General features: G+C 44.1%; 1 protein-coding gene and 1 pseudogene across 2 annotated transcripts; one reads left to right on the top strand and one right to left on the bottom strand.

The window, feature by feature from the left end:
- The first annotated feature begins 23,798 nt into the window (after positions 1–23,798).
- LOC309978977 (ferritin light chain-like) lies at positions 23,799–52,564 on the top strand (annotated as a pseudogene). Its single transcript has 2 exons — positions 23,799–23,827; positions 52,022–52,564. The product of its transcript is annotated as a ferritin light chain-like (transcript).
- Positions 52,565–65,971: 13,407 nt separating this feature from the next.
- LOC309978976 (UDP-N-acetylglucosamine--peptide N-acetylglucosaminyltransferase 110 kDa subunit-like) lies at positions 65,972–69,128 on the bottom strand (the record flags this gene model as incomplete). The annotated part of the gene is made up of 1 exon (XM_082865801.1): positions 65,972–69,128. The coding sequence occupies one exon, from the start codon at positions 69,126–69,128 to the stop codon at positions 65,988–65,990; it is 3,141 nt and encodes a 1,046-aa protein (XP_082721927.1). The 3' UTR covers positions 65,972–65,987.
- Positions 69,129–72,089: the final 2,961 nt, after the last annotated feature.

Below are 72,089 nucleotides of genomic sequence, written 5' to 3'. Positions count from 1 at the left end.
TGTTTCATTAAAGAGATTCACTTCTGCTGGCATTTTGTTTCATGGGATCCCAGGCCCTTAGCATAGTCGCTTAGTAAAGTATTTGTAGAATGAATCAGTCAATATGTCCTCAAACTCAGTACCCTTCTCAAATCAGTTACCTGCTTTATACCATAACTGAGATGATATTATCATAGTGTTAGGACTCAAAGGGAAATATGATCTCGATTTTAGGGTGAGCGGCGAAGCTGCCGAGCGCCCGCGTCGCTGCCGCGGCCGGAAGACAGACGCCCCCCAAAGCCCCTCGCCTGGCTCGGACCAACGGAGCCGGCAGCCCAGCACTCCGGTGAGTGGCGCCTCCTCCCCAGCCCTAGACCCCCGCTGGGGACCGGCCGGCCGGGCTCTTTTGTGCAGCGCACCGGGGGTGCTCTGCGCCCCCTCCGCGCGCCCGGGTCCGGTCCGCCGGACCCCGTGGCTGCGGTGCCCGCGGTGCGATCGGTCTTTGTTTCCACCGGGGCCCGAGGCTCGGCTGGGCTCGGCTCGAAGCCTGGCAGGCAGCGCCGGGAAGGGGGAGGAGGAGGTGGACGAGAAGGGGGCGCGGGAAGGGGGGGTTCCCGGGTTTCCTGGCCGCCCCGCGGCTCCCCCGGCTCGGGGGCGAGGTGCGCGCCCCGCGCTGCCGCGCGCCCCCTCCTCCTTCCCCCTCCTTCCGCCTTTGGATTTAAAACTGCAATTTGCTCTCCAGCTTGCTGAGTGTGTGGCGGGGGTGGGTGAAGGGGGGGACCGTGGGACCGGAGAACAAGGCTGGATTTTAGGAACGGCCCTGGGAAAGGGGGAGACTGCGGAGGGAGGAGCCCCTCCCCTTCAACCCCCAAATCCCAAGGTTCTGCTGGTGCTCTGGGAGTTGAGAGGCGGGGACCAAATGACCCGGAGCGGGTGTGGGGCGGAGGAGGGATTTGGGGGCGGCCAGGGCCATAGGGGTTGGGCCGCGTGCCCGGTTACCTGGTGAACAAAGTCGGCTCACTTTTGCATAAATAAATAAATAATCGCCTATCAATGCGTTTCCTCTGAGGCTCTGATTGAATCGGCCCCCTCTTCCCCAGGGGGTGGGGTGCTGAGTGACAGCTGTCAGCCCCCTGGGCCGGTAGCTGGGGGTGAATTGCAGAATCCCTCTGCTTTCTGGCTAAGGGCGCATTCCCCTGCTGGGTCCTGGTCCCCAGGCAGAGCCAGAGGGGCAGAGGGCTGGCTCTGAGTCTAGGAAATAACCTTGTTTCCTGTTCTACAGGAAAAGGGACAGCAACCCAGAGTTTGGGGGCTGGGGATGAAGACTGATGGGAGCTGGAGGGGTTCCCCAGCAGCCTGACCCCCCCAGCCTCCTGCCAGGCGAAGGGGCCAGCTGAGGGAGGAAGGATGTGGGCCTTGCTGGCCGGAGGCGGGAGCTGGGGCCGTCCCCGAGACGGGCAGCGGGCACTGAGAGGGAGGAGGGAGAGAGAGAGAAGCGGGGGCGGGAATTCTCTACCGCAGACCCTGGGGGCCAGGGCCAGATGTGGAGGGGTGGGGAGTCCCCCCTCCCTCCTAGCTTGGGGGCCCTGGGGCTGGGCGGGGCTGAGCCTGGTGCCCTCCGTTCTGCTCCAGTGCCTGACTGGCAGGGCCAGCTGAATTTGGGCCCAGGCGTCACCCTGGGAGGTAGGGCCAGGCTGCACCAGCCTGGCCCCTGAGCACAAGGAGGGACCCTTGGGGGACCTGTGCCTGTCTGGCTGGGCAGGCGTTGCCCACCGGACCAGTTGGTGTCAGGCGGGACTTGGCCCCAGTTCCCTGGGCAGAGCTCAGGGTGTGAGGACAAGTTTGCCTCCGGGTCAGGGTGGCCACATTTCGTCCGCTGCTGCCGCCGGCGGGGCGGGGGCATGCGCCCGGGCCTGGGCAGAGTCCTGCCAGGAGCATTTGGGGTGTTGCTATTGTTGGCTTGTTCCTGTTCCGTGTGGTCCGGTGTGTGTGGCTGTGTGAGCTGGGGCTGTAGGTGACAGATTACCAGTTGGTCCGTCCCCCACCCACACACAGCCCCCACCCCTGCCGCCTGGAGGGGCAGGCTGGGTTGTGGTGGTGAGCTGCAGGGGGACCCCCCAGGTGGCATGTGCCTGCAGCTTGCCATCTCCCTCCTTTGAGCAGATGTATATTTTTATAGTAATGGAAAATCAAACTGGATAGTAAGTTGAATTCATTTTTTTCTTCTGCTGTGTCAATAGTTGGAATAACCTCTAGAGACTAGTGAACTTCTTGCCCCAGAGCTCCTACCCTCCAGAGGTTGCAAAGATCAGTGAGGGCATGAGCTTTGGGGGTCCAGTTCAAACCAGTGACTCTTGTCCCTCTTGGTCTGGCATTGGGGCAGGTGCCCAGGTGGGCGGGCATTGCCCCCTCCCCAGGCATTCCCCCCACACCCCACCCAGCCCAGGTGTAGTCTGTCCTCTCAGCCACCTCCTTGGTCAGTGCCTAAGCTGTGCCCAAGCCCTCAGGGACCTTCTCCTGGTGGGCTCTCTCCCCCTGCCTGGGCTCCCAGCCCACGTGTTGATATTTATTTTCTGTAGTAAAATCCATTTTTAATGCCGTTACTATTGAAATAATATAGAGAGAAACAAATGTGATGTGTTTAAGTTGCCCTCTGTGAGTTTTTAATGTGATCTATGGCTGAGGTAGTGATGGAAGGAGCTGTTCGGCTTGGAGGAATTTGGTGTCATAAAGAAAAAGAGCTTGCTGTTTATTATTGTTGCTGGGCTGGGGGGTCTGGAACAGGGTCGTGGGGGCAGGGAGCCCCAGCACCCCCAGGTGCTGTGGATGGACAGGGTTGCTTCTCGGTTTGAAGGTGCGTGGTTTCCAGGATTGTTTTGCATTGCTTCCCAGCCCTTGATGGGGCCTTTGGTGAGGGGGCTTGGGAGCTGGGGGGCTTTGTCCCCTCCCATTCCAACTGGTTAGATTGGGGCAGGGAGGCTTATGGAACCCCCTGCTGAGCTAAGTGGAGGTGTACTGTAGGGAGGATGGATTTGGATTCTAAAGGAGATTAAGAGACAGAGACGCGGGATCTTTACCTGCTTGGTGTGGCTGTGCTGGAGGCTTGGAGGGCAAACTGTCCCTGGCAGAAGACCTTTTTTTTAGGGGGGGCTGATCTGGACCGGCAGAGCCCCAGAGGGACATTGCTTGTTCTCAATCAGCCTGGAGCGCTGGCTCGAGCCACTACCTCCTCTTGCCTCTGTTCCCCATTGGACAGGGGCTTCCTCCAGGCAAACCTGATCCCCCTCACTTCCCCTCTTCTCTGCTCTGCCCCACCCCAAGTCAACTTCTTTTTTTTTTTTTTTTTTTTGGTTTGTGGAATACAGAGCTCTGTGCCTCAGGCCAGCCACCCAAGACCACAGGGTGCCATGCCTTCATACCAGATGCCCAGGCACTTCTGGTGTGATTAGTGAGGTCAAGCAGACTCACCATTATGGGATGGAGCCCAGCTCTGCCTCTGGGTCCCCTGGGTCTCTTGGGACAGAGCCGGGGAGGGGGAAGCCAGGATGGGGTGGAGCTGGGAACTGAAGGGGGGGAGCAACAGTAACATTGTTGCTAATGTCAGCAGATGGGCCCCCCAGGGAGAGAGCAGGGGGAGGTGGGGAGGAAAGAGACCCAGAGAGCCCAACTTGAGGTGGAAAGAGGAAAAGATGGTGACAGAAGCCAGTGATGAGGGGGTGAGAGAGAAAACGGTCAAGAAGAGCCAGGATCACAGCCCCTGGAGATGGCATCCAGGGGACCAAGAAGGCCTAGGCATGTGCCACGCCCCACCCCACAGCCCAAAATGAGCGGGCACTGAGAGCCTCTCACCCAAGATCAATTGCTGCTAGGATAGTATCTGAAGGAGAGACAAGCAAACGTCTCTGGGAAAAGGGAGGAGGACAGGTGGGAGAGAGAGAGAGAAGGAAGCTCTCCCACAGGAGGAGGGAGAACGGGGAGACAGGGGGATTCCAGGGGTCACTTGACTAATGCTCCTGCCCCAGGGCAGCGTCTCCCCACTCCCCAAATGTCTGGGAACAGAGCCGACCTCTTCTTTGGACCTGGGGGCGGAGCCTGAGGCAGGTACAGCACCCCACAGGTTGTGGGCGCTCTGTCAGGAGGCACCGGGCTTTTAAAAGCGGGGAACATTAGGACTGTTAGAGACACCAGGGGTGTCGTCCGGTTGGATGCCCCCCACCTTGTTTGACAGGAGGAAATCCAGTCTAGAGGGGCCCCCTCCCCTTGCTTGCCTGGGACCTAGGCTCTTTCCGTCCACCTCTCTGTAGTTAGAGAGCTGGAACAGCTGCAGGGGGCCTCCTGGGTGCGGAGGGGGCCAGAGCTTGAGGAGAGGAGCAGGCGGGCACCCTTGTGGCCAGAGCCCCCCCAGGGGAGGGGGAGGCACCGCTGCTGGGAGAGAGGGAGGGAGGGGAGAGAGGAGGGGAAACAGTGAGTCAGGCTTCCAAGAGCTGAGGATGAGAGAGCCAGAGCTGGGAGGGAGAGGGTAGGGAGGGCTGCTCAGAAGTGAGGAGAGGGAGGGGGCCCAGCCAGGGGCAAGGAGAGCTCTAGAGGGAGGGAGCCAGCCCCTGGCCCTGGCCCAGCGGTAGGGCTGTGCAGGGCTGTGCAGCCAACATGGACTTTGCCCGCGGCAGGTCAGGAAGGAGCCAGATTCTGCCCCTGCGGCGTCCTTTTCATTCCCTATTCCTTATTTATGATCCCACCCCAGGGTCTCAGGAAGAATGACTGACTGTGTCATCCCATCCCTTCCTCAGTTTCCCCATCTATTGTGGGATTTGGACTGTGAGCTCTTCTTAGAGAGGGAGGAACAGAGCCTCCTGGGAAGTGTTGTGGGGTACTTTCTCCAGCTGCTGGCTTTGTGCCGGGGGCCCTGCTGGAGGCTGCCACCAGTCAGTGTAGGGTGCAGGTCTCCGCGGTAGGGCTCCTCTTGAGCCCTCAGAGTTGCTGGGCCAGGGAGTGGCGGTGGTGGGCCACGAGTGCTGGGGTGCAGTGTGTGTGTGTGTGTGTGTGGTGCCGGGCTGGCAATGGTAGGTGGACTGCCTGGGGCCTCTCAGGATGGCCAGGGTGTAGACAGGGCCACGAACTCCAGATGTCCAGAGCCAACCTCCATTTGGGGAGGGAGGAGACACCCTTGTGATCCACCCCCCTCCGCCTTATCCCTGTGGGTCAGAGGCTCTGGGGCAGCTGGGAGGTAGGAATGGTCCCTGTGGGAGCTGGTGAGAACTGCCTATGGGGCCCCTCATGTCCGGAGCTGGGACCAGCACTGGAGGGATCCCCAGGGACTGCCTGGGAGGGAGGAGGGAAGGAGCCCCCCTCCCACCCATCTGACAGGAAGCTATGGCTTCGTCCAAGGCCTGGCATCCCCCAGTCCTTCCCTCCTGGATCCCCAGCATCTCTTCCATTGGTGAGGGGATGAGGGAGGTGGGCACTGAAGCTTCCTCTCCTACAGGGCCTGGCTTTGGGGGGAACGGTGAAGTGAAGGCATAGTGAGGCCCCCTGCCTCCCCCTACGTGCGCACACACAGACTCAGCTGCAGTGAGGCCCTGCTTTCTCCTCTCTCTGCTCTGAGGTCCTTGGCTTGGGAGCCCAGGGGAGGGGCCACTTCTGCAGCTGGCTGGCCCCGAACTCCCAGCTCAGCCAGCTGCTATTGAAGCTTCCAGAAGCTGCAGCTCTGCACCCCCTCCCCGCCCCCTGAGCCAGGAGAGGCCTTTGCTGACCTGGGGGAGGGTGTCTTGGTGAGCGAGTGGGCACCCTTAGAAGGACTAGCACAGACAACCAGACAGATGGGTGGCGGAGCAGATGGACAGAGACACCCACGCACAGGCAGACGGAGAGAGACAGACAGATGGACCAGGACTGGGAGAGACGGACATACAGAGGTGCTGGCAGAGACAGGAGTCAGAAAAATGGAAGGGCCTGGGGAGAGAGTAACAGACAGGCAGAGACAGAGACTTGGAGACAGGGAGATCCAAGGGGGGAGACAAGGTGACTGAGATGGGAGAAGGAGAGATACAGGGTAGAGAGGGAGGGGCAGGAAGAGATAAAGAAAGGGGGAAACCCAGACTGAGAGAAAGAGAGAGGAGAGACTGAAGGCTACAAACCACAAACAAGGATTTGATGAGAATCTGGAAGGTGTTTTCTCCTGCTTCCCTCCCCAAACCCCCAGGCCAGCCAAGTCTCCATTCCTTCCACCCCCGGCTCAGTTTCCAGCTGCTAAAGAGGTCAGGGAGAAAGAGAGAGAGGAAGACACACACACACACACACACACACACACACACACTCCCCCAGATCCCAGAGACCCCTTTCCCCTGATCTCTTTGTAGGGGGAGGGAGTTGCGGAGGGTGCCTCTCCTAGCCCTGACCCCTACTCACAAATGTACATACCCCTTGTCTCAGAAAATATCCCAGAATACTTCCCACTCACTCCCCACTCACACTCACTGTGTGTCTCCTTGTGTAAGTGCACCCCCCCATACTCACGCCTGTCCACAGGGGCCTGGCCTCACACACACTCACAAATACACATTTTGTGGCATACATGTCTCTGCTCTCACACTCATCTTGAATCTCACAAACATAACCGGTGAACCTGTCCCTATGCTTTCTTACCCATACAGGCAGTGACACACAGGCCTCATCGTGGCTTCTCAGAACATGTTGATACACACACATACACAGTCACACTCTCACACAACAGTGGCAGACACCCCAGAGCAGAGAGAGGACTCTTTCTCTCTGGAGGAGAAGATCAGGGTTCCCAGAGAGCCATGGTGGGGGGGTATGCCCCCCACTCTGACCTAGCTGGCAGGGCAGGGAGGCAGGAGACACTTTCAGCCGGTGGCAGCCTTCCTGCAGGGCCTGGCCTGGACACAGAGAAACTGGCTGGTGTGAAAGAGCTGAGAGCTGGTGAGAGTGGGTATGCACGTGTACAAACATGTGCACGTATGTACAGGTATAAGGGATGATGAGTGTCTGTTACAATGTGTATGAGAGAGACTGAGTGCATATGAGGTGGGATATGGGTGTGACAGGAAGATCCACTCCCCAAGGTGTGTGGAGTGTGTGGGTGTGGGTGTGACAGCTACTTGTCGGGTATGTCTGTGTGGAGGCATGCATATGTGACAGGTGCATGTGGCTGTACCTGGCTTTGCAGTGTGCGGGTGTGTGTCATGGGCGTACACATGTGAAGGACTGGGACTCTGGGGCTGAGGGGCATGTGTACCAGGGTGCAGTGTTCTGCAGATGTGAAGGTGTGGGAGATGTTTGCGTGTGAGTGTAGTGTAAGCAGGGTGCATGGATGAGGGGGTAGCTGTGTGAGGCTGTGAGCTCGTAGCCTGGGTTGGAGGGCTGTTTTCCAAGGCAAGGATGCTGCGTGAACAGAGGCCACCGGCATGAACACATGCGAAGGGGCTCCAAGGCACACAGTTGGGCGCTGACCCACACGACGTACGAGGACAGACAAACCCGCCCCTGTCCTCCCTCTTGGTCTCTCCTGGCGTCAGTGGTTTTCAAAGCAGCCTCCACGAGGACTGTTTGCTGTGCAGTTCCCCCCACCCCCCAGCCCGTGCCTCTTCAAACACAGGGATGCCCCCCAGGCAGCTTTGTGGAGGCTCCTGCCTCGACCATCTGAAGGCAGATGGGTGGGCTGGGATCTGCTGCCGCCCCCCCAGGGAGCGAGGAGGCGGCACTGCTCCTTCGGCCTGGGGACAGGAAGAGACAGATGGACTGCCTGTCTCGACACCTGGACGTGGGGTCTGGGGGTGGGCGGGCACCACCGGCAGAGGGGCTCTAGCAGGCAGCCCCCAGGTGGGCCCGAGCAAAGGCCAGGACTCTGCCCTTCACCTCCTCAGAGGGGCACCCGCCCTCACCCTGCAGCCCCATCACCTGTCTGGGCACAGGGGCCCAACTCCAGCCCCTTGTACCTCCTAAATACACAACCACTTCCCCACTCACAGCTCCAGCACCCCTAAACACACAGCCCCAGCACGCCCCCAAACACACAACCACCACATGCCTACCCACCCAAACACATATTACAGCCCTAGTACTTAACCAAAACCCAGATGTTTATGACCCCCAATATACCCCCAGACACCCCAACACACACACAAGGCTTCTACCACATCCTGAAACAGATCAACTCTTCCTCCAGTCCCAGCACCTCCCCAGATACACCCAGGACCCTACTGTAGCCCTAATACCTTCCACACACCCAGGTTCTCAGAGTCCCAGCACCTAACCAGACACCCACAGACTCTCCCGACGGCCCCAGCGTTTCCCTCCGCTGCAGCTCATCACGTCCCCAGACACACCAATACAGCCCCCTACACCTTTCCAAACTCTCCCCGCAACATACACGTACACACACCGCCTCAACACCCACGCAGAGGAGGACACCCCTGTAGCCACACCATTTACCTCAAACACACAGACACGGTGCATCTTTGAACAGTAATGTCCCCTCAGCTTCTCGTACCTTCCAGGCCGTGCACGTGCATGTGCATCCCGCACACGCACACACCCCCCCCCCCAGATCCCAGCACCTCCGCAAACAAGCAGTCCTCTGTGTGTTCCCCAGCAAGCTGCAGCTCCAGTACTTTCCTCAGCCATCCAAGGGCCCAGGGACAGCCCCCACCCCTCTCCAAACACCAGTCCCGCACTCATACACAGACACACAGGGCCCCAGCCCAGTCACCCCTCAGAGCAGCTCCGCCCTGCGCCCACACCTCACCCTGCAGCCGCACTCCCACCATCACACGTTCCAGCACAGCCTCCCTCCTCAGCGCTCTCCATCACCGCTCCCCCACCCCACCTTGTCCTCCCCAGCCTCCCTCCCCCAAACTCCCCCCAGATAGCCTCAGCCTTGCAGACACACTGGCCCACTCTTCCGTGCTCTCTCTCATTCTCGGCTGCCTGGTCCTCCCCCACTTCCCAGAGCCTCCTCTGCCTGGGGAGGCATCTCCATCCCCCCTCATTGCCCCAGGCCTTTCATTCCTGGACAGTGAGGCTGTACATCTGGTTCAAAGCTGCCCCACCCAAGACCCTGTGCTCTGGGCACCCTGGCCTGGGCTGTGGGGGTTTGGGGCCTCTTTGGGGGCTCTTGGCACCTGGTCATCCTGGTGTGTCAGCCAAGAACTCTGAGTACCCAGCCATGCCCTGACTCTGTCGTGTATGGGTGGGGGTGGGGGGGTCTGGGCAGAGGGATTTACCCCCAGCCTGCACATTCTCAGGTGCTTGCCAAATCCCCCTCTTCTTGGGCTCACCTGAGGGGGACATTGGGTCTGGAGCTTCAGGAAAAAAAGATGGAGAAGGTGCTGGCTTGATATGCTTCCCCTCCCACCCCACCCCACCCCCAGATCCGGGCTTGGGGCTTGGTCTCCCTGGGAGTCAGTTCCAACAGTGAAGGTTACTTTACTAGATGCATGATTTTAAATGGAATCTCCACCATCTGTTCCACCCCCTAATTACAGATGCACAGAATCCGCCTCAGAGGGCAGCGTGAGGGGAGTGATTTAGAGGCTGAGCTGCTTCTGCCTGCATTAGGGCTGGGGAGACTGGGGGGGGCCTCTGGGTATTGCTCACAGCCCCCCAATCCCATCTCTTTCCCAGGGGCCCCTCGTGCCTCTTCTCTTGTTGGGGGAAAGGCTCCTAGAAAGGTGCCCCGACCCCCTAGAGCTGAAAGAGGAAGCAACTGCAATGCTGAGGGAGGGGTCCCTGAGAGATCGCCTGTGTCCCAGGCCCCAAGTCTGGGGAGGCAGGCTCCATTAGAGCCTTAAAAAATTCAGTGGATCGATCTCTTGCCTGCTTCTTGTGCCCTGGGGAGCCACAGGCGCTGGCCTGGCCCAGGTGTCTGCCCACCCCAGGGGTAGCAAGGATTAGTGAGGTTAGGGAGGGGGCGGTTAGAGCAGAGGTGGGGACATCCAGGTTTTGGCAGCAGAGGATGTGGCCAGGCACGCCAGGACCCACCAGGTGTGTTTGCACGTATGTGTCGGTCCTCCTTGGCGCAGCTGGCAGGCCCGACCCCAGCTTGAGCCTTGCCCTGTGGGGCTGGACGGGCACCAGGGGCCGGAGGGGATGGGCCAGGGCCTGGGCCTCAGAGGGTTCCGAGGGACACCCCGAGGATGGGTCTACCTTTGCCTGTGGCTCCGGGGACCTGGGGCCCCGGCCAGCTCGCCGGTGGTGGTGGCGGCCGCGGGCACGCTGCGGTAGAAGCTGGAGCATTCACTGTGGGGAGAAAGGGAGAGAGGCCGGGCTACAGGAATTTTAAAGATTGCTGCAGGCAGGAGGGTCTCTGGAACCTTGTGGAGCGGGCAGTCATGCAGAAGTAATCCTATCGCCGCCTGCCTGCATGGAGGAGAGGAGAGGAGAGGGGGCTGGGAGGGGAAGGATGGCGCAGCCGCCCCTTTCCCACCTCAGCCCCTGCCCCAGCCAGCTGTGGAGGGAGCCCGGGACCCCAGGGGGCTCCCCCGGGGAGGCACCACCCTTCCACCGCTGCCTGTGCCCCCTGGAGGGGCGGCACCGCAGCTGTTGCTCGGCTAGGAGCTCTGGGTTTTATAAATAATGCAGCTTGGAGGTGGGGGCCCACTCAGCCTTGGGTCACCCACTGTGGCATCATCTCCAGCTGGCAGTCCTGTGGCAGAGCCCCTCTGCCTTCCAGCCTGCTCCTCCTCTTTTGCTATGTGAGTTTGGGCCAGAGGCCCAGCCTGTGTGAGCTGGGCCAGGGCAAAGGAGTGTGGAAGAACCCAGAACCCCCTGTCCTTTTGTACCCCGCCCCCACCAGCCTTCACAGGTTAACTGGCCACTGGCTCAGCAAATCCAGGCTGGGAAGGGATGACCCGCTGTACAGGGGCCTCCCCAGTTCCAGCCCCTCCATTTTGCAGATGGAGTAACCAAGTCCAGAGAGGGCAGGGATGGCCAAGGCCAGCCAGCTGATGAGCAGCTCCTTCCTGTCCCATTCTGCTGTCAGTCAAGGCTCTTCTCAGCCTCAGCTCAGCTAAGAGCAGGGCCTGGAGGGCGGGGGGGATGTTTGGGAACGTGGTTGCGGCTGAGACGTTGCCATGGCGATGCTGCAGGATGCTGAGCTGAAGTGGGGGTCTTACAGGGTCTCTGGGGCCCCCAGCTCCACACCCCTGTGGTCTTCTCCTCCTCATCTCCTGTCCCTCACCCAGAGGCCTGTCAGGCAGCTCCGGTGACAGGCTGGGTGGGTGACAGGTGGTGCAGGTGATGGGCTGGGTGGGTGACAAGCTGGGTGGGTGACAGGTGGTGCAGGTGATGGGCTGGGTGGGTGACGAGCTGGGTGGGTGACAGGTGGTGCGGGTGCGAGGCAGGCAGGTGACAAGCTGGGTGGTGACGGGCCCTGCTGATGACAGGCAGGGGGTGTGGTTGGCGGGGATGCTGTCTCCTGGCTGGTGGCCTGTCGCAGCCCCCAACCCTCACGCGTGTGCACATGCACAGACTCTGGGCTCAGAGCTTGGGGCTAAGATACTAATGAGGCTTATTACATGTGGGGGGGCAGGTGCCCAGGCTCACTAATGAGAGGCCTTTAACGAAGAGGGGAGACAGCTGGGGGGCTTTGAGGAATTCGGCTGGCCCTCCTGGTCTGGAGGATAAGCCAGGTCGGGGCCCCACCTACCCTTCCCCCCGGCCACTTGGCTTTGTGTTAATACTACCCACAGTCATGATAGTTACCATTGTCCAAGCGTTTGCTACACTGGCTGAGCCCTTTACATGCGTTTTCTTATTTCAACTCAGCAGTCGTAGGAGGGAGGCACTATTGCCCATTTTATGGATGAGGAATCTGAGGCTGAGAAGGCAAGGGACTTCACGTAACAAGTTTCTGTTGCAGCTGACATTTTAATCTTAAGTCTTTCTGTCCCCAGAGCCCGTGCTCTTAACCATCCCACCAGTAACACTCAGGTCTTGGCGCAGACCCCGACCTTCTCTCAGGGCCTCGGTTTCACTCTTCTGGAAAATGGATGTGCGGTGGAGGAGTGAGCACCATACATGCTTCAGCTCTGACTTGGGTGGCTTCAGGGGCTCCTCCAGTTAACTGCCAAAGCCTCACCCCATCTGGCCCAGATTCTAGGTGACACCCCTGGACTGGAGAGAGGGCAGGGCTTAGTACTGAGGGAGCGGAGCTGAAGGGGGGATACCTGGGGTATCCAGACCACTTCCTGCATTGTGTGGTGGGGAGGCTGAGGCCTGGAGAGGAGCAGCAAGGGCCCAAGGCCACACACCCTGTAAGCTGTAGGGCCCCGTGGGATCCCAGGTCTCCTGGCCTGTTGGAAGGGCGGGGCTGGGAGTGGTGCCAGAGCTGGAGGTCACCTCCTCCTGGACCCCACCCACCAGCCTAGCTTCTGCCCTGGAGGTTGTGAGCCCCTACATCCTGGGAGGGGGCAGGGGGCTGTTGGCCACCTCTTTAGGGCCATGCCCCTTCCCCGTCAGTCTGGGCCCGTAGTGTCAGTTGATCTCCTCCCTTTGGGACCCATTGGGGTGGAAACTCCCTGGCAACAGCTGATGGATGGGTTAAGGCCTTGACATTGGCCTGGGGCCACAGCATGACCCTGGAGCGACCAGGCTAGGGCTGGGGGGCTTGGAGGGGAATTAAGGGAGAAGAATGAGGTCATAAATCTTGGAGCGTCTGGGTTCTCTTCTCCTCGACCTTAATCTCTTACCAAACCTGCTCTCCGGCTGCTCATCCAAGTCTGAGGGTTGAGGGGGGTCCACCTGCCCATTCCCCTCTCCCTCCAACTGATGCCTCCCCCCACCCGAAATTGCACCCCCTATGGGGAAGAACAAGTTGCAGCCACTGCCGCTGGACAGAATTAAGAACTTGTGTGTCTAGACTACTGGATTTGGCCTCTGATTCATAACAGTAGGCAGGGCAGAGAGCTTCACTGCCTCAGTGTCCCCAGCCTTGGGTTTGAAATCCTCTCCTGATGCCTGACTGCTCAGTCAGGAAGGAGTGCTAAGACCAAGAGGGATTTCACAGCTGCAGGACACATGGCCCTGTCCTCAGAAGCCCCATTCTGAGATAAGCAGCACAGTCCTGGCCTTGAGAGCCCTCAAACCCAGAGGTGAGGTCTTGAACTCAGGCTGGGTGTGCGCTGAGGCTCAGGTAGGGATGGGTGGTGCTGGGTGGCTGGTCTGTTTTCTGAAGCAAAGGCCGAGGCTGGGGAGAGGCCAGAAGAAGGGTGGAGGTTTGCCTGGGGGCCTGAGGAGCCGTCTGTGGTTGGGGGTGGGAGCCTGGAAGGGTCTGGCTTTCCCATAGTCCCGGGCAGCTGTAGCCTGAAGTTCTGGGGCCCTCCTAGCTCCCCAGGGAACCCGCTGCTGCCCGGCCCTGGGGACCCAGGCGTCCTGGCGGGTGAGGGCGGGTCTCCGGCAGGCGCCCTGCCAAGCCTCGCAGCCTGCTCACCAGGAATCTTGTTGCTGAGAGATGGAAGATCCAGGTCGGGCCTGCAGCTCATCTCTCCCCTCCGGGAGGAGGAGGGGCCCAAAGATTCCTTCCTGCACCTGCCCTCCCATCTGGGGCAGGGCCCTCCTCAGCAGTGGGTGGGGCTGGGGGGCCCAGGACAGGCCTCTAAGGCTCCGTCACATGTCCTGGAGCCTAGCCCAGCCAGCAGTGGGCACCGGGGCACTCTGGAGGCAGAATGAGCCTGGTGTGGCAGAGGAGAGGTGGGGGTAGGGTGCTGAGGCCACAGGGGGCCCTGCATAGGGGCCTAAGCCTGGCCCTGGCCCCCACTGGCTCCCCCAGGGCGGAGGGTGAAGAGTTGGTTCTCTTCCATTACGGGAGCGTGATTTTATTCCACGTGTCACGGAGTCTGAGATTAACTTGCTCACCAGTCTGTGACAAACCCCTCACACCCAACACACACATACACACAGGCAGAGACACACGGAGATCCTTGGTCTCACAAACGCACCTTCCACAGACACACATAAGCATTTCCATGCTACAACGCATGGCAGACTCTCACATGCAGATGCACAAGCACACACCGAGATACAGTGTGTAAAGATACACCGAGACCTAGATCCACAGTCTCCAAAGCACAACGTTCTCCCACTCACACTAAGGCCACACAGACAGAGATACAAACAGGCGGTCCAGGGGGATGCTCGCAGCCCTACCTAGACATGCACAGATCAAGGACGCCCGGTGCCCCACAGGCACAGATACACATAGACACACACAACCCCAGACACAGTCTTGTGGGCAAGCCTAGACCAACCGCCACACACACTGAGACAAAGGCCCAGATACATACAGAGACAAAGACAGGCACAGACACACAGCCGGCAGCACGCACACAAGCACAGGCGTGCACACCCGGACACAGACAAAGACAAATAAATGCCCAGAGGTTTTGCTGTGGACAAAATGTGAGGCGCACACACACATCTGGGCCTCCTGCTCGACCTCTCTACCTGGGGACGTGGTGATCTGGCGCCCGTGGCTCCAGGGAGAACTCTGAGGAACCTTCTGCTTGGTCAGAGCCCCCCACCCTGGGCCCAGGGCCAGCCCCCACCTCTGGCTCCCGGCCCGTGGCCGAGGCCATGCAGCCACACCCTCAGCAGCGCCCTGACATCCTACCTTACCCTCCACGTCGTGCACACTCACGGTCACACCGTCTCCTCCTGCACGTGCTCACGACACCCTCCACGCCCGCACACTTATGGTTTCTCCCTCACACCCCCCTCAGGTGTCCCCTCCTTGTTGTCTTTCTCAATCACTGTCCCCACCCCCTCGCCCCGCAGACATGCACAACCTCCAGCACAGCCTTCGTGGCCCACACCCTCGCCTTCTCACGCAGACCCCCATGCACAAATAGAACGCACGGGCTCTCCGCCACAGACCCACAAGCCACGTACACGCGCTCCTTCACATACTTCCTCAGCACCACTCTCACAGACTGATTCACAAATGCAGCACACTCACACACGCACGCTCCCCCGCATACATCCCCACCGCCTTCTCACATGCGCGTGTGCGTGCACACACACACTTTCAGAGCCTCCCTCACACCATCACTTTCCTTCCTCTGTCTCTCACAAACACTCCCTCTGCCAAGAGCGTGGCTCTGCTGCAGAGCAGCCCCTGAAGTACTTGTCACTCTACTCCACCACGTCCTTGGCCTTCCTGGCCTCAGTCTCTTCCCTTCCACCTCCAGCCCTGCATACTGTGGCCTTGTATTCTTTTGCCATTTCTCTGTTTAGTCAACAAGAATATAGAGAGTATTCATTTATTCATTCAACAAATGTTGACTGAGCACTGATTATGGGTTAAGCATTGGGGATACTATGATGACACAGGTCCTTCCCTCGTAGAGCTCTCAATTTTGTGTCCAATTCGTTTGCTGCTTGTCTCATCTGACTAGAATGGAAGGTAACCCTTGATCTTGGATGTTGAGAGATGTGTAGGAGTTCACAGGAGGAAAAGTAGGGGAAGGGTGTTCTAGGCAGAGGGCAAAGCATGTGCAGAGCCTACAAGTAAATCAAGGTACAGTAGGCTGGAAACTGAGGTGATGCTCAGAGACTAGAGGAGAGGCTGCAAAGAGGGAAGAAGCCAGATGTCACAGAGTTTCGATGCCATGCTCAGGGGTTTAGATTTTGTCTAGTGGGCCACAAGGAGTCATGGGAAGTCTTTAGTGACAGGACAGGGTGAGGAAATGATGGTGGTCTGACCTAGAAGAGGTGAGTGGGAAGGAAAGGAGACTCATTTAGGCACAAGAACCAGTGGGGTTCCAGTTCCAGAGCTGTGACCTCCGGAAAGTCACACAACCTCTGTGACCTGGGTCCATCACATGAGGATGGGAGACAGTACCAGAGCCGGGCTTATGGTATATGCTCGGTAAACAATAGGCATTATTGTCAGTTATCGGTAGGACACGGCAGGGCATCAGATGAGGAGGAGATTTTACTGAGCACCTACTGAGTGCTGGGTACTGCGCCAGGTGCTGGGGCCCAGAGGGGAGGTGGTCTGCGGCTTCAGGAAGCTCACACACCGTAACCACAGCTCACGTGGACAACAGAGTGCGGGGTGTGCGGGTGGAGGCAAAGCACCTCGGAAGGTTAGAGGAGCATGAGGGCTCTGGGTGGCTCACGAAGGAGCTGGCATTGAGCCGGACCCTAAAGAGGCTGGTTGAACTTGGGCAGGCAGAGGTGGGAGAAGGAGCTTCGGAGAGAAGGAGCCCTGTGAACGACAGCCTGAGGGCAAGGGGTCTAATCCGGCTGTTGTGCGGGACACAGGAAGGGGGTGTCGTGGGATGGGATTATGGAGGCGAGACCTTGGTGGCCAGGCTAAGAGGGGGGGTCAGCACGGGCTGAGCTGCACTCTAGAAATCCCATGTTTTGGTGGTAACATGGAATGTGTCCATTAGAGACTCTGCTCCAGGCTCCGCCAGTAAGCCGTTGCCCTCTTCGACCTCAGTTTCCCCATCTGTGTGATGAGTTCAGTCTTGTTTAGGAGGGAGTTCCGGTATCATGTCCTGGGGCTGGCCTAGCCTACTTCGTTGGGCATCTTCTGGCCTGGGATTCTGGGTCTCAGCAGTGCTTCCTTCCTGAGCACCCTCAGCCAAAGAAAGGAGCAAAATGAGGGGTTCCCCAGAGGCAGGTTTTGGGCGCTGCAAATGAGGGGCCAGGAGCTCCACACGGAAGGGAGGGGTCTTTGCCTGGATCTGACTCCAAGCCCCAGAGGGAAACCAGAAGAGAATGTCAAGGTCCTTCTTCCCTCTCGCCCTGACCCGTGTGGTGGCGGATGTGGGCCATGTGCCCAGTCCCTGGTCCAGGGGGTATCAGGACTATTCTGCCCACTGACAGAGGAGCAGGGCTTGGGTTCAAGAATGTGGCCCAGGGCTTAGAGTCCCCTGGGGTTAAGGAGCCAGGAGGCCAATCTTAGGGTGGCAGAGCCAAGTAAACGCCCATGGGTAACAGGGTTCATTTATATTTGGTGTTGCCAGGAGTTGTGGTCTAAGGCAAGTCCTGGTGACACCCAAAAAAATAAAAAAAGAAAAAAAATGCTGATTTTATAAAGACTGCTTTCTTCCATAGTTGACAAACTTATGATGGTACTGATGGTTGGATACTACTCTTAGAGATGAAAAAGGTCTTAAGGAATCTTCCATATTCCATTCACCAATCTGTGTTCTTGTTCAAAGCAAAATTAATTCCTCTCAAAATTAACGTATTAGCTTAATAATAATTTTTAATCTTCAAATAATCTATCTGTGAGAATGGGAATTTTGGGTAGGAAAAAGTGACAGAAGATGGGACAAAAAGAGAATTCATAGAAAGACAAAACAGAATTTTTTAAATGGTGGGTACAAACTTCTGTTTCCAACTATATCAGTTTACCTTAGGAAAACATACTAGAAAGGCCAGATAAATCATAAGCAACATTTGACTGTGAGCGTTAGAAAGCTACTGAGGTAACCATGACCTAGAAAAGTAAAATAGAGAAAGAAACTCACTGAAGTGAGAACAATATTCTGCACATGCGTTTCTAGCCCAGTCATTTAGAAACTACTGATGAAGAGCAAAAGTCTGAGAAACCAAACGTGGCTCCTAAGAGGTAGAAAAGCCAGTAGAACGTAGGACAATGTCATAGGACTAAGGAAACCAGAGTTGGAATTGAGAAATAACAAGGCAGCTAGAATTTTAAGGACCAAAATCACAGAGAGAGTAAAGATTCAGAGAACGGAGCTGCATTCAGCAACAGTGTTCCCTTGCAGTATTTTCCATGTATAAAAGGTAGACAAGACAAGATGCTAAGAAGTCAAACAAAAGCTAACTGAAGTCAAAGCAAAGACTTAGTTGGCTCATAATGCTGAAGAGACAAAATTGGGGTTCAGAACCTATGAAAGATTTGTGGCCCAATGGAAAACTAATGATACGAATTAGGACACTGGAAGTCTCTACATATGTGTGTGTGTGTGTGTGTGTCTGTCTGTCTGTCTGTGTGTCTGTGTGTTAGGAAGGTTGATGCAACATCTACATTGAACCTTATAAAGAAGGAAAATGAGTATGAAGTTGGTCCAGGTGACTGAGGTGATCTTCCCCTACCTAAGAATAGGAAATTCTCTCCTCAAGAAAATACAGTTGACCCTGGAACAATGTAGTATTTAGAGCCGCTGATTCCCTGTGCAGTCAAAAATCCACATACAACTTTATGGTCGGCCCTTCTTATCTGTGGTTCTGAATCTGAGGATTCAACCAACCACAGCTCATGTAGTACTGTATTACTTATTGAAAAAAAAATCCATGTATAAGTGGATCTGTGCAGTTCAAACCCAGGTTGTCCAAAGGGCAACTGTAATGTCATTCAGATTCTCTACAACTTGTCATATCCCAAGTCTGGTATTCACTGAAGAACCACCAAGACTACCAAGAAAAGGAGAATTAGAATAAAAAACAAAACAGAATCAGAATCATAGATGACCTAAACATTAAATTTCATACATATTTTGGTAAATATTATCAAGTTCAAGAAAATAGATGACAAGGTGAAGAATTTAACTTGACAACTAGAAACTAGAAACTGATTGAAGTTGAGCTGATAGAGTTAAAAATTATACGAAATTTAAAACTCGGTAGTGGATTGGACACAGGTAAAGAGAGGTAAGTGAACTGGAAGATAGAGAGTAGTAACAATATAAAGACTAAAGCACGGGAAACGAAAAGAATAAAAAGTACACATACGCGCATTTGAGACATATGGGCCACAGTAAACATTTTTATCATATGTGTAAACTGGAGTCCAAAGAAAAAAGGAGAGAGAGATTGGGATGAAAACAATATTTCAGAAATATTAACAGCTGAGAGTTCTCTAAAACTAAAAGGAATCTATGGAGCCTTAAATTCAACAAGCACTAAAAAAAAAAGCAACAAGAACAAATACAAAGAAAACCACACCTAAGATCACCACAGTACAATTCATGAACAGCAAAGAAAAACATGACATCTTAAAAGCAGCCCGACGAAAAAGAGAGAGATTACTTTCAAAGGAACAATAGGATTAAGATTACAGTTTACTTCTCAGCGAAACTGAATGGATACTAGAAAATAATGGAATAACATTTTTAAGTGCTAAAGAAAAGAGCTGCCCATTGGGAATTCTAGAGGCAGAGAAATTGTTGTTTGGAAGGAGAGATGCAATAAGGAAATTTGCAGACAAACAAAATTTAGAAAATATTTTCTCATCAGAACTGACTGAATTAAATTATAAAGGGAGACCTGCAGGCAGAAGGAAGATTATCACAGATGAAAATAAGGACTTTATAAAGAATTATGTATAACAGAAAGGATAAATAAGTGGATAAACCTAAATAAAATCTAACAACACAAAAGGGTAATAATAAAATATATCAAAAATTAGAATGCATTAAAACAAATGGAAGAGGAAAATATAGTAAAAGAAATTTAAGATTTCAGCATTGCCTGAGAAGCAGTAAAAGAGCTAATAAGTCATGGTACATGTGTAACTGCTACTTATATAAAAATAACAAGCTAATACAAGGCAAAACGGAATTTGAAGAAATCTCAAAGGAAGAAAGAAGAGCAAAAGGAACATAACAAGGTGGGACAAATAGTAAACAAGGAGTAAACGGTCTGTAAGAAAATACATTAACTGTAAATACTCAAATGACAAGGATTATTGAAACAAACAAAAAACCTAATTCTATGCCACCTACAAGAGACAAGAGTCAGATTCAAAATGAAAGGATTCAACAATTATGTCATAACAACAATAAGCAAAATTGAAGAAGATTTTTTAATGTTAACATAGATTTGAAAGCAAAAAGTATCACTGGCGATAATGCAGGATAATAAAACCCACTGTTACTTTACAAGGAATATATTATAAATCTAAACTTCAATGCAATATATGAAGGGAAATTCCAAAAATCTAAGTAGAAATAGAAAAATCTGAATTACCTAGATCAGTAACATAGAACCACAACAATAAATCAGCAGATTATAGAAGATCTGAATACCATCATTAAAAACTTTGGCCTAAATTTATATAAAACACTGTACCAACAATGATGGAATATATATATCCCGCAGAAATTTTTAGGTGCACGTGGCACATTTATAAAATTGACTATATTCTGGTTATAAAACAAGACTCCGAATAAGCAAGAAATTTAAAACTATATAACCAATATTTTAGCAAATAGTTGGATATTAAAGACATACTTCTGATCATTATGTAGGTCAAAGATAAAGTTGCAATGGGAATTAGAATTTTATTAATTGAATGATAATGAAAACATGCCATAACAAAACCTGTGGGTTGCAAATAAAGCTGTGGTCACAGAGAAGTTTATGTATTCCAATTATACTCTCTAAATGTAAAAGGGAAAGGAATAAAGCAACTAGAAGATAACCTATCACCCTGAGGTAGGCAGCTCCTGAACTGTACCTGGTGGGGAAGGCAGGGCAGAACTTCAGGAGGCCAGCTGAGAGCACGGTGAACACCATGTCAGGAGCAGTCTCCAAGAAAGAGAATTTAATGTACAAAGGGATGACTAATATATATTTAAGAGCTAGCACCCTGACCCTTCTTAAGGATGACTTACGTTGCTGGGGAAAAAATAAGAAGTGCTCGATGTAGCAGGTGAATAGCTTTATAATTCCCAGGAGAATCTTGGTACCAGGACCACACAATGAAGAACTTGGAGTCCCCATGGCTAATCCAGCAGAGAAAAAAGGAGGAACAGAGATGCGAGAGAAAATAAAGGGAACTCTTGGTGCAATCCGGTGCTGCTGCAGGCCCAAGTCCAGGTATGTGCTCTGTATCTCCACATCTTAAATAAAAGCCACCATGTTCCTCAGTCTTTCAGGTACTTAGAATTTCTCTTTAGAACCTGAAAATGGGGTCAGGTTTCCTGTCTCCATCGCTACAGTACAAAATAGAGGCGGGATGTTTGAAATAGTTCTCCATCTGGCAGAGGAGGCCTTGAATCTGTGAGCCACTCGCTGCAAACCAGCAGGACATGAAGGATTCTTGAGCAGATCTGAAGCTACTGGGAGGCCTTTGAGGAGTTAAATCCCATAGTAAATACTGTACCTTCAATGGCCCCTTCTCCCTCTCTGTCCAGTCTTCCTCCACTCCCGTGGGGGCCCAAAGGGGTTAAATGAGCACTCTTTGACTTGTACTTGGTGGTCCCAGAACTTGACTTGGGCTTGGAGACTTCCAGGAAAAGTCTGCCTTCCATCTACTGGCTTGGGTTTCTTGGTCTCTCTGCTCCAGGCTAATCCCTTCAACCTGCTTTTCCCATTTCTGCCAATAATCCCCCTCTCCAGACCTTCCTAATGCTCTTCTGGGGCAGGGGGGAGACTTACTGAGGGCAATGTTTATTTCTAGAGGGAGAGGTGACCACATGACTTCACACTGGTCGTCCCCTTGATTATTCAGTTTCTGTCTAGATTAGTCGTGGGTGTTTGTGCACCCCAGCCTCACCCCCAGGAGGCTTTAGAACACTGTCCTTATCTCAGCACTGAGCCTCTATCTAGCCTCCTTCCCTCTCTCTCCTTACCCATCTTTACCCACAGACTCGCAGGCTTTCTGGACCTCAGAGGAAGATAAGCACTTCACAGAACCTCTGCTACAGAACCAAACATATTGAAATGACTCTACGAAGATACTGAAACAACAGAAAAAGAATACATGACAATTGTTTCTCCTGAGGGTTCAGTTACCTAGGGGGCCTTTAGCAAACTTTGACTGATAAATCTAACCTTTCCTTCCTTGGCAATAGTTGATCACACTGTGAGGAAAACAAGTTAGAGAATGGAAAAATAATATTTGGATTTCAACGAAATAATAAAGATGCAGGGACTATCTTTGACTTTTGCAAGGTAAGAAGAGAGTTTACATTTTGATTATTTGATGGCAGGAATCCCTTTTACAACACGGCCAGTCTGCATGATGCATTTAAAAATCAACCTTTTCAAATATAGCCATAACCCCCACAAGATTTCTTGATTTCTCTGGGGTCAGATAAACCATCACATCTCACAGTGGTGCCCTGTACATGAAAATGATAAACATAACCTGGAAGCACGGCAGTGGCTAAAACTATGGAGCTGGCAGCCATTCACTGAAAGGATTTTTTGATTTTAATTCATTGCATAAAATGCTAATGTCCAAATTCAGGCAGGTAGATCTTACCAACCATCAAGAGCTTCAACCCTGCTAACAGCTAAGTATGCACTTTTAAACCCTACTTTGACTGCCCCACAAACTTACTGGGTTTCGTTAATGCCTCTGTTACTACTTCCTTTGTGTCGTTTTCTTTTTCTTTAAAAACACAGCTGTGTGATCTTGGGGAAGTTATATTATTTCCTTGAGACTTGGTTGCCTTCTCTGTGAATATCTGGGTATAATTTTAGTTTTGCTCAATAGAATTTTTGGTGATAATGAAAATATTCTATATCTGTACCATGCAATGCAGTATTCAATAGCTACATGGAGCTAATAAACATCTTTGAAATATGGCAAATGCAACTGAGGAACTGAATTTTTAATCTTATTTTTAAATTTGTTTAAATATAAATAATGCCATGTGGCTAGCATCTGTTGACAGTACAGATCTACATAATATTTTAAGGACACTCTCCACTCAAAAACTCTACCATTCATTAACTCAACCTAAATATTTTTGCCCTCTGACAAACAAAAAATAATTTATGCTTCCCTTGAAATTTTCTGTCAAGACCTTTATCAGTTTGGGGACATTATATTCTTAAAATTGACTTTGCTTTATGAAACTTTAATAATGCTGGAGTTTCCTGCCCTTGGTAACACCTTTGTGTTGATGGGAAATATTGTGGATGATCAAGGACCATTTCAAGAGATCATGGAGAGAAACCTCCTTCTGGATTTAATTTCATTATGAGGATGTCAAAATGCTACATTACTTAAAACCCGTACCGTTTTTATGCTAAGTTATATTCTACATGTAGATGGAAAAATGTTAAAAAGATTTTTAAAGAACTGCGCATCTGTTTTTGAAACTGATTTGCCTCTTCAAGGCTTGCTAGCACTTTATCCATCTCAGTACTATTTCACTTAGTAAACAAATGCAGTTGCCATAATTGCTGCTTAGGTGTCTGTGTTCCCTTCTAGGCTATATGTTTTTGAAATTAGATACAATATTTATATCACAGGCCCTATGTATAGCACAATACCCATTGCTAATTCAGATTGTGTTTTAAGATATGAGACAAAATGTAAGACTTTTATTATAGTCATAAACATCTAGCAAACCAACCAGAAAATAAACGCTAGTTTTCAGTTGGTTGGCCAAGAACAAAAAAGTGAAGAATACCTAATGCAAAACCATATCTCTAATAACTGCTGTTGGATTTAGAGCACACACATGCTAAAAAATATCTTCTTATCAAAGATTTGAGGTTGGACCTGAAAAAATTATATCAGAAGTGAAAATAATCATGTGGTCTGACCAGCGTGGATCACACAAAGTAAGTGTATATATAAAGTAGATAGACTACGAGGTCCTACTGTATAGCACAGGCAACTAACTATATTCAATACCTTGTAATAACCTATAATGGAAAAGGATCTGAAGAAGAAATACATATATCGGAATCACTTGGCTGTACACCTGAAACACAACATTGTCAATCAACTATACTTCAAGTAAAACAAAACAAAACAAAAAACTAAGTGTAAAGGGAAGTATAGTTTTATCAATTCACCTCTGATATCCAATGGACCAACTGAAAGACAACAGAAACTACAACTATCTAGGAGACAGGACATGGCCGGCAAACCAGGCCGTTACCCTCGGTAACGGTCATACCTGCCAAAAAATATACAGACTAGCCTGCATTCAAGAATACATAGGAATTCTTCATTTATCTGGCATTGTTAGGCAATGAGGTATTGTATGTTAGGAGAAGATTTTTTAAAATGACAAATTGAAGAGAAGTTATTTTAACCTTCACTCGGTAATGTTTTTCTAAAATTAAGAAATGTATCCACTGGTGTATCTAATGTTTCCTTGATAACTCGGGGTCATCAGTTCAATCAACGTTTGCATGAATAATGCAAATGGAAACAAGACAGGCATGCTTACTGAAACTGAAAATGACATGGCACTGGCTGGAATAACTGATGAGAGAGCAAGAAAAAAGCAAAAATGAAAACAAACAGTGATCAAGAAACAATCAGTCAAGTTCTGACTTTCTGTACTTAGTTTCAAAAAGAGATACCACAAATCCCAGCGAGAGACTCCAGCATCATTAGCTGTCTTTCTCCTTTGTTTCCACCTTCCTTTCCTTTTCCTTCTACCCTAGATTGTTCCAGGAAGTGTTTATAGCTGCTTGCAAGACACATTCTAATACTTGCTTTCTCTCACACAAACTTCACAATATGTCCATGTGGTAAATGGTGTGGAGGTAAAAGAGAATTCATCACAGGCACATCTCCTATGAAAATAAAATTAGAAACTAGCTTCTAAACATGCAGAGAGAAGGGCGTGGTGTCGGGCACTAATTTCCTTGCGAATTCCTCTCCATTTCTAATAGACGTTCTTCTTTACCAAGATCCCTTTTTATTGGTGTCCCGTTCCAGACTGCTCCACTCCGCCCATCCTCATCCTGTAAAATACATTCACACTCTTTTGTGACCCTACTCATTTGCCCATTAAATAATCAGTCAGAGAACTGTCGGAATTAAATACAGAGTGAAATTAAAATACTGGAGTCACTTGGAGGGTTTAAGCAGCTCCACCAGAAAATACTGGGCATGGATTTAAAAGAGGCTGCGGGGGACTTGCTCTTGTCCAAGTTCTTTCTCAAGAAGTATCTGAAATAAGCCTAAATTCAGAGTTAATCAGACTGGCCTGCTTTCTCAGGTGGACTGGAACTCATTGCTCTTTCCCCTCAACTCCCTGATGTCAGTGGCACTTTCCGGAGATGAGGTGGACTTCTCTGCCTACTGCAGAAGCTCAGTTCCCCCAGGACCCACTCCCCATCTGAATCCCACACTTGAGGCCAGATGCCAGCCTTCCCAGAACATTCGTGGCCTCCTTTCAGTTTTTGACCTGCTCAGATTGAGTCCCTCTAGACTCTTTCTGGAAACCTGATCTTCACCCCCTTTCCCTGACCTCGATGGTTACCTGCCTACTTTAGGCCTCAGGTGCTTTAGCTATAAAATGATATAGTTGCCCTTAATTCTAAAGTCTTCTTTCTAAAGCGCTACAATGTGGTGGCTCCTTGAAAATGTTTCTCTTTGCTGGTTTTAATTTTGTAGAGAATTAAAACCCCAGCCACTCTAAAAGACAGTAAGTTACATTGGATAAGGAAAGTGTGCTTTTGTAGTTAGATAAACAGGGATGGAAGACGACTTAGTATGTTTTAAGATACTCATGATCCGTTCTCGTGAGAGTCGGGGAAGAAGGGGAAGTGAGTTAATAAAATACCAAACAATTGTGACAAATTAAGTTCACCAAGATGTAGGTGATTAGTTACTACTTGAATAAACCACACAAATCCAATCCAAGTTTTCCTTTAGTTTTCTAAGAAGGATCCCAGTGAACTGAGTCCCATGTTCAGTAACTCCACGTTCAATGGCTTAGTCTTTAAAAACTGTTATGTTGCTGGAAGCAGAAATATTGCCCATCAGTCCTAATTGATGTTTAGCTATCACGCACATTTGAAATAAATTTATTACTTTGCCTGATCTCAGTGTAATACATTCTAAAGGGGCAAAGAGCACAGGAAAAGTTATGGAGTCTCCATCTTCTACACTGAAGTGTGCAATAAATTACATATTATTTGGCCGTGAAATTCACAAGCCATAGAAACCACACCATTAGCAATGTATACAGTGGTAAACAGCAGGTAATGAGAATGATATAAAACCAAACAGACTGTGTAGGTTGGCACTGCTGCCAATAAAGCAATTATTAAATGCATTCATATGCATCTACGCTAGGTAAGCTCTTTAGGGCAATTGATATGAGTTCTACATACCTGTCAGGATATTATATATAGCCCAGTTTCTATGCCCTTTATTCAAAGACGCTCAGAAAGGGTTACTCTGGGTAAATTCAGACCTTTTCTCAATATAGAATTTGGTCAACATGCATTCTGAACAGCAAAAGTTCACAGTATTTTCCTACACTAATTGCCACCTCAGCAAATGCAGGATTAAGTATAATGGATTATAAGAAGTTAGAAAGGAAAGATGGAAGAAAAGAAGGAAGGTAGAAAAAAGGTGGATATGGAGTACTTCATAATTTATGTAGAGTGGACCTAAAACTAACCTGAGGTTTCCCTGAATTATTAGCATATGCTATAGAAACTTAAATGACAAAATAAAAAAATCCAGCAAGGGAAACTCAAAGATTCTTTGCTTTTTCACTTTACTGCATATACACGTCCATCTTAAACAATCTATATGCTTATATCCAACAAGAGAGCATTGTTTTGCAAGACTGTTTGGGTTCTATCAGCATGTAAAGGTCAGACAACTCAACTTTAGCAGAGTCAGCTTTCAGGTGAATAATTGTTTCTTTCAGGTTGCGAGCATTTGAATTCTCCAGAAATGTTTCCCAAAACATGAAAATTAAAAGAGTCCTAGGACAGCGTCCTTTAGAAGTTTTATAGTATCAAGGTTTTTGGAGGAGGAGTATCCTTGTCCATTATCAACACAATGATTCCAAGCAGGTCAATTTTTGCTGAGAATATTATATAACAGAACCCACTTCACCTCCATTATACTGACAATGATCTTCCTTACTTCAACCTTGTGCTTCTTAGAAAGTTGAAAATACTGAGCCAAGAACAGACAGTGACAATGCCAGAGACTCAGATGTACCTATAGGTGCCTTCAGACAACATCAGCCACCCAGGCTAAAGTCCTGGTTTAAAACATCCCAACATGAATGAATCTCAAAAACCATATGCTGAGCAAGTGAAGCCAGATCAGAAGGGCACCCACTGTATTATTCAACTTACATGAAATTGTAAACTGGGCAAAAGTCATCTCTAAAGATAAAAAACAGATCCGTGGTAGCCTTGGGGTGGGAGATGGGGATACTTTTGCAAAAGCCTAGGAGGAAACTTTCTAGGGTTTTAGAATTGTTATCTATCTTTATGGGGTGCTAGTTATACAAATGTATACATTAATAGTCACTGAGCCGTTGACTAAAAATGTCTGCATTTTATTTTATGTAAATGATACCTTAATAAGGTTGATTACAAAATGAACCAAAACCAAAACAAAGCAGAAGAAAAACCTCTCAAGACCTTAAAGAAAATACACTGTTTTCTTCCAGGGTACCAGATTGGAAATGAGGCATTGGTCTGTTCTACCCTCAGATTATCCCTAGGATTATCTAGTCTATTTTAAAGCACTAGAGTCCCCTATCAGGAAAACTCACCGCATGTTTAATTACTTTGATTTCTTCTGTGCCTCTTCTCCCAGCACAGTGAAGCCATTCACGGAAGAAAAACCAGCTTTTTCCAACTTTGCATCACCATATATTATTTGCAAAGCTATTATTTATAGAATAAAATTTGGCTACACTTTGTAAAAATCTAGCTTTTTGAGCCTTACAAATCTTAACAGTTAACCTATTGCCTCCACTGGAATTTGGGAAAAAAATTATATTGAAAATGAATAGCTGAGAATTGACATTTTTGCTTTTTGTGATTTTCTCTTCCCCTAAGAGAGAAGTGAGTAGGAATGAGAAACACATACATAAAGGAAAAAACATTATCTTGCTGCCTTTGCATGGTTATAATTTATAGGAGGCCCTTTTCAACAATAATCTATTATCAGAATCAATAAAATATAATCTCCATGAAGGCCAGGCCAGGATATTTGTCTCTTTTTCAGCAGATTGCAATACAAACCACATTCATGGATATGCTTCTTGATGATCTTTGTAATACTGTAACAGTTGACCATTTCCTCATGCCTCTTCACCTTAACTTCAACCTGGTTTTTCTCTAACGACCTCACATTTCCTTCTCTATCACTTGGTTGTGGGCCTCTTTTCCAACTCCAACTCCAACTCGCATTTCACTCTGGAACCAAAGGAAGACTCACACCTTCCTGCTTTTTAGTGATACCTCAAGGTCATTTCCATATTGTGATCACCCTGAAGAATAGCCAGACAATTGTTATTTCAGAGCCATCTGACAGTTTGTAGCTCTAAAAATTAACTAAGGACCAAATTTGTCAAAAATATCCTAGTTTAAGATTTTGGTAATACAGCAGCAGTAATCCCGAAGTCACTTATGACAATCAGTGTGGGAAGCACCCTCCTTCAGGAAGATCCTTTGCCATACAATACTCTTTCCCTGTCTGGTAATAAGGAAGAATGGCCGTGGAAAGTAACCTTTTGTGGAAAGAAATACTTGGCTTCGAGAAGGCTTGCAGTTCATATCTTTTTCTTAAATTAGATTCCCCATTAATTACTTTATCCACAAAGAGGTAATTATCAGAATTATGTAAGCAATTAAGGAGATGCTACTCCACATCCTTTCAGCTTGTTGACCTTTCTCACTTTATTTCATGTGGCTATCTGAAACATCAGTGATTTACATGTCTTTCTTTTTCTTTTAACAGATTTCTGTGTGTGTGTGTCCCCATGTAAAATATCATGTAAAATATCATGAATAGACTCTTAAGAAGCAGAGTCTACTGAAAGTCCTGGAAAATATGAAAGCACTAATATTCATGGACAGCTCTACACTCTGAAAGTTACTCCAAATGTTGTTGATCTCTCTTTTGTCTAGGAGTTTTTCAAATTTTCTACCATGATCATTTGTTAGTTTTATAATTACATAATAAAGGCATTACATCATACAATCTTTTGTTATCCATTGCAGTTTTAAAACTATTCCTTTCTTTGTCCTCAGCAGATATGTCATAGATTATTAGTACACAAGCAAAGACTTTCAACGTAACAGTACTTTATAGTGAGAAGAACTGTACTGAGCTATCTCTATCCTAAGACAATGCACTAGGAAAGCACTAGGAATTCTTAAGCACTAGGAATACAGAGACGATCAAGGGGCAAGTTCCTTGCCTTCGAGTATACATGATCATTATAGCAAATGCTTAAATAGCACTTAGTATGTAACTCACCACAGCAGTCTTATTATCCTCCATTTTAATAGGTGAGCAGAGGAAGCCACAGGGAAGTCATAGGGTAAAGCCAGAATTTGAACCTAGGTAGACTAGTACACTCTCCACGGCTTTAACTACTACATTTATATATATATATATATATATATATATATATATATATATGTTTTATATATATATATGTTTTATATATATGTTTTATATATATATATATATATATATATATATATATATATAAACTCCAAGTATTCCAAAGTTACAAAACACTTATCTACCAAAACTCAAAAAGGAGCACACAAACTTGCATAGAAAATAAACATGTAAAAGTTCATAAATAAACCACAATATAACCTGCTCCACATAATATACTGACTGCAGTGTCCTGGGCCTCTCCCATCCTTAGGTAGCTGGAAATTACAACAAAATAATACTTTTCACCTTTGGAAGCCACACCATCTCCCATACCAACCAACCAATTACTTCCTTAGAGAGAATAGGAAATTAACCTGAATATCATAAAAATATATATATATATAGCATTAGTGATGTAGAAGCTTTGTTTAAAGACAGTAACTTCAATAGCAGAGGAAACTTTACCATTGCAGGCTTCCGATAACCTCTATATTTCTCAGATTTCATGCTAAATCATAAAATGCCATATTGTGTCTGAAGCTATTTTTTCAATACTCCATTTTCTTAAATGGACTAGCAATGCCATAAATACTGAGAAACATTTTGGCTCCCAAATCCTAAAGCCATTCTGATTATGCCTGGGTGATCATGGGGACGTCATCGGAACTACCAGAGGACTGGCTGAAATACCAGTGTTCTGGCCAGCTTACAAATTAGAAATTATACAGAATCCTATTTTATTTTTTTGTTAAGTAATTCCTATGAGGCTGTTGGGATGTCAATGTAAAGTCCTTTCATGTGTAATCTTTATCCATTAGATAGGGAACAATGCCAATCCCCGTCATAAATACTTTCACAACCTGACGTTGAAAATCCACTGTAGGGCATAGGACCTGCAAATAGGATATGAATCACACACATCCACTCATTCAGACAATCCACAAATATTCATTTTTAAGTCTACTATATGCCAATAATGTACCGGCCTCTCAGATGCTAGACCATGCTAAATGCTGAAACAGACATACTCAGTTCGGGCCCTCCTGGAACTTATTACCTACAGAAGTGCCTTCATTGTAAATGGTCAGGTCTCAGCCAATGCTATTATCATCAGCAGGTGACCAAATGATACAGCTTGCTTTCTAAACAAGCTCCACACTGTTTGCTTTCAACATATTTGCTTTCCTTCAAGGCACATAATCCAGTGGTCAGTTTCTCCCAGTTAGTGAGGTTTGGGGAAAAGGTACCCAGTGAACAATTCCTTGTGGCCTCACTCTTTCCTCACACTCTCCTCTGTGCTTTTGAGCTAAAGAGACCTGGATTAAAGTCATTTGTTCTAACCTTATTATTTTAAAATACGGCTGCTCCTGCTTTGAGGATTTCCACTGGACCAACAGAGCAGCAAAGCAGCACTGAATCAGAAGCAGGTAAATTTCAAAATGACAGCTCTAAACATATCCACTCTCCTTTTGTTCTCCTCCTATCCCTTTGCTCTGAACACCTCTGCCCTGAGGCTTTGCCTTTACCCTTCTCTGATTACTGCTCCAAAAGGGTTTCCAAGAACAGGGAGTATTTATGGCTTCATTTGCTCCCAAGTCCTTGGTGGAAAAGGATGCTTGCTTCCTGATTCTTACTAATTCCACACTCACATCATCAACACAAAAACCATCATTAAAAAGAAATTTCCTCAGCTTCATATTTCTTCTGGGCCAACACTGAAAGAATATTTTCAAAGAAACAATATCCTCTCTCCTTTGCTCTTCTGAGTTTCACGTTCTTACCTCCAGTCTCATTTTCAACCCTTATTATGGGATGCATCACAAAAACAGAAGAAAGTTCTTTGTGCTTTCCTGTACCAGCTAATTATTCTAATTTGTTCTGTCTCTACCGAACAGAATGCGAAATCAACACAAAGCCTGATTGTGCGACCTCTTCCAAGGGAATGGTCTGAGAGTTGTCTATTTACTAATGAAGCTCAGTGTGTATTAAGGGTTGACTGAAGCAATCATCAGGAATTTTCATCCCTTAAATTAGTCTTTTCTACCAGATGCACATCTTTCATTTCGGATAATATAACTTTTAAGTTCAGGATACAACTGGACAAAAGAAAAGAAAAAAAGGTAACCAACACAACATTTGCAGTAATAACACAGTAACAGCTATCATCCTTCCCTGAGGAATTCAGCCTACTTTATGGACACAATTTAGTACAAACTCATAAGAAAGCTAACAAAGCCCCAAACCACTTCACAAGAGCGTAGAGAGGTAAAGGTCAGAAATTATTACTGCCAGACCCAGCAGACAATGGCACCTACCGGAAAGAGCACAGGACAGGAAAACCTGGAAGCCTGTGTTCCAGTTTCGGTTATTCCTTTAAGCACTAGTACGATCTGAGTGAACTCAGCCTGCCCTGCTTTTTCCGTTTATAAAAACCTACATCATCCTCTCAGTAGAATGAAATGCCACATCTGAAAAGTTGCAGATCTCTTTAGGAAAGAAAAAAGCTCATGCTTTCCAACCAAAATGGAATAATTCAGTCAATGGAGACTTGATAAAAATTTGCCATAAAGCAATTGTTTACTTGAAATCTATCTTTTGTGGTATATTTATTGGGGTAAGGAGTGTAAGCAAATCATAATTAGAGTTACCGATTATTCCAGAAATCAAGGTCATTGAGTTCAGATTCCAACTTTGACCCTGACCCAGGCTTACAGAGATGTAAGATGTCCCAATACCTCATACCCACCATACATGGGAGAAACAAGGTATGCAGACAGATCCTCTTATAAATATCCCATATGTAGTGGTTTTAATACAGGGTCTCAGATTCACTGCCATTCTTCGCATCCAGATGTGGGTGTTTTCCCTTGAATTTAGGCAGGCTTTCCATGGCTTCAAACAATAGAGCAGGGGTCAGTAAATTATGGCTGGTGGGCCAAGTCTAGGCCTCTACCAGCTTTTATAAATGAAGCTTTATTGGAACACAGCCATGTTCCTTAGTATATGTATTGTTTATGTCTGTTTTCACATCACAGCAGCAGAGCTAAGTAGTTGCAAAAGAGACTGTATGGCTTGTAAAGCCTAAAATATTGACTGTCTGACACTTTATGGAAAAAGGTCTCCAACGCCTGCAATAGTATATAATGAAAGTGATGCTATGTAACATCTAAGACTAGGTCATAAAAGGTCATGCAGCTTTTGCATGATTCTCGTGGAATGCTTCAACCCTGGACACTCATTCTCTTGGGATACTCTATCTTGAATCCTAACTACCACGTTATGAGAAGTCCAAGCCACCTGGGCAGCCATCTATAGGCACTCCAGTCAACAGTTCTTGTTGGGCCCAGTCTTCAAGGGCCAGACATGTGAATTAAAATTATCTAGATGATTCCAGCTCCAGCCATCCGAATCCTCATGAGCTGAGGTTCCAGACATCAGTCATGGAGTAGAGACAAGCCATCTCCTCTGTGTACTGTTTGAATTGCTGACCCACAAAATCTGGGCACATATTAAAACTTTTGTTTATTTCACCACTAAGTTTGGACTTCTTTATTATGTAGCAATAGATAACTATAGCACTGTGTCTGTACACAGGATATCTACAGAGCACAGATTTTTAGATGTGAATGTTGACTGCTCAATTTCTAAGAAGAACGTATACACACACATAGGTACAAAATGTTTATGCATATGTAAATATTAGACCTATATAAACTAATCTATATTATCCATAAAATGAGGGGGCCTTGATAATGGCTAACATTATTTTTCAGTATTTATTGTGTTCCAAGAACTGATAAATTCTTGCATTGTATGAATTTTCTCTTTCACCCTCATAGCAACTCCCTGAGAGAAGTAATGGTATCTCTATTTTATAGATGAGAAAACTGAGGCAAAAACAGATAACATGCTCAAGAGTACTCAACAAGTAAATTTTAGAGTCAAGATTTGAACCCAGGTTCTCAAGTTTTAGATCCCTTACTCATACTCACCAAGCTATATACTGAGGAAGGGGATGAAAGCTGACACCATTACCTCATGCTCAAGAAGTTAGACAGAAACTTAGCAGGTATGGTTGAAAGAAGACAGAACTTGGAGTCGTAAGTCCAGAGCCTGAGTTATGAGATGAATTCTCCTCTCATCTAGATATAGGTTTGTTTTTAGAAAATGAAGAAGGTCACTGCATACTTTGATTGTTAATTTCTGTACTCAATGATTACCAAAGAATGGAATTTTACCAGGGAGCTATTTTGCAATGACATAAATTATTGATTCAAACTCAAACTTTTATTATAAATTATTGATTCAAAATCAAATCTTTATTAAGTCTCCCTTGCATCAGAAGTTTTTCCCACTCTTCATTTCTTTGAAACGCTTTCCTGTCTACTCTTGGCCAAAGCTTGAAGCCTAATTTAACACTTGGAAATAAAATAATGAAATAGTCATAACACAGCAATTCCAATGCCTACTGAAATGGAAGCTCTAAATAATTTTTCAGATAATTTAGGAGATTAAAAATATTTACATCATAGATGCAAAGACAGAAGTTACTTGTGTAATAAATGGTGAGACAAAAAGTTTCTGGTCAAGTAGATTTGTTTATATATGATCACTAATCTGAGTTCTACCCCTGTGCTAAAACCCAGTGACAGGTTGCATACAGCTTCTAAAGGGATAGTTCAGTGCATTGGGTCAACTTCATGCCATAAAATGTGGTATTAATAGTAGTACTAGAAGACAGAGTGACTGTCTTCTTTGGGACATAGATGAAGACCCCAAGATAGACAATATCAAGGACAAATTATGTAGAATAAGATATTATCTCAGTCCTTGGAACATGTCATCCAGGATAGAACAAGAAGGAGATTTATTATCAAGTACATGAAGCCAGAGACAGTAAGCAATGAGTGGTAGTTGGTTAAAATAGACAGGTTTTAGAAGTAGAGGCACGGATGTAGAAAACAAACTTAGGGTTACCAGGGGATTGTGGCGGGGAGGCTAAATTGGGAGATTGGGACTGAAATATACACACTACTATACATAAAATAGATAACTAGTAAGAACCTGCTCTTCTTATTAGCCCAGGGAACTCCATTCAGTACTCTGTAATGGGCTATTTGGAAAAGACTCCAAAAAAAAAATAAAAGTGGGGCTTCCCTGGTGGCACAGTGGTTGAGAGTCCGCCTGCTGATGCAGGGGACACGGGTTCGTGCCCCGGTCCGCGAAGATCCCACATGCCGCGGAGCGGCTGGGCCCGTGAGCCATGGCTGCTGAGCCTGCGCGTCTGGAGCCTGTGCTCCACAACGGGAAAGGCCACAACAGTGAGAGGCCCGCGTACTGAAAAAAGAAAAAAAAAAAAAAAGTGGATATATGTACATGTATAACTGATTAACTTTGCTGTACACCTGACACTAACACAACACTGTAAATCAACTATACTCCAATAAAAATTAAAAAAAAAAAAAAGGTTTTAAGAACCATAGTCACGGAGCAGTGTGGATTGGAAAGACCTGGCAAGAAAAATTTCTGCATCCTCAGACAATGCTCCCCAAGCTAGCTATTGCAAGGGTGAGCATTTAAGAGATCTTTGACCTAAGGAGGACATGAGATTAACAATCTATCCCAATGTGCATGAATTATTCTCCTCGGTGCTATCAGAAATCAGATGGCATCCTAGAGCAGGGGTCAGCAGATCTTCTTTGTAAAGGGTCAGATAGTAAATATTTTGGATTTTCTGTACCATACGTCTCCATTGCAACTGCCCATCTGCTGCTGTAGCACAGAAACAGCCATGCACAATACGTTAATGAATGAGTGCAGCTGGGTTCAAGCAAAACGTTATGTACAAAACCAGGAGTCAAGCGAGATCTGATCAGTGGGCCAGAGTGTGCGGACGCCAGTTCTGGGTCAGTGTTCACAGCTGAATGAGTCATGAGGCCTTAAGTTCCAGTTCTCATTGTACTACTTTCTACCTGGGTGAACTTGGGTTCATCCTTTTATTTATATGGGCCACTGTATTAGTCAAGGTTCTCCAGAAAAACAGAACCAACAGCATGTGTATACAATGTGCCCATATATACTGACAGATATAGATCTAGATATCGATATTGATACCTAGATCTATATCCATATCTATATAAAGATAGAGAAAGAGAGAGAGATTTTAAACAATTGGTTCACACAATAATAGAGGCTTGGTAAATTCAAAATCTGCAGGTTAGGCTGTCTAGAGACTCGGAAGAGTTGCAGTTCAATTTCTGTAAGTCTTCTGGCAGAATTCCTTTTTGCGACAGGGAGGTCAGTCTTTGTTTTATTAAGAGCTTCACCTGATTGGATGAGGCCCATGCATATTATGGAGGATAATCTGCTTTACTCAAAGTCCACCACAAATTTAATTATGAATTTCATCCAAAAACACCCTGGTGGCATAGTGGTTAAGAATCCGCCTGCCAATGCAGGGGACACGGGTTTGAGCCCTGGTCTGGGAAGATCTCACATGCCATAGAGCAACTAAGCCCATGCACCACAGCTACTGAGCCCGTGCACCTAGCGCCCATGCTCTGCAACAAGAGAAGCCACCACAATGAGAAGCCCGCACACCACAACAAAGAGTAGCCCTCGCTTGCTGCAAATAGAGAAAGCCCATGTGCAGCAACAAAGACCCAATGCAGCCAAAAATATAAATAAATAAAACATAAAAATTTTTAAAAACACAAAAACACCATCACAGAAATATCCAGAATAATATTTGACCAAATAACTGGGCATGGTGGCCCAGACAAATTGACATGGAAAATTCACCACCTAAGCCATAGTTTTGTCACCTTTTACTGAGAAATATGACTTATCTGAGCTATTTTGATACCTAGAAGATACCTTCTAGAGGTAATACCCTCAGTATTTTACATGGTAGGCAGTAGAGGGAATGAGCCCATTTGCCCAGTCATATGACACCTAAAGGATAAAATTCTGTCTTCTCTCTCCAACCCACAAGGATGAATGCCAAAAATACATCACTTATATCTGCTTTAGCTAACATAGGATAGGTCTGGAACAGACCTATGCTCCCAGTAAGTCTCATGAAATGCTGTTTCATTAAGGAGAGACTTTACTTGCTAAGATTAGAAGCAAAAGAGGGTGGTGGATGAAAAACTGCCCAAGGATATAAGCTCATGCAAGGAAGCAGGAGAGAGAATGGGGATCCGAAGATGTGCGCTCTGAGCCAACACTAATTCCACAGCATCAGGTTATAATTCAGGGAGCCCAACCGCTGGGGTTTTTTTCCCCTTCTTCTTTTCCCCCAAAGAGGGACAAGCATACTGACAAAGGAAGAGCATCAGTCACCACAGATAAATTGCTTTTTAGAGCTGATCTCGCAAATGATTTGGCTCAGTGTAGACTATGATTTGGCTCCCAAAACCATAAGCTAGAGCATTTCATTCCAGGTCCCTCCTCAAATATCCATGATAGGTAAAACTCTGGCATCAAGTAGGTCTTGAAATCTCCCCAGGTGATTATAATATGCAACCAGGGCTGAGAATCTGGAGAGGTAGAGCAAATTTAAATTGAACTTTAGTTAAACAGTAAAACAAGCTCTGACTCTACTGGCTGGAGCTAGACAAGGGATATGGATTTAGTGGGATGAGAAGATAAAGGACACCAGGGAGTAAATCAAATGCTTTACACCTGTGCTTAGCTAATTGTTACTCAGATAATTCAGACAATCTTACAGCACCTGAACCCTGAAATTCCTTAGTTCTGTTTAAAAAAAAGTAACTCTTCAAGTAACTGAACTCTGAGAATCATGCCAATCATAAAGAAAAAGAAGAAATCTTATTTTTTGAATTAGTTGATTTCATATATACTGTTTCACTTTCATGATATTACCTAGTTATCTTTCTTTCCATTTTATGTTTGAGGAAAGTAAGGCTTTAAAGTCTCAGTAATTTGCTCAAGGTCACTTGTTAAGGGTGTGGTAGGCAGCATATTGGCTCCTAAAAATGCCCTCACCCTAATCCCTAGAACCTAATAATATGTTACCTTACATGGTAAAGAGGACTTTGCAGATATGACTGAAGTTATAGGCCTTGAGATAGAAAGATTATCCTGGATTACCTCATGGAACAAATCTAATTGCATGAGTCCTTAAAAGCAGAAAACCATTCCCAACTGTAGAAAGAGAAAGAGAGAGATGTCCTAATAGAAGCAGAATCAGAGAGATGCAACATTTTGGGGTTTGTAGGTGGAGAAAGGGGACTCTGAGTCAAGGACTACAAGTGACCGCTGGAAGCGGATAAAGTCCAGGGAACAGAAACACCCCTAAGAGCCTCCAGAAAAGAATGTAGCTCTGCCAACACTTTTTTTTCTTTTTTAACCATCTTTATTGGAGTATAATTGCTTTACAATGGCGTGTTAGTTTCTGCTTCATAACAAAGTGAATCAGCTATACATATACATATATCCCCATATCTCCTCCCTCTTGCATCTGCCTACCACCCTCCCTTCCCTATCCCACACATCTAGGTGGACACAAAGCACAGAGCTGGTCTCTCTGTGCTTTGTGGCTGCTTCCCACTAGCTAGCTATTTTACATTTGGTAGTGTATATATGTCCATGCCACTCTCTCACTTCATCCCAGATTACCCTTCCCCGTCCCTGTGTCCTCAAGTCCACTCTCTATGGCTGCGTCTTTATTCCTGCCCTGCCCCTAGGTTCTTCATAACCATTTTTTCTTGTTTTTTTAGATTCCATATATATGTGTTAGCATATGGTATTTGTTTTTGTCTTTCTGACTTACTTCACTCTGTATGACAGTCTCTAGGTCAATCCACCTCACTACAAATAAGTCAATTTCATTTCTTTTTATGGCTGAGTAATATTCCATTGTATATATGTGCCACATCTTTATCCATTCATCTGTTGATCCTGCCAACACTTTTACTTAATTGAGACCAATGTCAGACTTGTAAGGCAATAAATTTATGTTGTTTTGAGTCACTAAATTGGGATAATTTGTATGAAAGCAATAAAAAAAAAAAACAGAGGTCCTACAAGAGCCAGGCTATATATTTATACTTAAGTATTTCTGAAATGAATTTAAGCTTGTGATTGACAGCAGTAGCAGCAGCAGCTTCCAAGGGATCCCACCACACACCTGAGGCAAAAGGAGCCTAATACAAAGCAGTGACAGCAGCAGGTCACTGCCCCACACTTGGGGTAGAGGGGGACTTGATCTACTGTAGCAGCAGCATAGCCTGAATGGGAACCCATCCTCCTGTGGCACTAGTCCCATCAACATTAGTCTAATCTGCTAGCATCTGCTGTGCCAACAGGCCCAACGTATACAAACCCTCCAACTCAGTAGCATTAAGTGAGCCAGGCTCAGTGTTTCCTGAAACTCATATCCAGTTGCACTGGAAATCCAAAATATCACCTACTGTTATGAAAACATAAACAATAACAGAAGACTGGGAACTTCAGAAAGAAAAGGGGAACAATGGAATGGGTGAAAACAAATGGGGTAAATATAAGAGACTATCATTAGCCTCATGAGTTTCTTAAATTCTATATGATGGTCAAAGCAAAAATGATGACACCATCTGATGGGGTTCTCAATGTAGAGAAAGGAAATACTACAGAAAATCATACTTTAAAACTGGGGAATATTAAGAGACCTAAATGGAAGTAAAATTTTGAAACTTCACTTGAAGTAATGAAACGCTGATTCCAGTAGGCTATGATAAGTTACATATGTATACTGTAATGCCAAAAACAACCACTAAGAAAACTATACAAACAGTATACACAAATGATTATAAATGAATTAAATTAAAATGGACTTATTAAAAAATGTTTAAGTAACCCACAAGAAGGCAAAATAAGGGAAACACAGGATTGAGAAACTAAGGTAAAAGACAAAACAAAAAATAACATGGTAGACCAAATCTTTGACATGGCAATAATTACATTAACGGTAAATGATCTAAATAACCAAGTCAAAGACAGAGATTGGAAGAGTAGATTAAAAAATCGCAAGCATGATCCAACTATATACTGTCTATAAGAAGCTTACTTTAAACATCATGATATAGGTAGTTCAAAGTAAAAGGATGAAAATGATATATCATGTGAACATTAATCAGAAAAAGCAGGAATGGCTATATTAATATCAGACAAAGTAGACTTCAGAGCAAAGGAAATTATTAGGGGCAAAGAGGGTCATTACATAAAGATAACAGGAATAATCCACCTAGATGACCTAGTGATACTAAATGTGTGTGCACCAAACAACAGAACTTCAAAATGCATGAGGCAAACACTGAAAAAGGTAAAAGGAGAAAGTTTTAAATCCACAATTATTATTTGAGACTTCAACACAGCAATTTATACAACTACCAGAGAGAAAAATCAGCAAGGATATGGAAGAACTGAAAACATCATCAATCAACAGGATATAACTGACATTTAAAGAACACACTCAGTAAGAGCAGAATACATATTCAAGTGTCCATGGAACATTCACTCATATACCATATACTGGGCGATAAAAAAAATTAGCAGATTTAAAAGAATTAAAATCATAGAGAGTATGTTCTCTAGCCATAATGGAATCAGACTAGAAATCAATAAGAGAAAGACAACAGGAAAACCTTCAATCACATGAAAACTAAACATCACACTTCCAAATATCTCATGGGTAAAAAAGACAGCATCAAGGAAAAAATTTTTAAATGCATAGAATAAAAGAAAATGGAGATATAACAGATCAAAGTTTGTGGAATGAAGTGAAAGCAATGCTGAAAGGGAAGTTTATAGCACTAAATTAGGAAAGAAAATATTTCAAAGCAATAATCTAATTTTCTATATTAAAATAGTAAAAAAGGAAGAGGAAAAAACACTAAACAAGCAGAAAGAAGGAAATAATAAAGATGAAACAGAAATCCATGAAACTGAAAACAGGAAAATAGGGGGGGAAATCAATGAAACAAAAGGCTGGTTCTTTGAAATAAGCAATCTAACCAATAAAGATCTAGCAAGACTGATAAAGATAAACAGAGAGATGGCACAAATCACAGATATCAGAAATGCAACCAGGGATACCATGACATATCCTGCAGGTTAATGAGGGACAAGTTACTATGAACAAGTCTACACTATAAATTCAAAAATGTAGATGAAATGGGCTAATGTTTCTACACCCAAAACTCAGCCAAGATGAAATAGATAATCTCAATTTTCCTGTAACCATTAGAAACACTGGTTTTTCATTTAAAAACTCCCAAAAGAAATGTTCAGGCTTAGATGTTTCACTTTTACCCAAGACTTAAAGAATTAACACCAATTTTACATGATTTGATAAGAAATAGAAGTAGAGGGAACAGTTTCTAATTAATTTTATGAAGCCAGTATTACCTTGATACCAAAACCAGACAGGGATAGTATAGAAAGAAGAAACCTACAGACCAATATTTTTTATGAAATTGGCTGAAAAACCCTCAGCCAAATATTAGCAAATTAAATCCAGAAATATATGAAAAGAATAATATACCATGACCAAGTGGGTTTTATTCCAGTTATGCAAAGTTGGTTAAATATTTGAAAATTAAACAGTGTAATCCACCATATCCAATAGATTAAGGGGGAAAAGTCATGTGATCCTATCCATTAATGCAGAGAAAGCATTTGACAAAATCCAATCCCATTCATGATTTTAAAAAAAGAAGAAAAAAAAACTCCAAGCAAACTAGGAATAGAAAAGGAGCATACTGAAACTCATAAAGATGATCTACAAACAACCTATACCGACCTGATATTTAACTGTGGAAGACTGGATGCTTTCTCTGTAAGATCAGAAACAAGGCACCAATATCTGCTCTCACCACTTTTATTAAATATATCACTGGAGGGTCTAGTAAGAAAATAAAGCAAAAATAAATAAATACATAAATTTAAAAGTTAAATTTTTAAAAAGTTTATTTAAAAGATAAAAGGACTATTCCTACTACGTTGCATAGAAAGGAACATATCCTACTGAATGTTGAATAGTAATATATCCTATTATACTGAATAAGGAAAAGTAAAACTGTCTGTATCTGAAGATGAGATGATAATCTAAATGGAGAAAATACCAAGGAATCCACAAAAAGCTTGAGAAATAATATTAGTTTGTAAATGATTTAGAGTACAAGATCACCACAATTTTATCAAATTATATATTAATAACAAATGTGTAGAAGCTTAAATAAAAATATGTGATGCCATTTACAACTGACCTAAATAAATACCTAAATATAAGCCCAATAAGACATTTATAGGACCTCTATACTGAAAATTACAAAATGCTGATGAAGAAAAATTTTTAAGTCCCAAACAAATAGGGAGACATACCTTGTTCATGGATTAGAAAACACAACATGGTAAAGATGTCAATTCTCCCCAAGTTAAGAGGCTTAACACAATTACTCTTAAAATGCCCTCAAGGTTTCTGTGGATATAGACAAGCTTATTCTAAGATTTATATGGTAAGAAGAGGCTGAAGAATAGCTAAAACAACTTGTAAAGGAAGATGAAAATGGGAGGAATTAATCTACCCAATTTCAAGATTTTGCAGTAATGATGGAGGGTAGATACATAGATCAATGGAATGGAATAGAGAACCCAGAAATAGACTGACATAAATACATATAACTTGTTTTTGACAGCAGTGCAAAAGCTATCAAGGAAGAATAGACTTTTCAAAAAATGGTACTGAAACAGTTGGACATCCCTCGACAAAAACAAACAAAAAATGAACCTTAACCTCCACACCTTACACAAAAATTAAATCAAAGTGGATCATAATCTTAAATGTAAAAGCAGGGCATTTTTAGAAAAAAAATAGGAGAAAATGTTTGGCATCTAGAACAAGGGGAATAATTCTTAGACTTGACACCAAAAGTATGATCAATAAAGGCAAAAACTGATAAATTGGATCTCATGAAAATGAGTTAAAAATGCTTCATAGAAGATCCTTTTAAGTGGATGAAAATTCAAATTACACAGTAGGAAAACATATTTGAAAATCCCATATGAGACAAATGACTTGTATCTATAATATACAAAGAACTCTCCAAACAACTTAAAAAAATCCAACTAGAAAATAGGCAGAAGACAGGAACAGACATTTCATGGAATAGAATATACACACGGCAAAGGAGCACATGAAAAGATGCTCAGCATCATTAGCCATTAGGGAAATACAAATTAAGACCATAATGAGATGTCAGAGAGTAACTAAAATTAAAGTATAGTGACAACATCAAATGCTGGCGAGTACATAGAAAAATTATATCACATCACTGGTGGGAAAATAAAATGGTTTAGCCACTCTGATCAACAGCTTGACAGTCTCTTTTAATCCTAAAAGTAGATTCACCCTACAACGCAGTAATTGTACTCTTGAGCATTTATCCAAAAGAAACAAAAAATTAACTAAGTTCCCACAGAAACTTACACATAAGTGTTCATAGCAGTTTTATTTATAATAGCCAAAAACTGGCAACTACTCAAATGTCTTTCAGTGGATGAATGTTGAAACAAATTGTGATAAAATCTGATGATAGAATACTACCGAGCAACAAAAAGGAACAAATTATTTTTTTAACATCTTTATTGGAGTATAATTGCTTTACAATGGTATGTTAGTTTCAGCTTCACAACAAAATGAATCAGTTATATATACACATATGTTCCCATATCTCTTCCCGCTTGCGTCTCCCTCCCTCCCACCCTCCCTATCCCACCGCTCCAGGCGGTCACAAAGCACCGAGCTGATCTCCCTGTGCTATGTGGCTGCTTCCCACTAGCTATCTACCTTACGTTTGGTAGTGTATATATGTCCATGCCTCTTTCTAGCTTTGTCACCGTTTACCCTTCCCCCTCCCCATAGCCTCAAGTCCATTCTCTAGTAAGTCTGTGTCTTTATTCCTGTTTCACCCCTAGGTTTTTCATGACATTTTTTTTTCTTAAATTCCATATATATGTGTTAGCATACGGTATTTGTCTCTCTCTTTCTGACTTACTTCACTCTGTATGACAGACTCTAGGTCTATCCACCTCATTACAAATAGCTCAATTTCGTTTCTTTTTATGGCTGAGTAATATTCCATTGTATATATGTGCCATATCTTCTTTATCCATTCATCCGATGATGGACACTTAGGTTGTTTCCATCTCTGGGCTATTGTAAATAGAGCTGCAATGAACATTTTGGTACATGACTCTTGTTGAATTATGGTTTTCTCAGGGTATATGCCCCGTAGTGGGATTGCTGGGTCATATGGTAGTTCTATTTGTAGCTTTTTAAGGAACCTCCATACTGTTCTCCACAGTGGCTGTATCAATTTACATTCCCACCAACAGTGTAAGAGGGTTCCCTTTTCTCCACACCCTCTCCAGCATTTATTGTTTGTAGATTTTTTGATGATGGCCATTCTGACTGGTGTAAGATGATATCTCATTGTAGTTGTGATTTGCATTTCTCTAATGATTAGTGATGTTGAGCATTCTTTCATGTGTTTGTTGGCAGTCTGTGTATCTTCTTTGGAGAAATGTCTATTTAGGTCTTCTGCCCATTTTTGGATTGGGTTGTTTGTTTTTTTGTTATTAAGCTGCATGAGCTGCTTATAAATTTTGGAGATTAATCCTTTGTCAGTTGCTTCATTTGCAAATATTTTCTCCCATTCTGAGGGTTGTCTTTTGGTCTTCTTTATGGTTTCCTTTGCTGCGCAAAAGCTTTTAAGTTTCATTAGGTCCCATTTGTTTACTTTTGTTTTTATTTCCATTTCTCTAGGAGGTGGATCAAAAAGGACCTTGCTGTGATTTATGTCATAGACTGTCCTGCCTATGTTTTCCTCTAAGAGTTTGATAGTTTCTGGCCTTACATTTAGGTCTTTAATCCATTTTGAGCTTATTTTTGTGTATGGTGTTAGGGAGTGATCTAATCTCATACTTTGACATGTAGCTGTCCAGTTTACCCAGCACTTATTGAATAGGCTGTCCTTTCTCCACTGTACATTCCTGCCTCCTTTGTCAAAGATAAGGTGACCATATGTGCGTGGGTTTATCTCTGGGCTTTCTATCCTGTTCCATTGATCTATATTTCTGTTTTTGTGCCAGTACCATACTGTCTTGATTACTGTAGCTTTTAGTATAGTCTGAAGTCAGGAAGCCTGATTCCTCCAGCTCCGTTTTTCGTTCTCAAGATTGCTTTGGCTATTCGGGGTCTTTTGTGTTTCCATACAAATTGTGAAATTTTTTGTTCTAGTTCTGTGAAAAATGCCAGTGGTAGTTTGATAGGGAATGCATTGAATCTGTAGATTGCTTTGGGTAGTAGAGTCATTTTCACAATGTTGATTCTTCCAATCCAAGAACATGGTATATCTCTCCATCTATTTGTATCATCTTTAATTCCTTTCATCAGTGTCTTACAATTTTCTGCATACAGGTCTTTTGTCTCCTTAGGTAGGTTTATTCCTAGATATTTTATTCTTTTTGTTGCAATGGTAAATGGGAGTGTTTTCTTGATTTCACTTTCAGATTTTTCATCCTTAGTGTATAGGAATGCCAGAGATTTCTGTGCATTAATTTTGTATCCTGCTACTTTACCAAATTCATTGATTAGCTCTAGTAGTTTTCTGGTAGCATCTTTAGGATTCTCTATGTATAGTATCATGTCATCTGCAAACAGTGACAGCTTTACTTCTTCTTTTCCGATTTGGATTCCTTTTATTTCCTTTTCTCTCTGATTGCTGTGGCTAAAACTTCCAAAACTATGTTGAATAAGAGTGGTGAGAGTGGGCAACCTTGTCTTGTTCCTGATCTTAGTGGAAATGCTTTCAGTTTTTCACCATTGAGGACGATGTTGGCTGTGGGTTTGTCATATATAGCCTTTATTATGTTGAGGAAAGTTCCCTCTATGCCTACTTTCTGCAGGGTTTTTATCATAAATGGGTGTTGAATTTTGTCAAAAGCTTTCTCTACATCTATTGAGATGATCATATGGTTTTTCCCCTTCAATTTGTTAATATGGTGTATCACGTTGATTGATTTGCATATATTGAAGAATCCTTGCATACCTGGAATAAACCCCACTTGATCATGGTGTATGATCCGTTTAATGTGCTGTTGGATTCTGTCTGCTAGTATTTTGTTGAGGATCTTTGCATCTATGTTCATCAGTGATATTGGCCTGTAGTTTTCTTTCTTTGTGACATCCTTGTCTGGTTTTGGTATCAGGGTGATGGTGGCCTCGTAGAATGAGTTGGGGAGTGTTCCTCCCTCTGCTATATTTTGGAAGAGTCTGAGAAGGATAGGTGATAGCTCTTCTCTAAATGTTTGATAGAATTCGCCTGTGAAGCCATCTGGTCCTGGGCTTTTGCTTGTTGGAAGATTTTTAATCACAGTTTCAATTTCAGTGCTTGTGATTGGTCTGTTCATATTTTCTATTTCTTCCTGATTCAGTCTTGGCAGGTTGTGCCTTTCTAAGAATTTGTCCATTTCTTCCTGGTTGTCCATTTTATTGGCATAGAGTTGCTTGTAGTAATCTCTCATGATCTTTTGTATTTCTGCAGTGTCAGTTGTTACTTCTCCTTTTTCATTTCTAATTCTATTGATTTGAGTCTTCTCCCTTTTTTTCTTGGTGAGTCTGGCTAATGGCTTATCAATTTCGTTTATCCTTTCAAAGAACCAGCTTTTAGTTTTATTGATCTTTGCTATCATTTCCTTCATTTCTTTTTCATTTATTTCTGATCTGATTTTTATGATTTCTTTCCTTCTGCTAACTTTGGGGGTTTTTTGTTCTTCTTTCTCTAATTGCTTTAGGTGCAAGGTTAGGTTGTTTATTCGAGATGTTTCCTGTTTCTTAAGGTAGGATTGTATTGCTATAAACTTCCCTCTTAGAACTGCTTTTGCTGCATCCCATAGATTTTGAGTCATCGTGTCTCCATTGTCATTTGTTTCTAGGTATTTTTTGATTTCCTCTTTGATTTCTTCAGTGATCACTTCGTTATTAAGTAGTGTATTGTTTAGCCTCCATGTGTTTGTATTTTTTTACAGATCTTTTCCTGTAATTGATATCGAGTCTCATAGCGTTGTGGTCGGAAAAGATACTTGATACAATTTCAATTTTCTTAAATTTACCAAGGCTTGATTTGTGACCCAAGATATGATCTATCCTGGAGAATGTTCCACGAGCACTTGAGAAAAATGTGTATTCTGTTGTTTTTGGATGGAATGTCCTATAAATATCAATTAAGTCCATCTCGTTTAATGTATCATTTAAAGCTTGTGTTTCCTTATTTATTTTCATTTTGGATGATCTGTCCATTGGTGAAAGTGGGGTGTTAAAGTCCCCTACTATGAATGTGTTAGTGTTGATTTCCCCTTTTATGGCTGTCAGTATTTGCCTTATGTATTGAGGTGCTCCTATGTTGGGTGCATAAATATTTACAATTGTTATATCTTCTTCTTGGATCGATCCCTTGATCATTATGTAGTGTCCTTCTTTGTCTCTTCTAATAGTCTTTGTTTTAAAGTCTATTTTGTCTGATATGAGAATTGCTACTCCAGCTTTCTTTTGGTTTCCATTTGCATGAAATACCTTTTTCCATCCCCTTACTTTCAGTCTGTATGTGTCTCTACGTCTGAAGTGGGTCTCTTGTAGACAGCAAATATATGCGTCTTGTTTTTGTATCCATTCAGCCAATCTGTGTCTTTTGGTGGGAGCATTTAGTCCATTTACATTTAAGGTAATTATCGATATGTGTGTTCCCATTCCCATTTTCTTAATTGTTTTGGGTTCGTTATTGTAGGTCTTTTCCTTCTTTTGTGTTTCTTGCCTAGAGAAGTTCCTTTAGCAGTTGTTGTAGAGCTGGTTTGGTGGTGCTGAACTCTCTCAGCTTTTGCTTGTCTGTAAAGGTTTTAATTTCTCCATCAAATCTGAATGAGATCCTTGCTGGGTAGAGTAATCTTGGTTGCAGGTTTTTCTCCTTCAACACTTTCAATATGTCCTGCCACTCCCTTCTGGCTTGCAGAGTTTCTGCTGAAACATCAGCTGTTAACCTTATGGGGATTCCCTTGTGTGTTATTTGTTGTTTTTCCCTTGCTGCTTTTAATATGTTTTCTTTGTATTTAATTTTTGACAGTTTGATTAATATGTGTCTTGGCATATTTCTCCTTGGATTTATCCTGTATGGGACTCTCTGTGCTTCCTGGACTTGATTAACTATTTCCTTTCCCTTATTAGGGAAGTTTTCAACTATAATCTCTTCAAATATTTTCTCAGTCCCTTTCTTTTTCTCTTCTTCTTCTGGAACCCCTATAATTCGAATGTTGGTGCGTTTAATGTTGTCCCAGAGGTCTCTGAGACTGTCCTCAGTTCTTTTCATTCTTTTTTCTTTATTCTGCTCTGCAGTAGTTATTTCCACTATTTTATCTTCCAGGTCACTTATCCGTTCTTCTGCCTCAGTTATTCTGCTATTGATCCCATCTAGAGTATTTTTCATTTCATTTATTGTGTTCATCATTGTTTGTTTCATCTTTAGTTCTTCTAGGTCCTTGTTAACTGATTCTTGCATTTTGTCTATTCTATTTCCAAGATTTTGGATCATCTTTACTATCATTATTCTGAATTCTTTTTCAGGTAGACTGCCTATTTCCTCTTCATTTGTTAGGTCTCATGGGTTTTTATCTTGCTCCTTCATCTGCTGTGTGTTTTTCTGTCTTTTCATTTTGCTTATCTTACTGTGTTTGGGGTCTCCTTTTTGCAGGCTGAAGGTTCGTAGTTCCTGTTATTTTTTGTGTCTGTCCCCAGTGGCTAAGGTTGGTTCAGTGGGTTGTGTAGGCTTCCTGGTGGAGGGGACTAGTGCCTGTGTTCTGGTGGATGAGGCTGGATCTTGTCTTTCTGGTGGGCAGGTCCACGTCTGGTGGTGTGTTTTGGGGTGTCTGTAGACTTATTATGATTTTGGGCAGCCTCTCTGCTAATGGGTGGGGTTGTGTTCCTGTCTTGCTAGTTGTTTGGCATAGGATGTCCAGCACTGTAGCTTGCTGGTCGTTGAGTGAAGCTGGGTGCTGGCGTTGAGATGGAGATCTCTGGGAGATTTTCGCTGTTTGACATTATGTGCAGCTGGGAGGCCTCTTGTGGACCAGTGTCCTGAAGTTGGCTCTCCCACCTCAGAGGCACAGCACTGATTCCTGGCTGCAGCACCAAGAGCCTTTCATCCACAGGGCTCCTTAATTTGGGATGATTCGTTGTCTATTCATGTATTCCACAGATGCAGGGTACATCAAGTTGATTGTGGAGCTTTAATCCGCTGCTTCTGAGGCTGCTGGGAGAGATTTCCCTTTCTCTTCTTTGTTCTCACAGCTCCCAGGGGCTCAGCTTTGGATTTGGCCCCGCCTGTGCGTGTAGGTCGCCGGAGGGCGTCTGTTCTTTGCTCAGACAGGACGGGGTTAAAGGAGCCGCTGATTCGGGGGCTCTGGCTCACTCAGGCCGGGGTGGGGGTGGGGGGGTAGGGAGGGTCACGGAGTGTGGTGTGGGCCTGCGGCGGCAGAGGCCGGCGTGACGTTGCTAGCCTGAGGCGCGCCGTGCGTTCTCCCGGGGGAGTTGTCCCTGGATCCCGGGACCCTGGCAGTGGCGGGCTGCACAGGCTCCCCAGAAGGGGGTGTGGACAGTGACCTGTGTTCGCACACAGGCCTCCTGGTGGCGGCAGCAGCGGCCCTAGCGTCTCATGTCCGTCTCTGTGCTCCTCACTTTTAGCCGCGGCTCGCGCCCGTCCTTGGAGCTCTCCCAAGCAGCGTTCTTAATCCCCTCTCCTCGCGAACCAGGAAACAAGGAGAGAAGAAAAAGTCTCTTGCCTATTCGGCAGGTCCAGACCCCTCCTCGGACTCCCTCCCGGCTAGCCGCGGCGCACCAACGCCCTGCAGGCTGTGCTCACGCAGCCAACCCCAGTCCTCTCCCGGCGCTCCGACAGAAGCCGGAGCCTCAGCTCCCAGCCCCGCCCGCCCCGGCGGGTGAGCAGACAAGCCTCTCGGCTGGTGAGTGCCGTTCGGCCCGATCCTCTGCGCTGGAATCTCTCCGCTTTGCCCTCCGCACCCTTGTTGCTGTGCTCTCCTCCGTGGCTCCCAAGCTCCCCCACTCCGCCACCCGAAGTCTCCGCCCGCGAAGGGGCTCCTAGTGTGTGGACACTTTTGCTCCTTCACAGCTCTCTCCCGCTGGTGCAGGGCCCGTCCCTATCCTTTTGTCTCTGTTTAGTTTTTTCTTTTGCCCTAACCAGGTACGTGGGGGGTTCCTTGCCTTTTGGGAGGTCTGAGGTCTTCTGCCAGCGTTCAGTAGGTGCTCCGTAGGAGTTGTTCCACGCATAGATGTATTTCTGGTGTATCTGTGGGGAGGAAGGTGATCTCCGCGTCTTACTCTTCTGCCATCTTCCCGGAAGTTTCTGGAACAAATTATTAATATATGCAAAAATTGAAATGAACTTCAAGGGAATGATGCCGAGGGAAAAATTTTGAAAAGCCGATCTCCGAAGATTAAGTAATTCATGATTATGTTTACATATTTTTCTTAAAATAACAAAACCGTGGAGATGGAGAACAGTTTAGAAGTTGCCAAGGGTTAGAGATGGGGGTAGAAGGTACAGCGGGGGAACTCTGTGAGGTTTTTGTGGTTCCAGTACAAATAATACAGCAATCTTGGTTTTAATCCCTAAAGATTTCTAAAAGCAATTCCTAATAAGAGGTGTCCAGATATTTAGTAATGGCAGATTAGAGGTATAGCTCCCCAACATAACAACTTCAAAAGAGAACATACTAATTCAATGCATATGTTAATTTCAAAAAAAGGCCAGTCACAATACTTAAATGGTATATATCTTAACTATATTATTCTAAGTATCCAGCTATACCAGATGGACTAGCAAGATTTTCTGTACATTCAACCTTATTTAAGACAGTAAATCTTATAAGACAGTTAGAAAAAGAAAAAAAAAAAAACAAACCTCAACTACAGTTGGATATTCTCATAGGAAGATGAGGTGCAAATATGCAGCAGCGGTTCAAAAGCTTAAGCAGTGGCACCTAAATTTGGTTGTGCATTAGAATCATCTGAAGCACTTTTTAAAAACCCTCACACTAACGGTTGGTCATCGTAGACCAATAAAATCATTTTAAATCTCCTCAGACGATGCCAATGTCTAGCCAGAACTGAGAACCAGCGGACTAAGCAGAAGGGGATGTTTCTACAAAGATCTCTTAACAATAAGTCCTTTCACCCAATCAGATTTACCTCCCCGCAAAGGGCTAAAGAACGCTAGTGTTGTCCATACTTGCTTAGCTTTAATTAGCACTTGTGACTTGCCCAAAACCTAGATCATGTTTCCCCTAAATTTCATGTTATTCCCTACGTTTTTCAAACCCAGGGCTAAGGGGTTTGCCAGGATGAGATTTTAAGTGCTCACACAGGGGAAGTCCCTGGCAAACCAGGACAGCGGTCCCTCTACATTGAAATGTAAAGCATCCTAAATAACCCTGCCACTGCTCCCAGATCCTAGTCTGTGCCAACCAGTGGAGAAAAGGCATTCTCCATTACTACCACGGCAAATGCTGCTGTACTTGCCTTGGCTGGTCCCTATCTTTTCCAGGCACCAATCCCCTTCACCTGCTGGTGGACGCTTTGGCCAGCTGACAATGCAGATATTTTCAAACTTTAAGGTGAATAAAAATCATCTGGAGGGCCTGTTATAACAGAGATCACTGAGCCCCACCAGAGCTGCTGATTCCATAGGGCTGGGACAGGGCCCTAAAACTTGAATATCTGACACATTATCAGGGGACGCTGGTAAAACTGGTCAGGTTGTTACCGAATGCAGGTTCGTCTGTCTGAAGCACAGTGAGGCCAAACAAACCTAAAGGCTGGAGTCTGGAGCAGAGAAAGGTTTATTGCAGGATCGAGCAAGGAGAGGGGTGGCCCGAGTTCCAAAACACCCTGAAATCTCCAAAGGATTTCAGCAAAGCATTTTTAAAGGCCAGGTGAGGGAGGGACGTCCCAGGGAATGTGATCAGCTCGTGCACAATCCTCTGATTGGTTGATGTTGAGGCCACAGGGCAGGTAACATTATCCATCCTTAGGTGCCAGAAGGTCTGGGGGCTACGTGCTCATGATCATCAAGGAGTTAATTTCTTCCATTGGGTGGTGGTTTTTAGCATCTGAAAACTCAAGAAATATGCCTGAGATACTATTATCGGAGTACTTCAGAGAGGAACTACAGCAGAGGATATGGGGGATGGGTCTGTCCTAGGAAGGCCCCATAGGGTACTGCTTGGTTACAAGGTGACCATACTTTGAGAACCACTGCTCTAGTGGCTTGGAATGTTCAGAAAGTAATGGAAGAATCCCTTCCCAGGTCTAGATTCTAGTATCGCCAGCTATTTTGGTGGGGGGAAGGGTAAGTTTTGTCCTTGCTTGGACTTCTTGTTCATTTATATCAAAGCCTATTTGAGGCAGTGCGCTCGGCAGTCCTGCAGTTCTGTCTTTTGCTTCAACAGTGTTTGGAATGAACAGACCCAGGGACGCTCCTTGCTCCAGCCCCTGACCACCCTCCAACCTTTCTTCCTGTCGCAACCTTTGGAATCAGCCACTCAGCTATCCTCAGCCTCCAGGACAGGCCAACACCGTTTTTTGAGCTTAGCTCCTTATCACTGATCAACCACGAGTTCCCAGGTTCGTCAGAATTATTCCATCGAGGTGGAGGCCGCTGTCCACCGCCTGTTCAACATGCATCTGGGGACACTTACCTCTCTCTGAGCTTCTATTTCGACAGCAACAATGGGACTCTGGACAGTGTGGGCCACATTTTTCGCCAACTGGCTGAGGAGAAGTGTGAGGGCGCCCAGCGTCTCTTGAAAATGCAAAACCAGTGCTGTGGCCGCGCCCTCTTCCAGGATGCGCGGAAGCCTTCTCAAGATGAGTGGGGTAAAACCCAGGACGCTGTGGAAGCTGCCATTCTTAGGGGGAAGAGCCTGCACCAGGCACTATCAGATCTGCGCGCCCTGGGTTCCGCCCGCGCAGACTCCCACCTCTGTGACTTCCTGGAGAGCCGCTTCCTGGAGGAGCAGGTGAAACTCATCAAGAAGATGGGCGACCACCTGACCAACCTCCGCAGGCTGGCTGGTCCGCAGGCTGTGCTGGGCGAGTATCTCTTTGAAAGGCTCACCCTCGAGCACAAACAGGAGTCTCTGAAGTCCAGCCGCCTCTGAGGAGCCCCTCTGGCATCAGAGCTTCTGCCTGAAGCCCTGCTCTGCAGCTACTAGGCAGCTTTGTAACCGCCCTGGAGCCCTCTCCCAAGCCTTGGACCAAATGGAAACAATAACGCTTTTTGCAGAAGGAAAAAAAAAAGCCTATTTGAAACACAAACAGAATAAAGAGGAAAAAAAGAAATATATATATATATCTATAAGTATATATATATATATTCATGTTTTTTTCCTTTTTTAAAAAATTTATTTTACTGAAGTATAGTTGATATACAATGTTGTGTTAGTTTATGCTGTACAACAAAGTTATTCAGTTATACATATATATAATTTTTCATATTCTTTTCCATTATGGTTAATTACAGGACATTGACTATAGTTCCCTGTACTATACAGTAGGACCTTGTTGTTTATCCATCATATATATAATAGGTTACCTCTGCTAATCCCAAACTCCCAATCCATCACTCCCCCACCTCCCCCTTCCCCTCGGGAACCACAAGTTTGTGTGCTATGTCTGTGAGTCTGTTTCTGTTTCATGGATAAGTTCATTTGTATCATATTCTAGATTCCACATATAAGTGGTATCATATGGTATTTGTCTTTCTCCTTCTCACTTACTTCATTTAGTATAATAGTCTCTAGGTCCAGCCATGTTGCTGCAAATGGCATTATTTCATTTTTTTTTATAGCTGAGTAGTATTCCATTTTATATATATCACATCTTCTTTATCCATTCATCTGTGAGTGGACATTTAGGTTGTTTGCATGTCTTGGCTATTATAAATAGTGCTGCTGTGAACATAGGGGTGCATGTATGTTTTCGAATTATAGTTTTGTCCAGATATTTGCCCAGGAGTAAGATTGCTGGATCATATGGTAGCTCTATTTTTAGCTTTTTGAGGAACTGTCATAGCGTTTTCCATAGTGGTTGCACCAATTTACATCCCCACCAACAGTGTAGAAGTCAGTCAGAAAGAGAGAGACAAATACTGTATGCTAACACATATATATGGATTTAAGAAAAAAAAATGTCATGAAGAACCTAGGGGTAAAACAGGAATAAAGACACAGACTTACTAGAGAACGGACTTGAGGATATGGGGAGGGGGAAGGGTAAACTGTGACAAAGCGTGAGAGAGGCATGGACATATATTCATGTTCTTTTAACATATGAATTGCCCCACTTTATCTGTGTGAAATAAGTTTGTTCCCGTTATTGGGCTGCTTCTCAAGCTTTGCTGCTCATTTGAATTACCTAAAGAGCTTTTAAGAAAAACATTGGTGTCTGGGTCCCAGCCCCAGAGATTTTGATTCAGTAGGTCTAGGGAGGAGCCTGGGCCCTGGGAGGTCTCAGAGTTCCCCAGGTGATTCTAGTGTGCAGCAACTTTGGGAACCACCTCTTGGCTTCAATCCAGCTAGTGATCAGATATTAAATCTAAGACACATGGGCTAGTGCGTGAGCTCTAGGAAGATTTGTGCCAGGGAAAATGATCGATAGTTGTGTTACTTCTCTGAAATGGATTGAAATTTCCAATTAGCATGAACAGGGGAGGGTGAATGGGTGAATGCAATAAGGTGTATCATTTACGTATTGCCCTATGTGTATGGCTAGAAGCTTTTGCAACTGAGGTCTGCCCTACTTTTCATGCTAATGGTAATGCTTGTCCTCCTAATGCAGCTGTAAACTTTATAAGCCCATAGGTAGACAGCATCACAAAATATTTACCCCTCCCCACTGGCCCACTCTCAAGCTTCTCTCCCCTTCCCCAATACACAAATGTACATCAATGCTCTTGAGACCAATATCAACATATTGACCTTCAATTCTTCTACTTTGCAGCTTCCCTCTTATCAGGACATGTCAGCATTTAGTGCAAGGACAAATGCTTGCCTCTTGGTGAGTAATGTAGACAATGCCTCCAAGAGACAAACAGCCCTTAGGGAGGGGGAAAAAGTCTTTCAAAAATGTTGATGCCCAGAGGAGGCATTTTCAGTCATCTCAGCTTAGAGGTCAAATATCCAAAATTAAAAAGGTTAAAAAAAAGAAAAAGAAGAAAGCAAGGAAGAAAAGAAGGAAACAATTTTCTTATCTCATAGTAATAAGGCAGTTTTCCTTAAAAAAAAAAGACTTAAGCCTTAAATTCTCTTTCCTAATCAAAATGTGCTTTTCCGTCTTTAGACTATTCCTCTTATATCCTGTATTATTCATGACGTTTAATTCTTGAAATAGCACATGGCTGAAAACAGAAGCTAACCTCTTGTCCACTATGAATTAAATCTTTTTTTCCTAGGACCTGTCTACAGTGTACAATTTGGGGTTTGCCAACATAATTATTTTTTCTGAAATAAGTTACAGCATTTTGCCTTTTCAATATATAGTTATACAATATATTGTTAACACAACATAGTTAATATAGTCAATATAGTAAATACAACTATAACACACGTGATATGATGCCACTGGTGATTTTCTTCATCCATGTAATTCTGAAATTTGACAGTATAGTTTTCATATTCTAATGGGCTGAGTATTACCTTTGCAAGGATAGAACAATAAAAGAAATTCATAATATTCTCGTGTGGTTTGCCCCTGGGGTGGATTACCATAATGGGGGGATATTTGAGCCTTTCCCCAAGTCATTAAAAAACCTCCAGCGAGCAGCCCCTTGTCCTCTCCAGGGAGTGGGGGGAAAGGATCTTTAATCATAATAATCCTGGGGGGAGAAATCTCAGAAATAAGACATCTGCTTCTGTGCCTTGTTGTTTTGCAGAATAGCAATGATTGCTTTAGCAGCTTCTATTGCCATGTGTGTACAATAAGTAAATGAACATAAATTGAATGAACGCATAAAAGAAGGATAAACCCACCCAGCTTAACAAATCCACTCTCTCACCTGCTGTGCCCTGAAACATGAAAGAAAGAATCACGGGATCATAAGGATTAATAAAATAACAGTCTCTGTTAACAATATTGACAGAAGGTATAGGAAAATTTGTCTGATGTGGGACCAACAGCTTAACTGCTTAATCCTTTTTTTTTTTTTAAGGGCAACTCATTCATTTATTGTTTAAAGATTGCAAGACAACTTCTGAATTTCTGTAGCACAGTTTAAATGTTTTACTGTTTTGATAAATCAGAGTATAATAGAAAAAACAATTAGTTTCCAGTAATATCTATATCTCTATTCAGAATTAAGTCTTCCACAGACATGTAACCTGGAAACAAAATCCTGTTACAATAAGCAAAGCTTCAACAGAGCTGCTACTTTTCGGGCCAGGGAAAGGTTCATCCCTATAGGAGGAGGATGTGCTATGTAAAATGGCTGCAAGGTCACAGCCTTGAGGGCGCTGGAAGTCTATTATCCTATCCCACATTAAGTAGTTTGGTGAACTTCAAACGTCCGTTCATCTGCAACCAAGCTGGCAAACTTTAACTGATATTTCAAGCAGGTAAAAAATAAATTAAAAGAAAGCCTTACACTGATGTTCCTTGATTCACACTGTTAAATGGTTCATTAACATGTAATTCTGGCTAAGAATTACATTTGAGACTCCTTGCTCAGATTTTGGTTAACAGTACAAATCTTTGAGAAATTCAAGTTCTTATTAATCAATAATTTGTCAGCTAGGCTACATTCAGGCATCAGCTGCAACTACAGAATAGGTGCACTGCCTCAGCGCTTTGGAAAGACATAATCTAGAACACTACTAGCAGACAAAATATCTGTTACTAGACAGCACAGGTGCAGTACAGCAAGACAAAAACATATATTCATGTGTGCCGCGGACCAGCCGGAGAAAGAGGATTTCACCGCCCAGGGTCAGAAGGGAAGGGGTAAGGAACTGAAGTAGCACCGAAGAATGGGGTCAGAAGGACCAAGACAATTGATGGTTGCAAGGCAAATTTTATTGCGCTACAGTTGCAGATTATCTAGACTAGAAATCGGAAGGTTGCCAGATGGTGGTTTACATTACCTACAGACTGTCTCGGCTCAAGGTTAACTTCCCTGGGAGGAAACCCATAAACCCAGAAGCATCAAAAATAACCTGCATGTGCAGGGGGAAGACAGCTTTGCTTGTCTCATTTTACATTCTTTCTGATCTCTGGGCCCTGGTGATTTATCTCCCATGGAATGGCACAAGGAGGGGAACAAGTAGGGACAGTCCCTTCGAGCAGCGGCGGCATGCCTGGCATGTCCTTACCTGCTCTCAAGGCTGACTGCTTCCCACAGGTCTTTTTTATTTTTTAACTTTTGCTGCAAAATAATTCCATGAAGTTTAGTGCCGAGAGTAGTGTACTGTTGCATGAGGATACGAAACAGACATGAGAAGATTATTATCAATAATAGGCAAATTATGGCCAGGGTAATAAATCCTGACAACCTTCCAGTAATCCAAGACTGAGGGTTTAACCACTTTAAATGATCCAGTAAAGTTTGAATTACATCTTCTGGCGAAACATCATCAAGATGTGTATTTTGTATATCCTGAATTTCAGCATTTAATTTCTTAAGATCAAGACTAATATTATTATCTGACCAAACACTCAGCAGATGCATTTTTACTTTTTCCCATTCCCAAATACAGTCACTGTACTTTTAAGGAGTAACACACATCCATGTATACTTTGCATGACAAGCTAAACGCATCCTCAATTTTAATGCTGCCATCTGATCTCCAATCCCCAAAATTGCGTTTTTAAATTCATCTAACTTGTTATTAATCCATAAATATATGTGACTTTGTAAAGATAAAGCAAGACTGGTATGTTGAGATAACTGATTAGCAAAGTGAGCATGATGAATACTCTGTGAAAGAGCAAGACCGGCAGTAGCCACAGTAGCAGACAGAGCAGCCGACGCAAGTAAACTTACTATTAGCCACCCAAGAAAGCGTCTCCTCTGCAAGGCTTTAGAGACTTCCACCCATGCCTGTACTCCAGTATCTTCATGCCAAGGTTCTCTCAGATGTACAGGCACCATAACATACATGGGTTGCTTTAGTATAAGCACAGATTGCGTTCCTGCAGAAGGGAACATACAACTGCTAAAAATACAATTAACACAGCTAATATTATATCCTCCTTTGGAAGAATTACCAATGTTAATAGAACCACACAAACGTGTATATGGAGGAGCAACACAAGTTATAACAGGTGTATTGGAATAAGTTAGAGCTAGTTTCCATATATCCCAGTTCTTTTGAAATGTGATAAACCTATCTATGATGGGAAAAGAAGAGATAAGAATTGACACCTTGGTATAATCTATAGTACACCATATTTGGTTATTATTCCAAGATGCATTGCAATGTTCAAAATTGGATCCAGGAAAGTTAACGGTCGTAAGGGGAGGCAATTGATTTTTTGATTTTCTGTTAAGCATAGTAACCTTACGTCCAGCTATAAGTATCCCTTGTCCTCCAAGTAAACACTTCATACAGAAATAATTTCCTGAATCTTCACCTGTAACCTTGGCTATAGTAATAGCGGAATCCCTAAGTGGTGAGGCGTATGAGATTTGACCTCTAATATTAATAGCTTGCCCATTTTATACCAAATGATGGTATCCTTAAGATCCTCTCGTCGGCTGGTAGCCGGGCATGTAAGAGTAATGTTGGTTCCTGTAAAACGAAGGATGCCTGGAGAGCCTGACAAACTAATTGATTGATCCGTTCCCTCATAAACATCTGTATGCTCATAACTAATAGCCTTTACACATCCAGTTTCCAGATTCAATGGGCTAAGACAGACAGGATGGGTACTAAACCAGTTAGTATAATTTACAGACATATTGATTTGTTTTATATTCCCAATAAGAGGCCCATAAACACTTATCATTGTAAAATACAGGAAACTCTGCTTCAGACCAAGATATGGGTTGTAATAGTGGAGGATAAGGTACATAGGCCCAGTAAGTTGCTGCATTAACAGAGGGAACACATGAAATGGTTGCCAACATAACCAAAAATAAAGTTACAGGTGTAACAGGATTATTCTGTTGTTTCACTGACTCTTGAGCTCATGAAACCAGTTGTTTAATTTGTCCCCAAGTTGGAACAGCACTCCTTTGAGTCGTCCTGGCAAGTGGTCTCCTCTTCTTCTTCTTCTTCTGAATCAACACTGTCAAATTTTCAGGAGAGGTGCAGAGCTTCTTCATCTTCTGAACTAGGTGAGCTATGGCGAGCCATCTATTTGCTTGACTAAGCGCTCAGGAAGCCAGCAAAGTCCAGGCACTGATCTGGGAAAGATACACACGTGACCACGTCCCCAAATCAACACAGGATCAGGACCACGCCAAGTGCTGGTTGACGGATCTTTCCAGAGGACCTCCGGAGATTGAGAGGCCAATCTTGGCTCAGCCACCAACCTTCCCCCTGCAGAGCAGCCAAATTTGTCAACAGTGAGAACATTTAAAATAAACAGAGCATGATTTATAAGGTTCTGTGGTGTTGTTCTATACAATTCCCCCCTTTTTATTTTTTCAGTAGTTAGCTTTAAAGATCTATTTGCACGTTCTATAATACATTGTCCTTGAGGGTTATATGGAATGCCTGTAATATGGGTAATTTTGTAATGAATTACAAAATGTTGCAAAAGCAGCGGGCCCATTATCTGTTTTAATAATTTTGGGAAGGTTCATGAAAGCAAAACAGTGTAATAAATGAGTGATAACATGTTTAGTAGCTTCTCCGGTCTGTGCTGTAGCACAGAGGAAACCAGAATAAGTATCGATAGTGACATGAACAAACTGTAATTTCCCAAAAGACGGAATACAAGTAACATCCATTTGCCATAAATGTCTAGGTAATAATCCACGAGGATTAACAACATAATGTGGAACAGGAAGGTGAGGTAAGCATTGTGGGCATTGCTTAACAATTTGTCGGGCGGCTTCACCAGTAAGGGAAAATTGTGCGTGTAATGTAGCCGCCGACTGACGGTGTAAAGCGTGCAACGGCTGTGCTGCTTGTGAAGCAGTTTGATCATAACTTACCATAATATGAGGGTGTCCAGGACATGGACCATGAGTATCAAGAGTATGAAGATAATGAATGCAGTACATTAGCCATTCTTGACAGCATGATGAACGGAAAGGAGGAGTACGGTAAATTGGGACCTGTCCTGCTTTAGGGAAAAGAGATTGAGGAGGAGGAGTAACTTCAACTCTATTCTTGGGAGGAAAATGTACAGGATAAAGATCACGTTTAGATCGAGTTAAAACATCTGCAGTCGCATTAAGTTTAGTCAATGGACCAGGCAAGTTAGAATGAGCACGGATATACAGACCTGCAACAGGACCATCATGGGAACGAATAAGCTGTTGAAGCAAACAAAAAGAGGATGATAATTCAGGGTCATTAGTATGTCCTATGCTCTCAGTCTCCAGAAGAAATCACAAGCTAATAAGATATTTACTATCAGAAAACAAATTAAAAGATATAGAAGGCAAATGTTTAAAAGACATAATGACAGCATACAGTTCAACACGTTGAGCTGAAGTCAAGGAAGTTTCTTTAACGAGGTTTGTTCCGTGGTCAGTGATTACAGTAGCCACTCCTGAAGAAGAACCGTCCGTAAAAACCAAAGGTACATGAGGAACAGGCTGTTGCCTAATTATAGAAGGAAAGATATGAGTTAAGTTTGCTGAATTGGATCAATTTATCAGCAGGGTAATGGCGTTCCAAGGTACCTGAAAATCCTGCAAGAGCAAGACCCCATTCATTATTATGTTGAAAAAGTCAATTTTGTTGACTAACTGAATAAGGGATAATAATTTGAGAAGGTTCTATACTTATAGGTTGTAAGCATCTAGTTCTACCTTGCATTATTAAATTACTAATAAGTTCATAATAAGGGTTAATAACTTTAGAGGGTGTAGATTTCATATGAATCTATTCAATAATTCCAACAGTTTGCCATAAGACGGCAGTAGGCACATGAGGAGTTGGACAAATTATTAAGAAAATTGGAAGGTGAGTATGAATTCTAGTTAATTGTGTAGAACTGATAGATCTACTCACTATTTGTAAAGCTTGAAATCCTTCTGGAGTCATAGAGCGTGAAGAAGAAGGATCTGAGTCACCTTTAAGATTATCAAACAAAGGCTGTAATTGAGCAGTAGTAAGTTTTAAGGAAGGCCTTAGCCAATTAATATCTCCAAGTAATTTTTGAAAAGCATTTAATGTTTTTAAATTATCAACTCGAATTTGCAGTTTTTGAGGCCTAATAGTAGTGTTATCAATATATTTTCCCAAATATAAAAATGGAGATTGTCTTTGAATTTTTTTTGAGGCAATGACCAAGCCAAATGATTGTAAGGACTGTTGTAAAAATTGAAAAGCAGTCTCTAATAAAGAAATATTATCAGTGGCTAAAAGTATATCATCCATATAATGTATGAGATATAACGATGGAAACCTTTTTCTCACAGGAGTCAAGGCCTGAGCCACATATTTTTGGCATAATGTAGGACTATTTGCCATGCCCTGAGGCAATACTTTCCATTGAAATCTCCTCATGGGTTCCTTAAAATTTAAGGAAGGCAAGCTAAAAGCAAAATGTTTTCTATCTTCAGGAAACAAAGGAATAGTGAAAAAACAATCTTTTAAATCTATAACTAAAAGATGATAATTGTGTGGTATGGCTGTTGGAGAGGGTAGGCCTGGTTGAAGAACTCCCATTATTAGCATAGTTTTATTAACAGCTCTTAGATCCTGTAATAACCTATATTTTCCAGATTTTTTCTTGATAATAAAAATAGGAGTATTCCAAGGACTACTGGAAATTTCTAAATGCCCTAATTGTTCCAGTACTAATTGTTCTGCAGCTTCTCATTTCTCCTTTGTGAGGGGCCATTGGTCCACCCATACAGGGTCATCAGTCAGCCAAGTAATTGGATCAGCAGTGAGTGGAGAATCCAAGGCGCCTAAGAAAAACCCAAACCTTGTCTATCACTTTTTATTTTCACATCAATAGGACAGACAGTTCCTTGTTGATTTGTTCCCAGCCCTTTTGTGGGAAGAAATCCTTGATACAACATCATATTAGAGACTTGAGAGTTTGGACTATAAAGTAATACTCCCATTTCTTTTAATATATCTCGGCCCCAGAGGTTTAAAGGCAGCCCAGGCAAAACATGAGGCTGGAAATATCCTGAATGGCCCTCACTATCTTGCCATTAAAAAAAACTGACTACTTTGCATAGGAGAAGAACTTTGTCCTATTCCGTGAAGTTCTGTAATAGTAGGACTAATGGGCCAACGTTTAGGCCAGTGTACCTGCGTCATAACAGAGACATCAGCTCCAGTGTCTAACAAACCTGAAAAAACCTTTCCATTAATGGTTCATTTCATTTCTGGACGTTCTTTCCCTATCTTCTGAATCCAGTAGGCAGCATTAGACGATCCAAAAGCCTTTGTTTCTCTCTTTTGATGTTGTAAAATTTGTCCATGAGGTACAAAGGGCAAAAGTAGCAATTGTGCAATTTTATCACCAGGAGAAATAGTTATTATATTTTTAATAGTTTGTGCCATGACTTTTATTTCTCCTTCGTAGTCAGAATCTATGACTCCTGGCATAACAGTTAAACCTTTCATGGCGACACTACTTCTTCCCAATAATAGTCCCATCAAACCCTTGGGTAAAGGTCCACAGATGCCCATAGAGAGGGCCTGAGGACCCATTTCAGGAGTTAATACATATCGGGCGGAGGTACTGAGCTCCAGTCCTGCGCTTCCTGGTGTTGCTCTGGAGAGCGAGGATATTGTATGTTTCTGTTTTTGGTTAATGTCTGATTGATAATTTGAGGAGGATACACAGACATTGCCCTTATTATTTGTTGGGGCCGGGGAAGGCCCCGGGAGGAGTTCCCCGACAGTGGTGGCCCATCCTTGTGGGCCACTGAGCAACAATCTTGTGCCCAATGTTTCCCCCTATTGCATGTAGGGCATAAACCAGGGATTTTCTGACCATCTGGAGGTTTCTGAGTAGGGAAGGAAGGACTAGGGTTAGAATTAAAAGATCTACATTCTCTAGCAAAAGGACCTGCCCTTTCCGCATTTAAAACAAGTCTTTGTTTTCTTTTGATTGTTTTTAAACCCCACGTTAGTTAATGCTGCAGCCACAGCAGCACCCTGTATATAAGTAGGCCCAATGCCTGCACAAAGGCGAATATAAGCCTCCAATGTTCCCCGTTTTCTCCAAGGTCGAATCGCAGCCTGACATGCCTTATTAGCATTCTCAAAAGCAAGCTGCTTAACTACAATCGTACCAGTGAGTCCGTCCACAATGAGTCTCCCCACCGCCTGTGACAACCTATCTACAAAATCAGCGTATGGTTCATCAGGTCCCCGTCTAATTGTTGAAAGGTCCTCAGTTTTGTGTGTAGAAGGACATTTCCTCCAGGCTTGTAATGCCAAATGATTTATTTGAGGATAAGCAACAAAGGGATAAGTTAATTGATCTTGTAAAGAAAGATATTGTCCTTCCCCAATCAGCATATGATAATCAACTGGAATATTATGGGCAGCATTCTTTTCTGCTTGTTCAGCAGCCCGTTCATAAAAATCAAACTTCCATATTAAATAATCTCCACCATTTAAACAAGCTCGTGCAATAGACTTCCAATCAGCGGGGGGAAGAGCTTCTCCTGTCAACCATAGCAGCAGTAAAAGGAGCAGTGGGCCCATATTGAGCACAGGCAGATTTTCAATCTTTCAAAACTTTAAAAGGGAGAGCCTGATGCTCCCTAGTAGCTTGTTGAGGATTATTAGGATCAGGTCTCTCTATGACGGGACAACAGAAAATAGGATCTTCTCCTCGTTTTATGGCTCCTTGTACAGCGTGCTGCAAGGGACTGAGCATTTTTACAGATGTAGATTTTTGAGGAAGACAGTCCTTATTAACCTGCAGCTTTCTCACTGACTTATCTATCACAGCCACTAGAAAATCATCCTCAGGACATTTCTCTCTTTTATGTTTACAAGCCTCATCTGTTAAGTCAAAATGTTCCTCTTCATCTAAAATATTTAAATTAATTAGCTCTTTCGGTTTAGGAAGCGGCGACACAGTAGCTGATAATACAGTCTCTCCTTCTGTCAGAGGCTTATGTTTTTCTGACTTTACATTCAAATCAACACTATCATGAGAAGAATCTAAACATATTTTTATCAGATTCCACAAACTATATGTAACAACAGGAGTATGAGTAGGCCCTCGAGACTCGTAATAATTTTTTAAATCTTCTCCAACTTTCTGCCAGATTTCTATGTCACCAGAGCCACCATCAGGAAACCAGGGAGATACACCATGGATATGCTGTAAAAATTCAGTCAACAATAAAGTTCAGAAACTTTATTACCCCGAGCTTTAAGCATCAAAAGTAAAACCTGAGCAAATAATTCATACATCTTTGAGCCCTTTTGCCCCATCTTATTTTACTTCTGACTATTGCCTTATGCCTCTATTCGTTTCACTTTTACTGGTGGCCACACATATTTTGCATAAGGGTTCTCTTACCTGCACTTTCTTTTTCTTTTAACTGCCTTCACGCTTCAGGTCCCTGTTCGAGTGCCACTTGCCGCGGACCAGCCGGAGAAAGAGGATCTCACCCCCAGGGTCAGAAGGGAAGGGGTAAGGAACTGAAGAGGCACCGAAGGGTGGGGTCAGAAGGACCAAGACAACTGATGGTTGCAAGGCAAATTTTATTATGCTACAGTTGCAGATTATCTAGACTAGAAATCGGAAGGTTGCCAGATGGTGGTTTACATTATCTACAGACTGTCTCGGCTCAAGATAAACTTCCCTGGGAGGAAACCCATAAACCCAGAAGCATCAAAAATAACCTGCATGTGCAGGGGGGAGACAGCTTTGCTTGTCTCATTTTACATTCTTTCTGATCTCTGGGCCCTGGTGATTTATCTCCCATGGAATGGAACAAGGAGGGGAACAAGTAGGGACAGTCCCTTCGAGCAGCGGCCGCATGCCTGGCATGTCCTTACCTGCCCTCAAGGCTGACTGCTTCCCACACGTATGTTGCCTTGTTTAAGCCTCAAGCCCTCGATCCTTTGTTGAAATACAATAATTTCATTCCTATGGTTTTCAATACCAAAAACTCAACCTCCAAGAGGGCTAAAGTCTAATTTGTACTCCAAACCAAGTAGCAGTGCAGTTCGCTACTACTGAGACTGAATCCATAAAGACTTCAAGACCACGTCCAGAAGACAAGTTATTATACATAATACCCTAGAAGGTCTGAAACATAATTATCATATACATAGCTGGTCCTTCAGAGCTTTTTACCTAGAACATGTTTTTTGATGAAAGTTATTTAATGTACTGGAGATAACTGTGACTTACTGATCAAATATTTGAATACTTATACTTACCTGGGATTTCATTTCTGCTGAAAGAAAAAGGAAGAACAGGACTCACTAAAACAAACAAACATACATTAGAAATGAAAGTAAAAATCTTAACACACACTATCACTTTTGGAAGCAGCATAGAGGGGCAGTCAACGGTAAAACACTGGTGAAATAGGTCAACACTCTAGGCCAAAAATCCATTATTATTATCATCAGTGACAGTACCACAACTGTGCCCTTCAGAATTAATAATCACTCCTAAGAATCTTCATTCGGCACCAGATGACGCGGTTAAGAGAAACACTCTGGGAGGTTTTGAATCAGACTTGGTTTTTTGTTAGCCAAGTTACAGGAGAATTTTTAAAGTGGGGGGAAGGGAAGAAGGAAACGGACCAGGAAAATAATTTAAGCCATCATCTATAAACCAACAAAGCACTGATAGTTCCGAACATTATGTCAGACACTAAAATGACTGATATAAGCTCAAGTGGTTTACACAACCTATAAAAAGACTATACCAGCAAAGTCCCCATTTATCTGTAGAGTTCAGAAACTAAAACAAGGAATATTTTAGCTTAAAAGCTTATCTCAAGAGAATCATACACACTTCACATGAATAAAAATACCTGAAACCAAACATTTTTAAAAGCTCCAATACCCAAAATATAAAGAAAAATATTAATCCAGAAGACTCAATCAATCCATGATAATCACAAAACGGCTGGGCAATCTCTATCTCCCTTCCACACTAACCATCCATCCTATGGAAGACCAAGGGAGATCAGACCTTCCAGACTTACCTTCCAGACCTTCCAGACACCTGGCTGCTGCAAAATTCTATGGAGACTCCTTGTGGAACAGCAGTTTCCCATCTCTTGTGTCTCTCCCTATCATGATCATGATCATGCAGGAAGCAAGTCTGGCTGTGCTATTTCTTATCATTGTCTGTCACCCATCTGCAGCATGGTATTGTACAGATAAGGAAAAAGTAGTTCCCTTTCCCCCAGAAGGTTGAGGCTCAGGTACAGGGTAATTCTCCTGTGCACACAGTCATTATTTAGGCCGACTCAGTGACTTCAACAGGCTTAATCATGTGATCAGGTTTGTTGCCAGCTGCGTAATGCTCCCACATCTGTAGATAGAGCCGCTCTAGGTCCATCGTGTATTGTTTGGTGTTGAACAGAGGGCTAGATGTTCTCTGCTTCCAGACTTTGCCACGAAGTTTCTTCAGGTATTCTAGATCAGTTCCCAGTTTCACAGCTATGTCTTCATATTCTTGTCTATTTTTAGCAATAAGCTCACGACAGCCTAAACAAGTGAGCTGGGAAGCTGCAACTCGGGAAGCAAGAGTCTCTCCTGGCATAGTCACCATGGGTGTCCCTGACCAAAGGACATCCATCCCTGTGGTGTGTCCATTACAGAGTGGAGTGTCCAAGCAGACATCAGCCAGCTGGCCTCTCCGAACATGTTCCTCTTTAGGAGCAACAGGTGAAAAAATGATACGGTTCTGGGGAAGGCCCATATTTTGTGCATACTGTTGAATATTAGGTTCTCCTACTGCTGGAAAACGCAACAGCCACAGTACACTATTGGGAACACGCTTCAGAATATTTGCCCACATCTGCAAAGTAGATGGGTCAATTTTATATAACTGATTAAAGTTACAGTACACAATGGCATCTTCCGGTAACCCGTACTGAGAACGTGTGGTTACAATAATGGTACGGGGAACCTCCTCTCCAGTGGCAGCCTTAATGTTGATCTGGGTAGTTGCCAGTCCATTGCTAAGACTGAATCCATTAACTGTTATCTGAATTTGTCCTCTGTTAATCATTTCAATAACTGCCTCTGCAATAGTATTCATAGGAATGACAGGCATATTAAGAGCCGTATTACTGCTGTCTGCGTTGTCTCCTCCATCAGGACATTTCATCTTGACAATCTGCACATCTGGGAGACTATCAAGAAATGCTTTGAGGTCGATGCCATTCAGCACAATCCGATTGTCATAAATGTGCCCATTGGACTGAAAATCGATGACTGCCTTCTTCTTCAGGTGAGGGAACATATTAGCATGATCACCAATAAAGAAAGTATGGGGCATATAAGCCAGTTTCTCAGAATACTGCTCAGCAACTTCAGCAGGTGAAGTTTCCTGATCAGTGATGATATAATCCATGAAAAGCACGCCACTGGTCCCAGGGTAGCCCAGCCACATTGCCTGAATAGGAGCTGGCCTGAGAGCAAAGAGTTCATTTCGAGCACCCCTGGTATAACCATTCATATTTACAAGGATGTGTATACCATCTTGATGGATGCGATCAGCTGCTTTCCCATTGCATGGAATCTGAGAAAGATCAATGAAATGATGGGCTTCTGCCATCACCTTCGCTCGGAAGTTTGTGCCATCATCTGGGCTCAGGGCATAACAGAATACCTCAAATTTATCAGGATTGTGCATGCCTGGAATAGACTGCATAAGATGAGAAGTAGGATGATTCCCAAAGTCAGAACTCACGTATCCTACACGCAGTCGACCATCACTGAGCTTCAAGTCTTTTGGATGTTCGTACGGTGGTTTATGAAGGACACCGATCTCATCCAAGCAGAGGTTCCCATGGCTCTCAGCAATAGCCTTCCTGAAGCCATGAGAAAGAGGATAGAGCATACTATGATGAGGCTGCACAGAAGGCAACCTATTCTTCTCCAGCTGGTCAGCCACAATGCTGACCAACTTCTTCATTCGCTCATCATAGTCTGTCCAATCACAGACAATCTGCAGGCAATGAGCCAAATCACAATAAGCGTCAGGAAAATCAGGTTCAAGCTTCAGAGCAGTGCGATAAGAAGCAATTGCTTCTGGAATATTCCCTGAATACTTGTGAATGGAAGCCAGATTGCTGTGGGCATCCGCAAGTGCAGGGTTAATCTGAATGGCACGAGTATAACACTGCAAGGCTCCCTGAACATCCTGCATCTCCTTTAGAGTGTTTCCCATGTTACAGTAGGCATCAGCAAAAGTAGGACTGATTCGAACAGCCTCCTTATAATGCATCAGAGCTTCCTGCAGTTTTCCCTGCTGCTGCAATACACTTGCTAAATTTGAATGGGCAACAGCAAACTCTGGGAAGACTTCTAATGCTTTACAATACAAGCGAACTGCCTCTTCAATGTTTCCCTGGTCTCCTTTGATATTGGCTAGGTTATTCAGAGAGTCTGCATGGATGGGACACAGCCGCAGAGCTGTATTATAACAATCTTCTGCTTCGGCAACACTGCCCTTCTCTTCCAGAGCGTTGGCTAGGTTGCAGTAAGCATCAGGGAAATGTGGTTGCAACTCAATAGCTCGCCTGTAGGTGTCTATTGCCAGATCTATCAGGCCTTGCTCATAGTATACACAAGCCAGGTTGGCATGTACCACTGCATGATTTGGGCTCAAGCTTAGGGCACAAAGGTAAGCTGCCACAGCTCTGTCAAAAATCCGTGCCTCTTTCAAGACATTTCCTAAATTGATATAAGCATCCAGAAAATTGGGGTCAAGGGTGACAGCCTTTTCAAAGTGATGAATTGCAAGCCAAATCTCCCCTTGTGCATTGAAAACACAGCCAAGATTACTCCAAGCTACTGCAAAGTTCGGTTGCGTCTCCATTGCTTTCAAATAACATGCCTTGGCTCCTTCCAAGCGACCCAGGGCTTTGAGCAGGTTCCCCAGGTCACTGCGAACACAGTACAAATCAGGATTGCACTGAAGAGCAGAGACGTAAGCTTGTACTGCCCCTTCCATGTCGCCTGCTGCTACCAAAGCGGCTGCCAGGTTAATATAACCATCGATGAAATCTGGTTTGAGATGCAATGCATGCCGGTAATGCTCAATTGCTTCCTGCAACTGCCCTCTTTCCTTGTACACATTCCCCAAATTCGAATAGGCTTCTGCCAGAAGAGGGTTCTGTTTAATTGCCAGAGTACTAAAGTGGGCAGATCTGTCCAGCCTTCGACACTGGAAGTGTAGAGATGAAAGTAATAAAAGTACTCCAGTATTGTCTGGCTCTTGTCTCCACAGCTGCATGCAGTGTCTCTCAGCTGCCTCAAAATCTCCTGCCTGATACTCTCGATGTACCAACTCAGCTAACCCTTGGAAGGAAAGCATACGTTTCGTTGGTTCTGTGCTGTCGGCCACGTTGCCCACAGAAGACGTCATCTGGAGGGTCTGCAGAGAGTGATAAAAGGGGGTAATTGAGTCCCGCTGCCGCCAGTACTGGCAAGAATGTTTCTAGAGGTAGCAAATACGAGGGCAGCAGCCGTACCACTGCTTTGGCAGGCTTAAGCGGCGGCAACAGTTACAGGCACCGAACCTTAGGAACTCTGGTTGGCCATCTACCTCTCACGCTCTTGAAATCTTAATTCCTAACCCTGCCCTCTTCCACCATTTTTCTCCTCATCAGGGAATAAAAATTACCTATACACTTGCCTTAGAAGAAATCAGAAGTCAGTAGTCCAAACACTTTTTAAAATTTTGTTTTCTGTCCAGTTGGAAAGGAAATACATGATTGACTTTACTTCATCATTCATATAATCAATGTGGAAAACATTAGGGCCGTGAATTTCAATACAGTAAGATCAGAAAATTTTAAATTGGCCTTCCCAAACCACTAATAAGTAACCAATGTTGTATATAATGCTAAAATCTTAGAGACTGAGTTTGATATTTTAAAAGTTCTGAAAGGATTAGCTAATTTCTCCTCATCATACCTCTCATGCCTCAAACCTGAGTATTACTTTTTTAAAATTAAATTTATTTATCTTTATTTATTTATTTTTATTTTGGCTGCGTTGGGTCTTCAATGCTGCGTGCAGACTTTCTCTAGTTGTGGCGAGCGGGGGCTACTCTTTGTTGCAGTGCCTGGGCTTCTCATCACAGCAGCTTCTATTGTTGTTCCACAACTCTATGGGTTCCTTTTTAGGTCCTATGAAGAACACTAGAAATTAATTCATGTAATTATAAGTTTTTGCAAAACTGTCAAAAGTGAGATATTTTAATTTCCATCAGGTAAGACCAGCGTCTCTTTCTTTGCCAATTTTCCTTCTATCATATTCCGCTATGTTGGATCATATTGGAATGGCCACAGGCTTTTTTGAAATCTGGCTAAGGAGATTTTCTTTTTTCTGTGGTACGCGGGCCTCTCATTGTTGTGGCCTCTCCCGTTGTGGAGCACAGGCTCTGGATGCACAGGCTCAGCGGCCATGGCTCACGGGCCTAGCCGCTCCGCGGCATGTGGGATCTTCCCGGACTGGGACACGAACCTGTGTCCCCTGCGTCGGCAGGTGGACTCTCAACCACTGCGCCACCAGGGAAGCCCTAAGGAGATGTTTTAAGTGAGGCTATTATGTGATTTTCAGACACCGCCATATGTAATTGACTATATACTATCGCATTACAGGAATAACTTCCAGTACTCATACTGACTGCTCTACTGACTTAACCTAGCACAAGACACAGAAGCATAAGGACAAAACCCACCTTACAATATAGCCGTGTCTTGCACTTCACAGCTCTCAAAGCATGTGCGTTTGAAGAAGAAAAAAAGAACTGAAAAGTACAAAACCAGAAGCTAATCTGTGGAAAATTATTTCAATCATCAGGCATGTGAAAGATAAGTCAAAGATTCAGTTCTCATCAATGCTTAGTCAAAACGGAAATTTTCTTCTGTCAAGAATATACTCCAGGGGCTTCCCTGATGGCGCCGTGGTTAAGAAGCCACCTGCCAATACAGGGGACAAGGGTTCGAGTCCTGGTCCGGGAAGATCCCACATTCCACGGAGCAACTAAGCCGGTGTGCCACAACTACGGAACCTGTGCTCTAGAGCCCGTGAGCCACGACTATTGAGCCTGCGAGCCAGAACTACTGAAGCCTCCGTGCCTAGCGCCCGTGCTCTGCAACAAGAGAAGCCACCGCAATGAGAAGCCTGTGCACCGCAACGAAGAGTAGCCCCCAGTCCCTGCAAGTAGAGAAAGCCTGCGCACAGCAACGAAGACCCAACACAGCCAAAAATAAATAAATGAATGAATGAATGAATGAATGAATGAATATACTCCATCAACAATGTGTGTAATGGAATGGTATGAATGAGTATTTTATCAGAATCCCTGTAATGCACAAACCTATAGCAGTACTGAAATCAGTAATGCATTTATAACAGTAAATACTTATGAGGAAGTAATCCATAGAGGTTTGCTCAAAGTTAACAATGAAAATTAATGTGACATTATCAATAATAAATTGTGAAGCTGAAATAAACTTTTCTAAACTATTAATAACTAGAAGCAAATTCTAATCAACCATGGTACAAGAAATCTATGTCTAAAAACTACAAAGTTTATTTCTTAAAATTTGATTTCGAAAATACATAAACTGTCGTATGAGGAGGCAGTTAAAGAATATATAGCTAAAAGAGTGGGGGAAAAGTTTTATAGAGACACATCTGGCAGTAGTTCATTTTTAAATGTCATTTTTCTAGATTTTGTGACACCTATAGTATTGATATTTGAAAGCATTTAAAAAATTGTAATTTGAAGATTTGCTACTTCCAGGTAGAATAAAATATTTTGAAGCAAAACAACGTTTCCACTGAGAAAAACAAAAAAAGCCAAATAAAATAGCCAGCATTCAATCAAAAAGTTCTAGACAAACCAAGAGATAGAATCATATGACTAAACTTCTAAGAAAAGAACAGATAATACAAAAATATTTACATAAGATATTGTGTATCTTTATCAGGAAAAGTCTTTATCAAGAAAAGACTTTAAAATCATCAGAATTAATATTATATTTTATTTGTATATTTATATATAGATATTTATATATTTATATAAAGAACTTAAAGATAAAGCCCTAGTTAAGGCAGTGACAACAGTAGCAGTGGGAGTGAAAAGAAATGGTTATATTCAAGCATATTTTGCCAGGAAAAGTCCAAGATCAAATGTCTGACTGCACACATGGGATGGATAGACGGAGTGGGAAAAATCAAAGTTAACTATAGAGGTTCTAGTGAAGATGGGGTTGCCGTCACCCAACCCAAGGGGCTGCGATCATCCCCAAGGTCTAGGAGACTCAAAGGGAAGGTCATGGTCAGAGGCAAAGTTAATTGGTGGGAAAATAAG

This window comes from Leucopleurus acutus (assembly GCF_964270905.1).
Source record: "Leucopleurus acutus genome assembly, contig: HAP1_SCAFFOLD_575, whole genome shotgun sequence".
Lineage (NCBI taxonomy): Eukaryota > Metazoa > Chordata > Mammalia > Artiodactyla > Delphinidae > Leucopleurus > Leucopleurus acutus.
Note: the sequence above shows the minus strand (reverse complement) of the source record. Positions and strands in the feature narration are given on the sequence as shown.